The sequence below is a fragment of the Lathyrus oleraceus genome, chromosome 6, assembly GCF_024323335.1.
Source record: "Lathyrus oleraceus cultivar Zhongwan6 chromosome 6, CAAS_Psat_ZW6_1.0, whole genome shotgun sequence".
Lineage (NCBI taxonomy): Eukaryota > Viridiplantae > Streptophyta > Magnoliopsida > Fabales > Fabaceae > Lathyrus > Lathyrus oleraceus.
Genome location: NC_066584.1, coordinates 308969932 through 309042020, shown reverse-complemented (window position 1 = coordinate 309042020; position 72089 = coordinate 308969932). Strand labels below are relative to the sequence as shown.

The following is a 72089-nucleotide window of genomic DNA, read 5'->3' as shown; positions in this document are numbered from 1 at the left end:
ACACGTAAGTTGTCTAATTCGAATTAAAATTGATATTCTTTAGGCCTACTTTTCTTTTTCATTACTCTTATCTTGCATTCAGGGATGGATAGGTGTGTATCAATACCTGGGTACGAGGTACACAAATTTAAAAAAAATAAGGTGTCAATAAAAAACAGGAATTTTTTTTATACATTATAACATGAGAGAGCTGAATTGTTCAGTTCAAAACAAAACTTCACAATAAAAGTTAAAAAAGTTAAAAACTGAGTTTTGGTTACAACAATAAAGAAAGACAAATGCATAAATGAATTTTATATTATTAAACACTGTTATATTTATATATGAAAAAGCTACAAAATTCACTTGCAAATAAATATTTATATATGAAATTACCATTTTTCCCTTCGGTAGAATCTTACGTGTCGTGCTAACGATCTGAGTTTTACGATTTTTCACAAGCCGGCTGATCTTACATAAGATCTCGTGCTTGACTACATTATGTACGGGTACTTCACTGTTTTACAAGTACCCATACTTCAGAGCTTCTATCACATTTATAGTTAAAATAAAAACAAGATATGAATGTTTCTAAAGTGATTTGACAATTTTTCTTTAGCATTTAAAGACTATATTGTGTTCTGAATTCCAAACAGATTATAAACGGTGGGAAGAAGAGATTGAGAAATGGCAGAATCCTATTCTTAAGGATGAGAAGCTACCAGAATGGTAATTCTTAGTTTAGCTATTCAAGTTTTTTTTTTAAGTCATCAACAGTTTATTTTGTATTACAGGTTATTCCCAGTTAGTTTATTAATTTAGGATCAAATTGAAGCTTCTAGTCTTAGATCTAGGTGTATTGCAGAAAACATAAAGCAAAACTTGACTTTTTTCTAGCTGAGCTTTAGCAGCTTCATATTTTGCTAGGAATTGCGTTTTGGACTTAAATAGAAAACTTTTATTCTATAGATGGCATATTTTACATTTTAAACAGAATTTCCATACATTTTCATTATGCTAATCAATTTTCTGTGTTTGAAGATTGAGTTTATGTAACCCATAAATCAAATGCTTTCAGAAAATATTCCAACAAATTATCAGCTTCCTTTATGTTTTAGTAAAATATACACACTTAATTTTTACCGTTCATAGGTGTATGCCCGCCCTTTCTTGTCCTTGTCCTGTCTATAGAAATAGGTAATTCAACAACAATGAAAATGCCTCTTTCCAAGTAGGCGGAGTCAGTTGCATGGATTAAAAACACCATTGTGTTTCATAGACTAACTTTAAGAATATCATATTATGGTTTTTCTTAGAGTTCTATTATATTTTTCTCTACATATTGAGCTATCTTCTATATATTTAGCCCTTCTTACAATGGCTTTTATTGGTTAGTCTTGGAGAAAATAGACAAATGTATTTAAGATTTCTTTTTACAGGTACAAGTTTACATTATTTAATGAACTCTACTTTCTTGTTGCTGGAGGAACAATTTGGATTGGTAAGTATGAATATAAACTATTGCATTGCAGTTTAATTTTCAATAAATGTCTGGTTTATCATATAAGGCATTTATTGTTAGTTTAATCTTCTGGAAACATTAATGCTGTTTTCACCCTTCTGCCAGACACTCCTTTCCAATCTTCAAATATGAGGAATAGTCAGGATCAGGTCAAAGAATCAGAAAATGCAGTAGTCCAATTAACTGAAGCTAAAGTAGACTGCAGAAAAAGGGAAACAGATAGTACTTATGATTCTACTGCTTCCAGGGGGCATAATCACTTGGATGAAAATTATAAAGATATATCCCATGAAAATGGATGTGTGAATACTCTCAGAAAAGGAAACTCCACGAACACTCTGCCTTGTTCAACAATGAAGAACCTGCAACATGATGATGATAATGATGATGGTGGAAGGTTCTTGTACTTGGAAGGTGTGGAATACGTCATGTGGTGCACATATGATGTGCACTTCTATGCTTCATTTGCGCTTCTTATGCTCTTTCCTCGCATTGAATTAAGTATACAGCGGGAGTTTGCTCAAGCTGTTCTGTGCGAAGATGGAAGAAAAGTAAAATATCTGGCAGAGGGAAACTGGGGTATTCGCAAGGTTTTTGGGGCTGTCCCACATGATTTAGGGACACATGATCCGTGGCATGAAATGAATGCTTATAACATTCATGATACTAGTAAGTGGAAGGACCTGAACCCAAAATTTGTACTTCAGGTGTATCGAGATTTTTCTGCAACAGGTGATTTGCAATTTGGAGTTGATGTGTGGCCTGCTGTCCGTGCTGCAATGGAGTACATGGAGCAATTTGATAGAGATGCTGATGGTCTTATTGAGAATGATGGTTTCCCTGATCAAACATATGATACATGGACTGTCCATGGTGTGAGTGCTTACTGTGGTGGTCTTTGGCTTGCTGCTCTTCAAGCTGCAGCTGCAATGGCCATTCAACTAGGTGACAGAGATTTTGCGGAAACATGCAAAAGGAAGTTTCTGAAGGCTAAACCGGTATTTGAACAAAAGTTGTGGAATGGTTCTTATTTTAACTATGACAGTGGATCAAGTGGTAACAGTAAATCCATTCAAGCGGATCAATTGGCTGGGCAATGGTATACAGCATCCTCAGGGCTGCCCTCTCTTTTTGATGATTTCAAAATCAAAAGTTCCCTTCGGAAGGTTTATGATTTCAATGTGATGAAAGTTAAAGGCGGCAGGATGGGGGCTGTAAATGGCATGCATCCCAATGGTAAGGTGGATGAAACCTGTATGCAGTCTCGAGAGATATGGACAGGTGTCACGTATGGTGTTGCTGCAACAATGATACTTGCAGGAATGGAGGAGGAGGCCTTCACAACTGCTGAGGGTATATTTCAAGCAGGCTGGTCAGAAGATGGATACGGGTAACTTCTTATGTCCCCTATCACCAATAGTTATTTGTCGGTCTCAAAATATGCAATTAGATTGGTGTGCTTCACTTATTGTATGCTTGTGTGCATCTGTTTCTCAAAGTTAACTGGCATTTTTTTCGTACAAAAAGAGTTCAATTATTTGGTTACATATTTATTACTCTCTCCGTTTCTTTTTAAGTGTCATTTTTTGACTTTTTACACATACCAAGAAAGCTAATCATTATTGTTACTTTTTCAAACACAATTCTCTTTTTACCTATAATACCCTTAACTATTTATTACATTCATTTTACTTTTTTTCTCTCTGTAATGATTACCTAGGGATAATTTTGACAAAATACAAGTAATACTACGTTGAATTTCGTAAGTGACAATTAAAAAGAAACAATTTAAAAAAAAAAGACACTTAAAAAGGAAAGGAGGGAATATTTCTTAAGAATGTGTGGTTGAGCCTAACTCAACCCTACAAAACTAGCTTGTAGGGTGAAGATTGCCCTCACTTATAAACGCATGTTTAGGTCATAGGTTGTCCGATGTGGGACTCTTAACACCCCCTCTCACGCTCAGAATTTGCGTATGGGGCGTGGAACTAAATGGTGGGTGGTCTAATGAATCTTAAACTAGGTTCTGATACCATCTTAAGAATGTGTGGTTGGGCCTAACTCAATCCTACAAAACCTACTTGTAGGTGAGGATTGCCCTCACTCATACACATATGTTCAGACCATAGATTGTCCGATGAGAGACTCTTAACATTATTCAACACGATATGGATATTTATTCAAATGATTGGATTGATAAAAAACACATTATGCGAGTTTTTGGCTAGTGTGATATGCAAATCTTTACATTGCATTCAGTTATTCATTCTCTATCAAGAAACTAATCCTTTCTCCCATAACAGATACTGGTTTCAGACTCCAGAGGCATTGTCAATTGATGGGCACTATCGGTCCCTTATATATATGAGGCCACTGGCAATTTGGGGCATGCAATATGCATTAAGTCTGCCAAAGGCAGTACTTGAGGCCCCTAAAATGAACTTCATGGACAGAATCCACCTACCTCCTGTTAGTGGAGGATTACATAACGAAACAGGTGTGAGAAAGATTGCAAAAAAAACAAAATGCTTTAGCAATTCTGTGTTTAATTGTGCTTGCTGATTGTTAACATGTAAGCACGTGAAAATTTTGTATAGGTAACTTCTTCACGTTGTTACGGACCCAACCCTCTCGTAGAGAAGCTGTTAAAAACGGATGTCAAGGGTCGGGGTTCAGTTGTAACTTGTAATAATATATAGCCTGTAAGTTTAAAGCTAAATAAGTACATATACTACATTTTACTGTATATTCTTATTTATTAGAGTTCCCAAGATATAATATAAATTTATTGCATGACGAGCAACAACATTGTTGAAACTCAATTGAATGTTGCAATCGTCATGCATCATTTTCCATTTATCATGAATTAAAATAATTTCAGAGGCTTTTATTTTTCATATTCATTAACGCATGACTCTCTTGAAGGTCCTTTAGGCTGAAGCACAAAGCAAAAATCCCAAATATTTCAGGTTGAATCTCAACTTTTCATTAATAGATAGAGATGGCGATGATTGGATTCTAGAAAACTTGGAGATAGAAACTTTGATTCCAATGTCGTGATTTTGATTATTCAAAATGCAATATGTTTAAAAAGATGTATGATTGATTTCTATCATATTTTTAGGAGAGAGGATGCAGACTGAAATGATAGTATCTGATAATTTGATATATTTGGTAGGTCAAAGAAGTGTCCTTCCTTATTTCACTTTTTGGTCGTTCGGTTTTATTTTTAAGTCGCCAATATTTGCAATGCAGGCCAAAACCGAATTTAGAAAATCATCCACATTTATCTTCTCTTCTTCATCAAAACTCGAAATTTTTTATTATTATTTTTTTCTATTTCTTCTCCTCATGTCTATCACCATAATTTTATTAGAATTGTATCAACAAAAAAATCTTTTTCCAGGAAAGAAAATATACAAAATCATGTCACAATCCACGATCCAAAAAAGAAAAGAAATGTGAATGTATGAGGAGGTTTTAGTATATACCATTAAAATCGTACGTCTGACGAGGTTTGAAAGGAGGAGATTGTTCTTTCTATCTTTAGGGTGCAATCCACACCCTTAAAAAATTCAAAAATATCTTTCATGAGTCCGGAGATGTATCTCTAGTCGACCACATCTAAAATTATACCAACAAAAGTGTTGAAGTGAAACATTCTTATTTTGTTTAACACCTAAAATTACACCAATAAAAGTGTTGAAGTGAAACACTCTTATTTTGTTTAAAGAAAATATATGAAGATGTATATTCGAATTTGAATTCTGGAGATTTATCTTTTTAAAGTGTGTTGTTTTATTTTTCATAACATCAAATTTTTATGGTAGGTTTTTATTACTGTTGTTCAAAAAAAAAATTATTATTTTCACATATCAAATTAAAATTATTGAGGTAGGAATGTTTGTCTCATGGTGGTGGTGATGGTGATTTAGAGCTTAAGAAAAATAACCATCATTTCCGATTCTTTTATTTTCTTATTTATTTAATTTATTTGTTAACAATTAATCAATTGTTAATTTTGTAGGTAATTGAGGATTGGTAATAAGAATTGTTCATTGCAGATTGCTTGCACCTTCGGTATTGTATTTTCAAGTTGACACTTTTTTTTCGTGGTCCTAATCACCATCATCACAAGTTCTTTACGAATTTTTATAGACATCAGCTAGTAGAAGTGATACATTTTTACGGAAGTATATTCGAAGATATATCTCCGACATTTTCATTAATTAAAATAAGAGTGTTTCGCTTGTAATGTTTTTATTGAAGTGATTTTAGATACGTTTGAAGATGCATTTTTAAACATTAGAGACAAGACACGGTGGGATAACACCAATAAGAATGAAAAGAGCCTATAAGAATGCAACAAATTTAATTCAAATTATAAAGTCTCATATGATTCCACCCTTTTTTTTTTTACTTGTTCATCCTAAAACTAGAAGACATGTTACTTTCACACTTTTAGCAACTCTACCAAGTTGTGTTTGGATGTTCTGTCTAGTGTTTTTTTTCTTCTTCTTGCTGTAAGGATTCTTTTCATTTTTATTTTGGAAATTATTAATTCCACTTAAAGTAGTGGAAAAATACTATAAAAATTTAAAATTGTTTTTCAGATTTTGGAGATATATATCCGGACGCACAATTTATTTTAGTCAAAATGTTAAAATTGAGTCACACTTAATGTATTTTCAAAAATTATTTTTGGAGAATGTACATCACATGCCCCCTCATCAAAACACTATTTTTTTACAAAAATTATTCTAGAGATACATCTCCGGAATGGTTCAATGTACACCTCATGCTTCCCTCACTGAAACACCATTTTTTTGCATAAATTATTTCGGAAATACATATATGTAACCACACCAGACAATAATTTTTTACTTTGATTTAGAGAAACTCTAATGAATTAGACGCTATGTTATAGCTATATTATCATTTTCTAGTTGTTGGTATAAATTAAACCATATAACTGATATGAAAAAAATGGCATATATAAAGTAATAAATCTAAAGTACACAATAAAGTCGAAATAAAATACAACTGATAAGAAATTTAGAGTACAAACACTATAAACTACTGCGTATGATGCACTCGGGACTCCTTGTTCATACGATGCCTTCGGTACTGCAATGCCTCCAACGCCTCTGTCATCATGGATTCTATAACGTCCCTAGCCCCAGAGTCATATGGAAAGAGTCCTCTGTCAATACCCATCTGTCCAATCTCCATGATACGATAATATCTAAGCAATGCATCAACACCATCATATGCCCTAGCTTGCTCCTCCTTTAGTATCTCCTAATGAGCTGATCTATGTGGATCTTCCAAAGCATCATATATCATATAAGGATGTGACATCCTGAAGAACCATCAGATGTAATTGTCTGCATAGCTCCAGTCGTTAGGAGCTATGGTGTTCAGTGCCTCCTCTAGTACAAAATAATTAAGATAATCATCAAACATAACATCCATATTTCTACATGTCATAGCTGAAGGAGCAGGCACAAAAAGGTCTTTGGGAATAAACTGCATGTAGTCGAACTGTTGCATAACACGCTCAGACAGATGAGGATACATCAGACGTGAACCACAAGCCAACCATCATAAGTATAAGGATGTGTCATCAAAGGGATGCGTCTCACGGTGGGTGCCGTAAGAATGGAAATGTATATGCTCTGTTACCAAGCGATCAAGATACCCTTGGTATGGCTCCGCTGCATGATTCTCTCTGAGCGGAATGAATGCAGAAACACATGGTATATCCTCAGTGTATGTCGGAACATATGACCATCCAAATATGTGTGGGAAGTGACACATGGTAGATGAATCATTAATAATGACGTTGCAAAAGTGTTATGATAATACACACAAATACTAAAAGATGTAGAAATATCATCGTCAATAGTGTGATTTTGTTTGTCACCTGCTTGGTCTTCCACATACAACCTTCAAATAACTTGGAGTACAGATAGACCAAATAAGTGGTTCCTCAGTTGTACTCATGGATTTGCTCGAAGTCATCGAAGTATCGCAGGTATATGACATCCACATAAGTGGCACTCTTTTCCATAAAAATGGATGTGCCAACCAATTACAACAGCCATGCTCTCGGAGCATGTGTTCTATGTTGCACAACCTGCTCCTCATCACCGACAATATGCTCTACATCATCCAGTTGTTGCATATACACCCTCTCCAGGAATCAAAACCTAGCATGACACCCTCTGGTAGCTTCTAACTCCTTGATGGCATCCTTTGGGTCAACTCCCAGATAGTCCACAATCATCTTCAATGCATCATCTCTCTTAATCTTGTTGTGGTCTAAAAACTTCCGCATTAATAGGCATGAGACCCCGTCTAGTGTGATAGACATCTCACAACATGGAAGATAAAATGATGACGCCTCAGTGTGCCATCTCTCTACAAATGTAGACATCATATCATGGTTAACCGTAATATAACTGGTCTTGCACAAGTCTGTCAACCCAGATAGCCGTAAAACATCCTAAAACCACTATTCATTATTGCAGGCCAGTAATCTTCCAACCATGGTTGATGAACTTTAAAGTATCACAGTCCTGCATAAAAATAAGTCATTGTCGAAAAGTTAAAATGTTATAAGAAACATGATTTACAAGGATTTAATCTAACTAAACTTTACCTTTCCGTCCCAGACATGTCTGACAGTATGGTCTTGGTAAAGAGGCAGCAGTGACAAGTTTGAGAGGCGCCCTCCAAACCCCTTAGGTGCATGCGGTTCCTCATATTCCTAGAGTGCATAGGGTGCCTCTAGTGCCTCCTATGGCTGGGGTGCATGTGGCACCTCTGGTCTCTGGGGGCCTCGGGTACCTCTTATGACTCTGGTACCTCTTGCGACCCAGGTATCTCTAGTTCCTCGGGTGCCTAAATAGGTGAAACGTGTCTCCTACGGGAAGACAAAGGCGGAGATGAATGAGTGGATGACACCTATCTACTACGGGAAGAAAAAGTTAGACACGCATGAGCCATCGAAGAGGACGCCTCTACAACAATTGGACTAGAAACAACAAGTACATGCGTTGGTTGAGTCTTTTCCCTTTGAAGCGATGCATGATGTGCAATCCTGTTGTGCCTTAATATGTCTTGCCTATCAGCCATAATTCCTATAAGTAAAGCACCATACCGTTGTACATATGAAACATAGTGAGTTCAAGCACATAAAAAAGCAAAAAAAATACAGACTGATAAATTACAGAGATGCATCTTCGGTTACTGGGAATCAAAACATTGAAAAATTCCAGAGATGCATCTCCGGTTACTGGGAATCAAAGCGTTGAAAAATTCCAGAGATGCATCTCTAAAATTTTCTGCATTTCACATTAGCATCAATGGTGAAAAAATGTGCATTGATCAATAAAACTACCTATCAAACACGTTTCTAATTTACATATATGTATAAACTACCTATTTTATAACCTAATCCTCAATTTCTACAAATTTATATAGAAACTCTAAAAAAAATAGAAAAAACAAAAACATAATAATTGTGAGTTTACTTCAGTGTTGAGTGAGCTCTTTGATGGAAGAAGTTTTGAAGTTGGTTGAATGATTTTGAAAGAATGTGAGTTGAGAGAGTTTGAGAAACCTGAGAGGTTTAAAGACACTGTTTTTTTAGAAGTGAGGAAGGAGAAAGGATTCTGACACATTTTTTTATTAAACACAGTCCGTAAATGCATCTCCGTAAGTTAGATGGAGATGCATTTTCGTAGTTTTTTTACATGGCCTTATGGCTTGATTTAGGAATGTATTAAGTTGAGGTGTGTCCAGATATGCATCTGTAGAATATAAGGGTATTATTGTATTTTCACGTGGGTGTGGTAGTAATATATAGGGTGTGTTAAGTATTTCTCTTTTATGTTTATGGTTATTGAGTTACCTGTTAGAAGATATTATGTAAGGAAGAAATGTTTTTAGAAGGTTCTTGTGTTTGTTATTGGTTCTTGTGTCTTTGGGATTGTATTTTAGAATTCGAGTTTGTTTGGTTGGATTGGGTATATCATGTGGCCGCTTTCTTTGTCAAATGTGACATAACTTTTTTTTAGGGCAATGCTTATTTCACTCTTATTTATTCTCTCAAATATTACGGAAATTCGAAAATACCTTTTCATACTGTTCGGAGATTGGACTCTGGACATACCACAACTATCTTCATCAGAAGCGCACTCTGCGCAAGTAAAAAATATGTCTAGATTACAAAATTTGAAGCATCCATCAAAAATTGAAATTCTGACATATCAAGCGGGGGAGATACCGAATTTCAATCTTCAAAAAAATTCTTGGGTCATGATTGCTTTTGTATGGTCGGGATTGCACCGACACTTTTGTATGGTTCATAATGATTTAAAACTTATAAAAATGTGTTTCATATATTGTTAACAAAAACACTTCTAAATAAATCATTACTGTGTTTGTTTACTTCGACGGCATGATGCCTCCTTTTGAATTTAGGATCATAAAGAACACCCTATAAATATATATAATCCATATAAGAGATTCTCCTATACTACATCGACAATAGAATAGTGGCTAAAATCGAGTATCATTCACCCACGATTTATAAGAAAGGGAAGATGAACTTCAGTAAGTTTGAGCTGAAGACAGATCCAAATGAAAAAGTTATGTGGAGTACATTTCATCGTTACACAGCTAAGGGTCCAATCGAGGTGAATGTGACATTTGCGAGATCAACTAACGATATTCTAAAGATGATGAAACTTCTTGAATCATCTGGTGGTGATGACATGTCATGTTAGATTTAAGTTTATGTTATGTTAGATCTATGTTAAGTTAATGTTATGTTAGATCTATTTTAAGCTATGTTGTGTTTTGTCATGTTAGATTTAAGTTAATATTATGATAGATCTATGTTAAGTTCATGTTATGTTACATTTATTTATGTTATGTTTATATTTTGTATTTTGGGTATGTGATAAAAAAATGGGTGAGTTCGAATTTTAATCTACGGAAAATTCTTGTTGAGAAACAAATGTGAGTTGTGTAAGTCCCACATTGCTTGGGAAAATGGAGGTTGAACACTTTATAAGTGAGAGGACTCATACACCCCTTGCCTTAAGTTTTCGGGTGAATATGTGGTGTGTCTCTCACTTGCATGTTGCTCTTGACCCAATGTGAATGTTTCCCCCTCATGATGACCTATATGTGGTATCAGATCCAGGTTCGAGTAAAAAGGGACCGAATCTTTGTATCAAAAGTCTTCCTTACACATGGTGGTGGTCAGGTGACTTGTCATGTTGAAGTTATGTGATGAGATAAGGGTGTCTATCAATAGAGATATAAGTTTATATGGATGAAAGAGCTTTCTCTTGATGGGGGCATAATGGATGGACTCACACTATGTGGTATCTCTCTCACTTGTGTATTGCTCTTGACCCAATGTGGATGTTGTTCATGATGACCCAACAATTGTATCAGATCCTGGTTCGAGTAAGGACTGACTCCTTCTATCGAAAGTCATCCTGACACATGGTAGTGGTCATGCGACGTGTTCCATTGAAGTGCATATGATGAGATAATGGTGTATGTCAATGGAGGTATAAGTAGGGGTGGAAAATTGGCATGCCCGTCACGTAAAATCCTATAAAAAATGGGGCGGGGCAGGCGTAATTGAGGATGAGGGCCTAAAACCTAGGTCTGCCCCGCAAAAAAAAGTGATTGTGGGGCGGGAAAGCCCGCAGACACTGCACTTTTTAAGCCTAAAATGAAAAAATTTATATTAATGCACGTGCCCGCAAAAACCCGCAAAGAAAAAGGGGCGGGGCAGACACATTAGAAGGTGAAGGCCTGAATTCTTGGCCCGCCCCGCACTAAAGTGCGGGCAAAACGGGCATACCCAACGGGCTGGACCCATTTTACCACCCCTAGGTACAAGTGATGTGGATGAAGAGTTTCCGCTTGAGGGGAAGTATAGTATATGCATTCACCATTGAGGGGGAGATTGTTGAGAAATGAATGTGAGTTCTGTAAGTCTCATGTTGCTTAGAAAAGTGGAGGTTTGGGGTGAATATGTGGTGTCTCTCTCACTTGTATGTTGCTCTTGATCCAATGTGGATGCTCCTCATGATGACCTAACAAATCTCTAGAATAATATTGCTTGTGTATTCTTTGTATATGATAACAAAGCGATGAATCCATATTTCAATCTTCGTACAAATTCCTGGAACAATATTCCTTGTGTATTTTTCGTACAAAATAACAAGGTGTGAATTCAAATTTCAACCTTTGGAAATGCCCTTGGAACAATATTCCTTGTGAATTATCTTCATATAAAATAACAAATGGACGAATTCAGATTTCAATCTCCAGACAAACTTCTAGAACAATATTCTTTGTGTATTCTCTGTACAAAATAACAAGGAGGTGAATCTGAATTTCAATCTCTGAACAAACCCTAGAGACAATATTCCTTATATATCATGTGTGTATAAGATAAAAATGGATGAATCTAGATTTCCATATCCGAACAAATCCTTAGAACAATATTCCTTGTGTATTCTTCATACGAAATAATAAAAAGGGATGAATCCAGATTTCAGTCTTCGGACAAACCCTTGGAAAAATATTCCTTATGTATTCGGTATACATGTGATACCATAAAGGTGTATTTGAATTTCAATGTTCTGACAAATCCCTATCACAATATTGCTTATGTATTTTTCATACAAGATAACAAAGTGGTGAATCCGAATTTCAATCTCCGGATAAATCCTTGGACAATATTATAAACACTTGAACAATATTATAAACCACACATTATTCACACAATATTAAACCATTCATAGGTCATTCATAACAACAACAAAAAACAAAATTTCTGTAAGTAATTTATAATTCATAAATGAGTCTTTCATAAACCATACATCACTCACTCATAAACCATACATAATTCATAACTCAATCATTCAAAACGTTTACATCAAAAATACAAATTAAAATACAATTGTTGGGTACGTCTAACGTTCATGTTTCTCATCTGCCTTTTATATTGTAATGTATTTTGTGCCTCTAATAAAATTGTTTGTAAAGTCATCATCTCAGGAGTGCCTTCCTGAAACTATCTTATACTTATGTCATCTCTTTCAATAGCGAGAATACAATGACATATAGTCAATACCTCAACGATGTGGTTCTCCATTTGTCCCTATTCTAGTATCTCATGATGAGCTGACCTAGGGGGATATCCATCTAGAATTGGTTTCATATAATGATGTGACATTCTATACAACTATTGGGTGTAACTGTATACTGTACTATATGGGCGAGGAGTTAGCACAATATATACATCCTCTGGTATTAGATGCTTATGGTACTCCATAAACATTCCATCAACATCTCTGCGGAGGATAGTGGAAGGAGCAACAATTGTGGGGTCCCTAAACATACCTTACAAATACCCGAACTTCCTTAGTACCCGCTCAGGTAGATGTGGGTACATATTTTCTCTCCCACATGTCAACCATCCAGAGCATCAACATATCACCTCTAAATGTCGTGTATGAAGGTGTTCATTGTACAGTGAGAAACAAATAACATCCATTAGAATACGGTCAAGAGAAAGTATGTACGACTCAGTAGTCGAATTACCCTTGAGCGGGTTAATCAAGTACGCATGTGGCAACTCTTCAATGTAGTCAAAAACATATTCCCATCTAGAAATACCTGGAAAATGATGGAGGATCCATGCCTAAAAATGGTTCAGATGAAATATCAATAAATGTGTAGTACACATATTATGAAATTAATAATTAAGTTGTAAATAAATCACCTGAAATAGACAGTTGTTTTCTGTCATTTGTCTCGTCCTCCATTGACTAACTTCAACTAGTCTGGAGTACAAGTAAACCAAACAAGATGTTCCCCAATTGTACTAGTGAATCATCTCCAAGATTGTGAAGTATTTAAGGTAGACAACATCGACATATGTCACATATTTGTCCATGAATATGGTCGTGCCAACCAAAATTAGAAAGTATGTCTTCAATGCACATTGGCGTCTATGATAGGAAACATGTGCATTATCATCCACATTATTTATAACTTCATTCAAGTGGTTAATATAACTTTCCGATAAGAATAAAAATACGACATGACATCCTCTGGTATCTTTTATCTCCTTTTGGTCCTCACCCATATCAACTCTTAATTATGTCACCATTAAGTTGAGTGCCTCAGATCTATAAATTGTAGAATGATCCAACAATCTTCATGTGATCTAAAGATGGAAGAGACACGATATATCATCAAAGGTGATACTCATTTCATCAATGGGAATATGAAATGACGACGTCTCTGCGTGTCGTCTCTCAACAAATGCCAAAAAAGACCATGGTCAATATAACCATGGCATGTCCTGCAAAAGTCCTTAAATCCAAATAGCTCCAATAGTTTCTTAAAACATGGTTCACTTTGTTGCAAAATCTTTTCTATCATCCTAGCATGGTTTATACACTTTAGTGTGTCATGGTACTGCAAAAATAAATACAACAACACAAGATGATTTAATTAGTATAAAACAAATGCTTAAAAGAATAATTAAATATTTATGATACCTCTGTTTACTATATGTGACTAGAAGTATGGTTTGCATATAGATAAAGTAGTTAAATGTCATCGAGGCTTCCCTGAAAAACTATCAGGTGCGATAGTAGCAGGTCTCAAGGTTGTTAAAAACACGATTTAAAACCTAAATTCTATATATTTCACACTTTTTGGTCAAATTTTCGTGTTAAATCATAGGTAAAAACTTTTTTATGTAAAATCGTTTCCTGAGACGATTTTAAACGAATTAAATCACTCTTTAATCGATGAAATCGTGTAAAATCGTTGGATTTTACACTTTGACCTTATTTAACTTCTTCTTTTGTCAAATTTTAAAAAGCCCATTTTAAATTTTGGCCCATGAAAACTTATCGCAGGACTTTTTATTTTGTTGGCATTAAACAACTTCTCCCACGCGTATTTGAGAGAGAAAGAACATATCAGAACAATGAATGGTACAAGATTTTGAATCCTAACGCCAAGTGTACAACCAACATCCGACACAAGAAAAAGGAAAAGGGATTCAATCAAAATTAATCAAATGATTAAAAACCTCTAAATGTTTTGATCAAGTTGAAAATGAAGACATTGATCAAGTTAATGAAGTTAATGATGAAGACATTGATGAAATTGATGTTGTAGAAGGATTGAACTTTCAATTAAGTTCAATATGAAGGACGAAAACACTTGATATTTTGAACTTGAAGAAATTATGAAACTCTAATTTTTTAGATAATCTTTTGGGTGTTACTTTTTATAATTTGGTGGGTAATTTATATAGGTTAAGTTTGTGAATATTACACTTTATTACGGTGATTTAATATACTTTTGCTTTATAATTAAGTTAAAATTTTAAAATATTGATGCATTTACAATATTATATAAGTATATGTCGTGCATATGAATTTAATATTATTTTAATGAGATAAACTCTACGATTTTACGTTTTGATTTTACAACTCAATTTTACCTAGGCAAAATGAGTCAAGGTAAAAACTCGATTCTAATAACATTGGTAGGTCTGACTGAAGGATGTGTATCATGTGCATGTATAACAACACAGAGGTATGGACAGTCGTAGTAGGTGCATCGTCATGAGCCAAAGATACATGACCACGGGAAAATCACCCCTAAGAGCATAAGATGATTCTCCAACTACTCGCAGGGATTTAGATTTCTCCTTACACATTGAAGCATGTTGAGACAATCGACCATGTTTGTACCTTGATTGTTCGTCGGCCATTTTTCTATAATTACATAATACAAGACATATCATAATCAAATAAACTCAAAACGTATTAACAAACATAATTACAAACATAAAAATATGAATTTTGTTATCCGTATTAAGGTTTGTATTTTAAAATCCGTATTTCACGCATCAGACACAAAATCCATCATAAACCCTAAAGCCCAAATGTGCTAGATTCAAACCAAATTCCAACCAAATTAGAAAGAAAAAAGAAAGGAGTTACATTTATATCGAATAGAATATAATGTAGTTTAACTATAATCTATTAAGGAATTTTATGAATCCGTTTTTTTAAAAAGGATGAAAAAATTATCAATTATGAGAGATGAATGTGTTTAGTTTGAACGAAAAAGAGTGGATGTTGATGATTGTGATTGGTTTGAATGAATAGGAGTAGGTATCGAGAGAAATGGTGAAAAATATTGAAAATTGGATTTTTGAGAGCACTCTTCATGTTCTTGAAAGGGAGTAAGGAGGGAAAGACTATCCGCGTCACTTTAATCGTTGCATATGGATTTTAATGTCTGTATGGTGTATCCGAATTTTGTAATCCGAACATATTTTTTACTTGTATTTTTCATTTGGCATGTCTCTGAGATGAAGTTTGATGAATTGAGATGCGTCTGAATTTCAAACTATAAACGGTATGAAAGAAGGATTTTCAAATTTTAATCAAGATAGGTGAGAAATGGTAAGGGTACAATGAACCATCCTTTTTCTTAAGAGGTTGTTGGCTTCTTGAGTTCTTAGTTTTATATAAATTATAGATTTGTAGTGGTGTAATGCTTGTGTATTATATATTTACGGGTGCTCATGCAATTTATGATAAAAGAAATTAAGGTGTCAATTACATGGAGTAACATGGTTCATAGAATAAGAGAAAAAGTATTTTAAAAAATCATAGTTTTAATGAAAAAGAGATGAATATTGTTGATTTTTTAGATTTTTTTTTCACAAATTCATAGAATTAAGTAACTCATGAACTTTTTTGTAACTGAAATTATATTTGTGACGTGATTTAATGACTAAATTGAAAGGAAAAAAAATCTAAAACATTAAAATAATCAAAAATGCATTTTAAAATGCCATCTAATGAATGTCACTTCTATTTTCTTTTTAACACCTTAAATAAAATATAAATATTTCTTGCAAATCAATTATTTTTAGTTATTTTATTGCAAAATTATTTTTATTCATTTTTTTAAAGAATGAATGAAGTTTGAAGTTTGTGTTTCTGGTTTACACATAATTTGTGGGTTTATGTGTTTTTGACTTAGGCATAACATTGTTTGTGTATCTGGTTTAATTTCCATGACAAATTTGACATAAGTTTGGCATCATATGGACATATGTTTGACATCAATTTAACATAATATTTGTGTTACATTGTATTCCAAAATGAGCACATATTGTATTACATTGTATTCCAAAATAAGCAGATAGTTCCAAAATAATCACATAGTGTACGTAACTTAGCTATTATTAAAATACAAACCATATCATAACAAGCAATACATTACATAAATATAACAAAAAACACGCTACTGAGTCATTTGCCTAGCAATTTCACCCCATTACTTCATTTTCTTCACACAAATACCTAATTTGGGCTTTTCATTGTTAGGACCATTAAAGTCATCAACTTCCAATGGTGCAGCTGAAGTTGAACATGGGTCAACATTGTTTTTAGACCTCCAAATACTTTTCAACCTATCACTGCACCTCTTAGGTGATTGAGAAGCCTTCTTCTTAACTGCTTTCTTCTTTGGACCTTTTTTCTTCTTGTCAGCAGAGTTGTTTAATTCAGATTGTGTTATGTCAATTTGAGATGCAGGCTCAGGTTATGTAAGATTGTACACTTGAGATGCAGACTCTTGGGAAGGTTGATCTTCAAAAGCTACCATCATCTCTTCAATCATTGCATTCAAATTTGGGTCATTCAAAATATCTTCAGTAGGATTTTCTGTCACATCTTCAGTAGGATTTTCTGACACATCTTAAACAGGTGTTGAAGAGGACTTGGTCCTTGGTTTCTTTCTCTGCACACAGAAATATAACAGTCATGATACACTCATAACACAGTCATAATAAGTGAGTAAATTTACCTTTCTCTTCAAGGCATTAAGATCTTATTCATTGCTCTTGCATTTTCTTCAAGTTACACCAGACCTCCTCATTCTTGACCATGTTTCATCATGCTCTTTGAACCTCAATTTCTTAGGCCTACCTGGACCCTTTTTATACTGAGGTGGCAACATGTCTTCAACATCCACATTTGACCACATGTTCATACCATTGACTGGACTTACATTGTTTTCATAACAGAGTTTATTAGCATCCCTCATAGAACATGAATCCACATATAATTCAGGGTTTAAATTTTGATAATGCATAACAGGCACTGCATGTCTACAAGGTATTCCCACTAGGTCCCAAAAGCAACATGAACATGTTTTCTTCCCAAGATCAACTACAAACTAAAGACCATTATAAGGATGATGAACTTGCCACTTGTCAACCATACTCCATGTTGGCATCCACTGACCACTCAACAAAATTTCATTATCTAATCTTTTGCTAGGTATGGTCATGACACTGTGTTTCCATTTGTCAAGCTTAACTAAAGTTTTAGCTACCATATTCATTAAATAGTTCCTAATCCACTCACACATAACGAGGATTGGTTTATTCCTAACTTATAAAATGGTACTCTTAAAAGACTCACTAAGATTGTTCATCAACATATCACACTTAGGATAAAAGCTAAAAGAATGCTTACACCATAGCTTGGTAGGTACTCCTATAAGCCATTCACATGCCGTCTTGTCCAACTGCTTTAGTTCTGTCATCTTTTTCTCTCAAGCTTAAAAATAAGTAGCTTTGGCTTCCCCCTTCAAAAGATCTCTCACTCCAGCTCCACCACCAAAATTCTTCTTGAAATTGACATACAAATGTCTTAGACATATTATATGCTTAATTTGTTCAAACATCTCTTCAAAAACACCCACAAGTCCCTGAAACATAAGCAAGCAATAAGTCATTAATCTGTAACATGTATGTGTCCCCGCCCATGTCTTAAGTTGGTAGGTGTGTTTGTCACCCACTTTACTACACAATACTAAAAAATCTTATTTATCCTTACACTTTACCCCAACCCTATAACTCTCAATTTTAACAAATATTATCTCTCTTCCATTTAAAACAGACCACTCCCTAATTGCATCTTTGAATTTAGAGAGAGAATTAAATTTCATGCCTAGTTTAAATTTGAAGTCCTTGTTCAACAACTCTCTTCTAAACTTCTCACCCTTAGGATGTCTTCCTTTACCATTATCATCGGGATCTAAGCTTTCTAATTCTTCACTTTCATATTCCACATCTTGAGTTCCACCATTATTTGAATTCCTCAGTAAGCTAGAACCAAGAATCCTTAAAGGAACAAATATATTCATATGTGATGGGGTTTTCCTCTTCTGTGGATTTTTGGAACCCTTAACCTTAAACATGATTGACTTACCATTTACATCAACCCTAGTACCATGACTTGGTCTTTCCACTACAATTTTGATAAATCATTCATTTATTTCACAAGGTCTTTCTTTTTCACTATCATCAAACCTTATGGCTCTAACATCCTCATCACTACTTTCACTGAACTGATTCACATCAGGCATCAACACCTTACTTAGCATGTGCTCTACACCATGTACAACCCATATATGACCATCAACTTTATTACCAATGATGTGATTAGTAATCTCTTCAGCTTATACATCATCAGTGAGATGAGTAAACCCTTCATCAAGTCCTGATATCTTCCTCAAAAGTCTAAATCCATTGTAACCCAACTCTTTGACTAAACTAACAACCTCGAAAAAAACTTCATTCATTAGGGTATTTCCATTCAACAATGGTTTTGTTCCTTCCCCTATAAAACAAGTGGTTATCATACATAAAATTTCCCCCATGGTGAAATATCTCACCGAATAACCTCATTTATGCAAAACAAAACAAATTTACTTAAATATCTTTTGATCCCTGTAAGTTACCGTATTTTTTGTTTTTCGTCCCTGTATCTTTCTTTCTAGATAAAGTCCTTAAATGTTGAATTTCAATTGCTTTTAGTCCCTAAAATTAAAATCCACAGGATTTTAACTTTGACTAAAATCAAAAGGATTTTAACATTCAGGGATTATTTTCAGGAAAAAAATACAGGGACGAAAAGCAAAAACACGCAAACTTACAAGACCCAAAAGACTATTTAAACCAAACAAATTTTACGCAAGGTCAAAACCTAACTTTGACAAGCGAAAATGTGACTACATAATATTGACATTTTGTATTGGGACCACTGGAAAAAAGGAGAAATAAGTAGGGGTGGCAAAACGGGCTCGGCCCGCGGGGCATGCCCGTTTTGCCCGCACTTTTGTGCGGGGCGGACCAAGGATTTAGGCCCTCATCCTCAAATGTGTCCGCCCCACCCCATTTTTTTCGCGGGTTTTTGCGGACATGTGTATTTACATAAATTTTTGCATTTTTAGACTTAAAGAGTGCAGTGCCCGCGGGTTTTCCCCGCCCCGCCCTCACGTTTGTGCGGGGCGGGTCTAAGTTTTAGGTCCACATCCTCAACTATAACCGCCCCGCCCCGCCCCGTTTTTTTGCGGGCTTTTGCGGGGCGGGCCTAAACGGGGCGGGCATGCCCGTTTGCCACCCCTAGAAATAAGTAACATTTGTACCTTTTGCATACCAATAAAACATGTCCCGTTGCACACCAGAAAACGACGTAATACTACCGTTGTAAGCAAAAATGTGAACAAAAACATGATACTACTTTAATCTATTTTACTATAACACCGATAATCAAAGAACAGGAAGCCGAACGAAGACAAACTTTGGTTTTAGGGTTTATGAAAAATCCAATTTCAATTTACTTTTTTATATTACAACTTGGAGTATTATTGTCATTTCCATGGGTAACTTACACACGCGAAATATAAATTAAATGAATAAATAAAACAATTCATGGTCACATAGGCATTTATGATAAGTTTGTCTGATTTGGGGTAAATTGAGGGAATCTTCAAAAGATATGGGGAATCCAAACTTTTTTGATAAGAAGCTTTTCAAAAATGGCCCAAATGACATGGGTGAAAATGTATTAACCCTAAACAAAATGAAAGGCAACAAATTGTCCAACAACCTTTTTAGACGGTAAAACCAATCCATCGCTCTAGAAAATAAAACATTGTTATGCACCAATTTTTAAATTCTCTATAAAAAATCAATGACTTTAATGTTAGAAAGACAACAATGTCAAATACAAATGGTATGAAAACGATTGTTCATACATGCTTTCTCATGTTTTGCCCTTTTACTTAAGACAGATTTAAAGTTGTTTATCCTACCATAAAACATTTTATTCTCAATCTCACGGATGAAAAAACCTATGTCAATTCCTTCATATCCACATGTACCCTAGAACATGAGTCGGTCTAAGTGTTTGTCTTTCATTATGTGGGTCGGTACAGAAACTCATATGCACCTCTTTCTTCTAGATACCCCTGCCCATCAAAATATATCAAACACGACATTTCTAACAAAGTCATGTCTTGAATCTTAAAAACTCTACAATAAACTGCATGTTCAGCAAAGATATCCAAACACGCTTTAAGGCAAAACAAACCAACCTTATCAACACAAAGAAAAAGGAAATTATAAGGCAATAGCTAATAATAGTACGATACTGACATATGTTGCCTTAATTCATCAATAGAAATAACCAAGAGAAAATGTATCTCAATATCATCACTAAAATATAATGTAATTATATGATCAATGGTTGCAAGGGTGTCAACTAAATTGATGTCTATCTCTTCATCTTTTGGTTCAATTTTTTTTTCTAAAAAAAAGAAATAAATGAACAATGTTTGTTTATTCAAATACAACTCTTACCAAAAACCAAAGAAAAGTACGTCAGTTCATACACTTTCAACTGTTTGAGTTTTTGTAGTAAGATAGTCTTCTATTTACTCAATTAGTCTATTAACATGATAATTTGCCCAAGATACAGAAAATAAAAAATACTAGTATTATTAGTTTGACATGTCTAATAACCCTATACTCGTGAAATTTGAGATTGAATGTAACTAGTAGATAACTTTTATTTTATGATTATCTTTTCATTCTTGGTGAATAGGATTAGCAATCATGTCAAGCCTTCAAGCCCTTGTCTTAAAAACAGGGTTTGCCAAAAGTGAGGCTATTTTCAAAACATAAACTGATATAAGCTTAGCTATGGCCACATTCATTTTGGAGGAAAGTACATGAACCATTCAATCTACAATCATTTCCCAATAGTTTCACTTTAGCTTGTAAGCTCCAAAACCTGAACCCTGTAACAACATTAAATTTCTATTTCTCAGTTTTGACAATTAACTATGCTATACTTTTTAATAAATGCTCTAATGGCTCTATTGTAATTTTGGATTATAACTCTTTCTGTTCAATCAGGAACATAACATAATAAATAAACTAATATAGATATACAAGATTTTGTGATACATTGATATTGATGAATAGATAGATACCTGTATGAAATGATGAAGAAACGTATGTGATACCTACACCATCGTTTTCCCTTCACATAAATCACAAATTGTATGCCCTAGGCCTTCACAATATGGGCATTTTGTATCCTCACCCACCCATTCCATAAACTGCACAACAGATCTCATTTGTTAGCTCGAAAGCTTGTGCAACATAACGATAACTATGAGTTAATTTTCATAAAAAACACAATTATCCCTTACTTGAGGTTCAATATTTGGCTCACCCGTTCCATCACATTCTGCAATTAAGGAAACGGAAGTTGACTTGAGACTCAAGATATATGAAAGATTTCCAAAGTTGATATCATCAATAATATATTTAGGAAACCAGTATAATAAAGATTTAATCTCTCAAAAAATACATTTTACTTTTCAAGAACTGCTTTCTTCACTGGAGCTTATATACTGACTACAAGTGAAAACAATGAAGACAGTTACACACCTGTACACAACAAGATACCTAAGCCACTACATTGAAGGCATTTTGTTGTTCCATTTTTGTTCTTGCTCTTATCAAGAGCACCCTTCGCTAAAAGTCTTGAAGGTTCTTCCCACCGATTTTCTCCAAGGAGGAAAACTCTTGGATGGGATACGTCTGTTTCTTCGTCAACTTTCCCCACAAAGTTTTGCTGAACCTCAGAAATTTCTGTCACAGACGCAACTGCAGCTCCATTTTCAACTTCCTAGAACTCACCGAATGATTAAGATTCAAATACAATCAAACAACATTTTATTATTGTCCCTTCACTGTTTTAGGACTATAAAATCCACCACTCCTAGGCATCCACCTAAAAGCTTAAACTTTTAGCATATGTTTGGGAGATTGAGCTTTGGAAAAGAGGGTTTTGTATAACAGTCTCTATGATGCATAGGTATGGATACGGTACCGGATACTAATATGGGTACAGTACGACATAATGTAAAGAACGCAAGGTACCGGTAAGTCATTAAAAAACATGCTTTTTTATATAATGTAACATGAGAGAGCTAGATTGTTCATTTCACAGCAAAACATCACAAAAAAAATTAAAGTTTTTGTTAAATTATAACAACAAAGAAACTGAAATACATAATCCATTATTATATTAATTCATGAGAAAACTATGAAGTTCACTCGAAATGGAATAATGAGAAAAAAAATAAAAGGGAGTACAACGAGTATCTTACGCATACCGGTACCGGATGCGAACTCAATATTGGGTACTTCACCATTTTAAAAGTAAAAGTACCCATGCTTCAAACTAAGTCTATATTTTGATATTTTTAATTAAATAACAAAATAAATAATCACATAATACTTCAATCACACTTAGTTCATTTTAAAAATTAGTGTCCTTAATTTAAAAATAAAAAGTAAGTCATCTCCTCCCTTCCAAAAAACCTCCATCCAAACATACTTAGGAGAGTTTTTCCTTGATAATTGTCAACTTGTCAAACACATTTCTACTCTATTAAAGACAAAAAAATTATGGTGGAAAAATCCAAAGAAAAAGTGTATTTCATTTGTTGAGGCCTTGCATATATCTTTCGTTTCTTATTCAGATTTCCATAAAGACTGATCAATCCCCTGGAAATGAGATCTATACTAGTAGTAATATAAGAAAATAGAAGTGTCGCACACTAATATATACTCCCTCCGTCCCATATTATAAGCAAATTTCACTTTTTAGATTCATTAAATAATTAATGTATCTGGTCTATATATAGATCAGATACATTAGTTATTTAATGAATCTAAAAAATGAAATTTGCTTATAATATAGAACGGAGGGAGTATGTCAAACATAAACATGTCTTTAGTGTAAAGTGCCGGTGCTACCTAGCATGGGTTTAGAGCTACTACTTTTTTTGGACAACGCATATAAGAGTAACTGCAAAAATGGTGGCATGTTCTCAGTACTCAAAAAGCAAAAAATACATCTAATATAACAACAACCATACCTTTGGTAAAACAGTAGTAGATTTTTTGGTTTCCTTTGCATTGCCTATGTCCGTAGTCCTTATCTCCAAATCTAGCCTGTCAAGAAGTTCAGATGTCATAATGCCATCCTCAGTGACACCTACTGAAGCCTGTTAAACAATATAATAATGCCCATAAAAAATTATGAAAATAAAATAGCATACAAAAAAAAACTGTACAGGATATAAAAGCTTCCTATCCAAGCTTCATATATTATACTAGTACTAGGATAATCAGGTTATAACGAATATGAATATAAATTCGTTATATGAAGTACAGACTTCGATACAGACGCTTGACACGACGACACGAATTCAGACATGTAGGTAAACACCACTAACCTAAAAAATACAGGACACTTACAATGTTGCATATATGATAGTATTTGACTTTTCTTTATCTATCTATTATTTAAAAAACTAAAAATGTTCGAATCAAATTTAACTTGTTAAACTTTTTATTGATCAGGGCAAATCTGTAGTCCTTTTAGAAGTGTTTGAGATTTGTCCAAAAAATGACAAAGGAAAGAAAAAAAAAAATCTTTTTGACGAGTCTGTTCACATGAAAGCTTCAAATATTGTTCAAAACAAAGACTAACCTGCCAAGTCTTCACAGCACGCTCAGTTCCACTTGAGAAGCAGGAGAATTCCATGTCCTCCTCACCCGAATAAAATCCCAATTTTAACAACGCTTCCTGTTGCAGCACAAAAAATAAGATTTGGCAATGCACAAACTTCATAGGCATCATAAACACAAATCACAACATATCAATTCAATTAGCCAATATAATCACATTTGATGATTCATTAACATAATAAAAATCAAATCGAACCTGCAACTTTTGAACCTCATCTCCTTCGGAACCTGTTCGCAAAATGATCCTCTTTTTAAGCCTAACAACAGGTTCCTCAACAACCACAATCTCCTTCACATCCTCAACAACCTCTTCAGATTCCTTCTCCTCCGCCTCTTCATCAAACACTAACCTCCGCTGACTAGAACCACTCTCGAGAACCAAATTCTTATCCTTCAACACTTGCAACAACGAGGCAACGTTCGCAACCGCGTCAGACGTGGAAGACGAAGATGCAGGCGAAGATAGAATTCGACGCTCTAGGGATTGGACTTGAAGTTTAAGTTCTGAAATCTCTCTGAGAAGCTCATCGCGTTCGCGACTCCAGCGATTCTCCTCGCGAATCCAGCGCTGCTCCTCGCGAAGCCAGCGTTGTTCTTCGCGGAGCCAGCGGTGCTCTTCGCGATCGGAAATGGAGCAGTGGGAAACTAGGGATTTGAATTTATAGGAGGGGAAATGAGGCTTGAGAAAAGGAAGGGTTGTGGTGAAAGAGAGTGTGGAATTTACAGTTACGGTGAGGGTTATGGGAAGAGTGGGTGCAGAGAAAGACATTGTGAATTAGAGAGAACTGGAGGAGAAAAGAGGCCATGGATTATGGATATTTCCATTTCCTTACAAAGATATTTTGAAAAATGCTTATCTTCTCGGTCACAAGCATAGAGACTTTAAAAAATTATTAAAAAATATATTATCGGATGGATTATGTATCAAAGTGGCGGGAATCAAACTGAATTACCGAGATTAATGCATAATTAGTGAAAAATATATACTACCATAATAATTAATACTCCTAAGTTGTTTTGAAAAAAAATTATACTATGATATAATATCAATTAATAATTAATGATATATTTTATTATTATTTCTCCTTTTAATTATGTAAATTTATCTTTTTCATATCATAAATGACAATTTTGTAAAAATATTTATAATTTCTTATTTTCATATAAATAATTATTTTTTTTTTTAATACGTGTGAAGAGTCTAAAACAAATTTATAATAAAAAATGAAAGTATTATTATTTTGTAATACAAATGTTTCTTACTCAAACTCGAAATGGATGTAAGATCTGAGATAATGTTGAATATGAGTTTCCGGCAGCGGATAAGGGGTTGATATGCAAAATTAAAACTTTAACGTTCAAGTCAATATGTGAAAGAGATAAGTGAATAGAAAATGAATTTGAAACTTAGTTCCTTAATTTGCGCCTTGTCTATATATGGTAGAGAGGAAATAACTAACTTGTTAATAGTTATGAGTGAATTGTTGGGAGTTAGATCCACTTGAGACTTGGATCTTTTGTGCTTGTTAGCATAATGGTTCTCGTGTGTTGAGAAGATTCTAGAAGGATTGTAGTTCCTCCATGGTGGTCGACCGGAGTCGTTATGGCCGACCCATACCAGTTGCCCCCCAAACCCTTACCCATGTGCAGCAGGGTGAGGGTTTGTCGCATTAGCCTCGGTTGTCGTCCACTCTCTTATTTATCTTTGGAAGAGCGAAAGATAAATGTTTCAGTCTTGTAGTGTTATATTTGTTAACGTCATATACTAGAGTGCCCTTACCCAAGAGCGGTATCGCCTATGCGGCGACCTAAGGACTTGTCCTAGACATTAATAACATATGTAAAGTCATTAGTCAAGGAAGAGTTAGTCCATCATCACTCTCTAAAGGATATGTGGTCAATAATTTTCCCTAATTAGGAGGGAGCAGTTATCGCCATTCAGGGTTACCCAAATCTTAGTCCCAAAAGGCCTTTCTAAATACACCTCCCTCAGAGGAGGAAAAGACATGTCATTAAACCCTAAACATAACACTTAGACAAATCATAACTTACACTAATTACACCCCTCACACACTTACAACAAGCATGATGCACATCATCCATCAACAGAGCCTCTCACCTCATGTGAGCATGACTTTCAAAACCACGACAAAACACTACTGTATGTGGCTGCTCACTGTCACGAGAAAGCCCAAACCATCTTAAATTATTATACACCTATGAAGGCCTTTGATTCCCCTGAAAGTGCAGTCACGGTATTGTATGGTGTCGCTTTTTTGTTTTGGTATTTTTGTCAATTCAAATGTAGCTATTTTAGTCTATTTGCGTATTTGTATTTTGCTTCTCATTCAATATTCGTGTGCTTGTACTTTATTCGTATTTCATTTGAATTATAATCGCTTTGGCTATTATATTGTTTTACAACTAAGAACCATCATCGCTCAATTAAATAAGAGTCTTTTTATCCATGATATTGTTTGTTTTTTAGCCTAACAAGTTGCTACTTTTTTGTTTTATCAGGAGTGTCTTGAATCACAAGTTAGATATTTTAAATATGGATATTGAAGTACTTGATTCGAATCAAGTGTTAATCCTGATTCAAATTGGAAGCTTTGCGAAAATTGGGAGTTGCCTCTGGAAAAATTGATTTGAACCACATAATGAACATAATTTGAATCACAACCTCATGTGATATGAATCAAGTTAAAATCATTATTCGAATCAATTGTCTTCATGAAGCCATATTTGGGATCTGCTCAAATTGATTTGAATCAAAATGTCTTCTTGATTCAAATCAAAGTGTCACAAGGAACATTTTTCATTCTTGATTTAAATAATTATCTCTTTGGTGAAAGAAACAAGTGTGTGAAACATATGAGTGAAATCAATAAAGACAAAATATGTAACTTTGTCTTCTCCCATTAGTGTGTCTACACCCATCACCATGAATCTTTCTCTTCTTCTTTAGAACAACCTCTTGAGTGTAATCCATGTATGATTCATTTCTTTTTGTCGCATATTGTTCTTGTGCAATTTGTTGTTGTTTTGAGTGAATTAGAGTGAATGAGTTGATTAATCTTGTTGTGTTGTTCATGATTAATCAAGCTCATGCTAGAAATTAAGAACTAAGACTCATTTACCCATAAATCTATGAGAACATTGTGTGTGCGTGTTTTTCATTCACACTCATCTAATCCATTGACTAACATCTTGTGTTTTTAGATTATTTTTTAGATATTCTGGCACTATTCACCATCTCCGTCCTTAGTATTTTTCCATTGTTGAGGACCTTCATGTCTAAAGATTGTGAAGGAGACTAGTGGTACATTAGGGTATCTAATGTTTCTATGTGAAATTTGTTGTTTATAATAGGTGCATGATCATTTCTTGAATGCAGTCTAGTCTTTATTGTTGTATATCAATGGGAGAGTTTCAATATACTCCAAGGAAGATTTTGGCGAGATCAAGTGTCAATGGTCCATAGGACGGAGTTGAAAGTTGTCCTTCTTTGGTGGCGTTGGAGAAAGATAGCTCACAAACAAAGTTGGGAGTTGTCCAATACATGTAACACCCCATTTTCTTTAAATTATTTATTTAATTGAATTTATGCTTTATTTATTTATTTAAATGAATTTTTATGCATTGGATTGATAATTCAATGTTTTGGCGTGTTTGTGCCATGTTGGAATTAGTAGAAAAGGGTTTGGTTATTTAAATAATTAGATAATTAAACTTTTGAGAATGTATCAAGTGTGAGTAGTATGGATAATAGTCTCACATTGGTTGGAAATATGGAGACTTGAGCATTTATAAGTGAGAGAATCCACTCACCTATCACCTTAAGGTTTTAGGTGAATATGTGGTGTGTGTCTCTCACAAAGGTGTTGCCCCAAAAAAAAGAAGTCCCACAATGTTCAACGCTCCCTAGTGAAAAACTCCCCCAACAAATGGTATCATGAGCCTTTGGTTCGAGAAAGGGACCGACTTACTTGTCTTGAAAGTCAACGGCGCCAGTATGGTGAATAAGAAACATTTTGTGCGGTACAAGAGTTTGTGGAAGTAAGAAGAGCTTTCACTTGAGGGGGAGCATTATGGAGTCACACTTGAGGGGGAGTGTTGAGAATGTATCAAATGTGAGTAGTATGGATAATAGTCTCACATTGGTTGGAAATGTGGAGACTTGAACATTTATAAGTGAGAGAACTCACCCACCTATCACCTTAAGGTTTTAGGTGAATATGTGGTGTGTCTCTCACAAAGGTGTTGCTCCAAAAATAAGAAGTCTCACAATGTTCAATGCTCCCTAGTGAAAAATTCCCCCAACATAAACAATATTAAAATTAAATAGAAAATAGAGGTTTTTTGTGGAAAATATAAATTAAGAAGAAATAAGGGAAGTGGTGAGAATTGTAAGGGGAATGATTGGAAATATGGTAGTAAGTTGAGAGTAATATAAGAGAATAACCTAATTAAAGAGAATTAGGTCTTAGTTTAAATAGGAAAGGTGAGAGATGGAACTTTTACAGTACGTATTATTTTGGAACAAAAGAAAAGAGGCAAGAGAGACAACATAGGGCTTGAGAAAGAGGGAGAGATCACCATTCTTGTATAGTTTCTTTGCTAGAAAATCAAGTAAGGGGAAGATTACTCTGTTATGGGTGTATATTATATGAAGGATAGAGAGGGGTCCTTACATTCCTCTATGTTTTTCTTGTATGTCACCATTGTTAACATGCTCATGTATTCTTGATGAAAATCGTGTAAATTACGTATCCAATTATTGTGATTCATGATTTGATGTGTGTGTTATGACATGTTTGATTGTATGTAATTGATATATGTTGTTAAATTCATAACATTATGTGTTTGGATGTTGCAATATGAATCAGTATGATGTGTGAAGACTAGGAGCTGAAGGAGATGATGTAAACCTGGGATTTTTGGAAAATTGGTTGGTGACAATCGATTTACCCCCGATGTCAATCGATTGATCACGTGAAAATTGGGGGGAAAATATGAAAATCAAACTGATGTCAATCAGTTAATTCCCATAATCAATTGATTGCACTAAGCTAAAACATGAAAAATAAGATTAAAAAAATGTATGGAGAAATCATATCAATCAATTGATGGTCTCTGTCAATCGATTGATGCTAGTAAAATTGTGAAAAATTACTTAATAGAAAGTTAGCTGAAACCTATTATTTCTCTGACTGTTTTTGCCATAACTTTAGTTCCGTAAACTCAAATGTGGTGTAGTTTGAAGTGTTGGAAAGCTGATGTGTATGACTACCCCATATAGATGTCTTAATAGAATAGATGGGTATTGGGATATGTGAAATTTAGTTATTTTACTTATTGCATAATGGTTAATGATAAAGAACGAACAATTAATCGTTGTAAATGAACAAATTAATGAATGAATTGATGATAAGATGAATTGATATTATTGAGTGTTATATGGATTTTTATTAGATGTGTGAGTATATGTTGTAAAGTAAAAGTATAATTATGTGAATTTTTGTAAATACTTGTTGATGATTGTTAAGATGTGCAGTTCAAAGTGAGAATTCTTATTGATGTGTTTAAATGCATGATTGTTTACAATTAGATAAGAGGATGTAATAATTGTTGTGTTGTTTTCGTTGCATTATCATATGCCATACATCATATGTTATCGTTGTTATGAAAGAGGTCGGTCACAAGTTCAAATTGAGACTAATGACTTGTCTAAAGCTCAGATGAAGGGGCTCAGGGTTCAGATGTTGGGACTCTGTTTGTATGAAGAACCATTATTGAGTTGGCATTTATGAATTGATAATTGTTGTAAGAATACATTATATGTTAATGATTGTTGTTGTGTTGTTTTTTAGGTTACCCTTCCTGTTCTTTTGCGTCGCTAACACAATTGAGTGTATTCTCACTCCTTTCGTGTTTTATCTGTATGTTGATGTATGATGTGCAAAGATACTCAAGAACATGAGTAGTACCTGGTGTGAGTTGGAAGATGGCCTTGGAGCTCATCTTCATTTACTTTATCATTTATCGTTTTTAGTCGGTTAAATGCTTTGATTGTAACATCGGGAACATGGTGTTTTACTATGTTTTAAGTTAATTATGAATTATGTGGTTTAAAGCCTAATACTTTATTTGCGAGATTTAATTTTGAATTTGTTGTGATATGATTTTTCGCTGCTTGTTGTTAAATGTGTTGATGAGTTTTTGGATGGTTGTCGTAGTGACACCTTAAATTGTTAATCAAATCTTTTTATACAAGTCTCGGGTTTAGGGTGTTACATGGTGGTATCAGAGCAGGTTGGTCCATCCGGCCAAGTTTTTGTAATGTTGTTTATTACCTAGTATACGACATGTGCATGGACATTGTCGATGCATGTTTCTTTTAATACTTGTTTACTCGTGTGTATAAATATGAATAGAGGAAGAAACAATCAAGAATTCATTTAAGCTTTGGGAGTGATGGCTCAGGCGTTGTAGGCCCAACAGAATCAGTAGGGTGCAAGTGATGGATTTCATGAATTGGGGAAGTTCCAAAGGAACAATCCGCCTACCTTCAATGGCATATATGATCCAGAAGGTGCTCAGACATGGCTCAAAGAGATTGAGAATTTTTTTCGAGTGATGGCTTGCACTGAGGACTAAAAAGTGTTGTTTGGTTTTCATATGTTGTCGGATGAGGATGGGAAGACTGGTGGGACATGTTCATAACTAATTTTCTAGAGAAGTACTTTCCAAAGGATATGTACAGTAAGAAAGAGATCGAGTTCCTTGAGCTGAAGCAATGGAATCCGATAGTTGTTGAGTATACTGCCAAGTTCGAAGAGCTTGTGAAATTTTGTCCATACTATAATAGTGTGGCAGCTGAAAGGTCAAAGTGTATCAAGTTTGAGAGCGGCTTATGTCCTGAGATCAAGCAAGGTACTGGGTATCAAGAGATCCTCTGGTTTTCTGTGTTGGTTAGTAAGTGCATACTATATGATGAGGATAGTAGAGTCTTATCTGCTTATTATAAGAGTCTCAGTGAGAAAAAAGGGAGGGATTAGAATAATGGGAAGCCTTATGGGAACCCAGCTGATAAGGGAAAGCAGAAGGTTGAGCAGAAATCCATAGGTGGGAAAGAGCGAAGTGAGGGAGGGACTTCTGCTTCTGTGAGATATTTCAAGTGTGAAGAGTTTGGGCACCACATTTCTGAGTGCAAAAGCATAACTATGAATTGCTTCAAGTATGGGAATCCAGCTCACCAAGCTGTTGGATGTAATAGTAATACTTTGACTTGCTATAATTATGGAGAGCATGGTGACATTAGTGCTCAATGCCAGAAAATAAATAAGGCTCAGTCTGGAGGGAAAGTTTTTGCTTTGTTTGGAGTAGAGACTATTGCATCTGATGACTTTATTCGAGGTACGTGCTTTATTAATAGTATTCCTTTGATTACTATTATTGATACGGGTGTGACACATTCGTTTATATCTGTTGAGTGTGTGAAAATATTTAATTTGGCAGTGTATGTTATGAATGGTAACATGGCCATTAATACCCAATCTAATGGTTCATTGACTACTTTGTTGGTGTGTTTGAATTATCCTTTGACATTTCATGGTAGAGATTTTGGGATTGACTTATTTTTTTTGCCTCTAAGTCAACTCAATGTTATTATGTGAATGAATTGGTTGGAGTTCAACCATCACTACAACAAATAATGCTTTTTATGACGAAGCTTTCACCATGAACAATATAAAACCGATGGTGTATGTAACGGAAGCGTCTTGTTTTATTTATAAAAAAATCAATTTGTTACCTCGGTTTTATGAAAATCGACATAAATGTATGCTCATGGTTTGAGATTTGATTCCCAGCTCCTGCAGTTTTATGTTTTATATGGAACCAAAAAGGCGCCTTTAATTTTTATAGATTTTACGTCAAATATGTTACCTCAGTTTTCATTGAAGCCGAGATAAATACTCTATAATTTTTTATTCTTCTTGGAACCAAAAAAGTGTCTTTATTTTTTATAGATTTTACGTCGGATATGTTACCTCGATTTTCAGTATAACCGCGATAAATACTCTTTATATTTTTTTTTCACTCAGTGTCTACCTCATTCACTTCTCGATCCCTAAGAACACTTCTTCTCCAACCAACGAAAGAACACTTATTCTCCAAGGAGCCCTAGTGAACCAAAAAACTCGCTCACCATTATTCTCCGGTATGTTATTATTGTTATTGTTCTTGTTGTTCCTTTGGTCCATTACTGTTGTTCTTGTTATTCTCCATTATCGTTCTTCTTCTTCTTCTCTTTATATTTTTTATTCCTTCAGTGTCTACCCATTCACTTCTCGAGCCCTAGCGAAAGAACACTTCTTCTCTAGCCAAGGAAAGAACACTTATTCTCCAAGGAGCTCTAGCAAACGTAAAAACTTTCTTACCATTATTCTCCAGTATGTTACTATTGTTGTTCTTGTTCTTGTTGTTGCTTTGGTCCATTATTGTTATGCTCGTTATTCTCCATTAGTTTTGTTCTTCTTCTTGTTCTTGTTCTTGTTGTTGTTGTTGAGAAGCTTTATTTTTGTTGGCTGTGTACTATTTTTATTTTTCAGAAGTTTTATGTGATTATGGATCGTAGTTGGATGAAAACCAATAGATTAAGTAATGAGGTTGGAGTGAAACAATTTCTTGATTTCGCGAAAAAAATCCTTCCTGACAATAATAGGATTTTTTGGTGTCCTTGTAAAAACTGCTTTAATACGAAAAAACATCATATGGATGTTATATTCAATCATTGTGGTTGTGATGAAATTATTCAAAATTACACGAAATAGGTATGACATAGTGAAGTGATCAATGCATTTTGATGCACATTCTTCTATAATTGTACTTAGGCATTTATCTAGTTTATTTTTCTTATTTTACTATTTTATTATGTTTTTAAATTTAAGTTCATGTTTGCCTTTAATCTATTTTTGTTTGCTATTTTCAGTTTTAGCGGTTATTTGATACCTGTCCACTGTTCGGATCATAACTTGAGCTACAGGATACCGTTTTGCAAGTTCTGACATGCGTTGGAAAGCTAAGAGAAAAAGATACAACTTTTAAGTTGAAGCCAAAATCTGATTCGGAGTTCAAACATCTCAAATAATTTGTTGAAGTTTCATACTTTAGGAAATATTTTCTTTTGAGCCATTTTGTTGGGCCGAATTTAGGTTTTCCAGCCCAGTTTGAATTATTAGTGAAACCCTTATTCTGTTTAAATGGGCAGCCGCGATACTGTAGCAATTACACATTATTCACGATAACTTTTTGCTTTTGTGCGATCATGAAGAGGATCTAATCTTCTATAGTCAATTTGCTATAACCGAATTTCCAAGGCTTTGAGGTTTTTATTCTATCAATTTAATTTCGTTCTCTTTCAATTCTATTCTATGAAATTTCATTTGCTTAATCTGTATTTTATGGAATGGTTTTGATTAAATTCGTATGATTGCATTCCTAACTATTAATCGTTGTTTTCGTCGCTTTGTCCTTAAATTGCGTTTGTAAATCGTGTTTGCTTAATTCATGAGTGTATTTATCCGTTTACTTAGTTCGGAATATAGGAATATAAATCTATCATATATCTATTGCGCTTGTCAATGAAATTTGAATCGAATAGAGATCGAATCCGCTTAGAGAATTGGTAGGTAAAAACCAGTGATTAGCCGGAAACCTAAAATAGTAGATTGACTTATTTTATAATCGCTTATTTTAATCACTTTTCTGCTTTGTTTTCTAAATCGACCACTAAAACATAAACCCCCTTAAATCGATTTCATTAAGTTAAGAATAATACAAGAATCCTTGCGATACGATACTCGAGTTGTCGCTTTCGCTAAACTACAGTTTTCTAATTACTCGTTTTGACCCGTGCGCGACGGCGGATCAAATTGGCGTCGTTGCTGGGGATTCTTGTAGATTTTAACCATTATTATAGTCTAACTATTATTATAGTCATAGGTGTTGTGTTTTAACATTTTTTTGGCCTAACTTTCTTGTATTCTGGTGTTTTTGCGTTTTAGGATAAAAAAAATCTATTTTTTTTAAGAAAGTCGTCTCAAATTATTCCAATTAAAATTCTGTTTTATCTACTAGGAGAAGAAAAATCGTGCGATCATTAGTCCCCTACTCTTGGAAAGAGTTACAGGAAACCACCCTTAAATTCCCAAATTCATATTTTTTTTCTATTTTTTTTTTAATTTTTTACTGTTTTCATAGTCTCGAAAAAATTCCAAAAAAAATCCAAAATTCTTATTTCGTTTAATTAGATTAAATTCTGTGTTTTTTTATTTTTCTGAATTTATTTTGATCATTTTTTTTGTTTCTGCCTAATAGGGACATTATTGGCATTTTCACATTTGTTGCTGCGTTAGTTCTGGCTACTAGGTCTGGTTGTTCTGTAATATAAAATAATACAAAGAAAAAAGAAAATCAAGCCGAAGCTTCTAGAGCCTTTCAAAAAATAAATTTTGGTGGCAACTTCATTGTCATTGAGCATTTTCTCGCTCAGATATTTTTCGCGTCGTGACACATTCATATTGACAATCAAATCTTATACTACCCATATCTTTTATATTATCATGAGATATTCTACTTCAAATGTATGAAGTTAATTTTTCAATAGTAATTGTTATTATTATATGAGTTTTAATGTGTTATATATCATATTAATTTTTTACATATAAATACACTTATACTATTTGATTAAATTTTCTGGTACCTTATCGGTTAACCTGGAAAGACAATTTATATGATATCTATACTATTCAGGATGGTTATTGTCGCGTCTCGAAAAATATGATTCTTCATGAAGTCGCAGAAAAATGATTCGAACTAAGTCTTCACCGAACGTTATTTATTCTAATGAAGGAAAAGGATAATATCGATAAAAATCTTAAAATAAATAGAAGATGGTCGTCGCAACCATATTCAGTTTTGAGAGTCGATTACGCATGGGGAAGTTATTAACATCCCTTACGTTCGTTGTACTTAACGAGAACCTTTTATTTAAATTTGCGATTGAATGTTAGCTTACATTAATTATTTTCTTCGAATGATAAAAATACAAAAAGAAAGGGGTCGCAAAAAATGTTTTTTATTAGGATGCTTGATAAGATTGCGAATATTGCTCTTACATATTCTCAGGTGAGATGAGGAATTCAAAGCATTGTAGTTCGGGGCGAGACAACAAATACTCTTGGTGTTTTTTGTTATAGTGCTTGAAGAGACGTTGAATCTCACTCCTACATATCTCAAAGTGCGACGGATAACTCAAAGCTACGTATTTCTTGGTAGCAAATGAGTGTTGGTCGATTTCTTTTAGAGAACAGGTGTTTAGGCTGCATTCTAATGGTTAAACATTGGCTTGTATGCTCACAGTGGAGACTTAATCACTAGTTTGTATATGCATTAGAAAGCACTAAAAAATGTCCTTTGTAAAAGGTTTACGATCGCACGGGGGCGAGAAAATATAGGTTTGATTGGTTAAAGTTTGTTTTAACGAACAAGTGTTTAGATCGCATTCTAACGATTAAACATTGACTTGCATACTCACGGTGGAGACTTAAGCGCTAGTTTGTATACACATTAGAAAGGATTAGACAATGTTATTTTTTAAAAAGTTTTTGACCACACAAGGGCGAGAAAATAAGTTTGATGTGTTAAGTGTTTTTTAAATGAACGACGAATGCTTAGTGAGAACGAGATGTGAGCTTTGGGACCAATTATACGGAGTATTACTAGAATGCTAGACTCCGACGATCCCTTTTTCATTCAAAGTATTTATGAAATTTGTTTAACGGACAACAAATATTCAACAAGAACAAGACATATGCCTCATAATCGATTGTTCAAAGGTTCCACTAGAATGCTAGACTCCAATGGTTCCTCTTTTTGTCCAAGTTTGTGTTAAGTGTTTTAGCAGCGAAAGAAAGAATAAACTGCTAGCCAAGACATGTGCATCGGGACCGATCATTTGAGGATTCGAGGAATGCAAGACTCTAAGGATCCTCCTCTTTCGTATTTGTTAAGGAAATAGTTTAATGTTATGCTTACTCGGAAAAGGATTTAGATTGCGTCGAATCGATTTAAACGAGTTTGGAAGAAGATCACTTGGCATTGGACCAATGTTTTTGTTTATTGAAAATGTTTATTTTAAGTCATCTTATTACTTAGTAGTTTAATTTTCAAGATGATCAAAAGACATGGTTAAAGTATATGATTCATAATTATTATGCAAAAATGCATGATTATTAAATCAACAAACAAACAAATTAACTAATTAAGATTTAATTAAATCAACTAATTAAGGTAATTAAAAATAATTATCAATATTAGTCGATAAAAAAGTAATTCCATCAACATAACCGTGTTAATTAAATTAATTAACGAAACTAATTAATTAACAAAAATTAATAAATTAATTTTATTAACCAAAATAAAATGATTTTAATTGAAAAGGATTTATTGAATTTTGAAATGTAATGAAAATAGAAATATATTTGAAATAAAATAGAAATATGCTCAAAATCGATTTGTGCATAATGACAACATAAATGGATTGGCATACACAAAGATCATAACGCGGTGAAAATGTTATATAGATCTATCAAAATTTTCAGCGGCATGACGACATAAATTTATTGAATCCGCGAATCAAAGTCTAGTTTACACTATGCAAAAAGAATAACAAACCAACAACATTAACCATATGATCAGTCACCATTTATAGTAAGTTTTCATTACTGATCCGACGCAAAACAGAGACATCGGATACACTGTGCAAGCATTTAAGGTACAATTCGAGTAGTTTTACTTCTGTTATTTTATTTACGCATTTTTAATCTTTGTTATGTTTTACTTTGTTTATCTTGATTTTATACGTGGGATAACTGTGTTTTTGTCCGACAGATCCAGGTAGAAGAGCCGGAGAACTCAGAACACGACATTGCGAGAGTCCGACACGCAAAAGAGCAGAAAACCACGGTACAGGAGGCCTGACACGGCCACCCGTGTCACCTGACACGGGCCGTGTCAGGGCAATGAAGCCAAGGAAGGAAAACAGTAGCCTGACACGGCCACCCGTGTCAGCTGACACGGGCCGTGTCAGGCAGAAGCCTCCCCGTGTTAGCCTTGCCATGGGCGTGTCAGGAGCAACAGTAGGCTGACACGGTCCGTGTCAGCCCAAGCCTAATATTTCCAATTTTCTCAGACTTTTCATTCTTTGGGCTTTGTGGAGACATCTTTGGACCTGTCCAACTACTGCTGGGAACTTTCACTATAAAAAGAGGTCTTCTGCCAAAGGAAAAGTCATCTTGGAATACAACAAACCACAATGTTGTGAAGCAATCAAGTAATACAGAGATCAAGGCATTTGGAGAGTTGAAGAGATTCATGAGCGGGAGAAATTGAAGATCAAAGTCATCCAATTACTTATAATGTGTAATTTTTATCTTGAATTTGTTTTAAACAATATGAGTAGCTAAACCCCCCAATGCTAGGGGTGTGTCCCTGATTTAGACTTGTAATGAATTTGAGTTTACATTTGCATTTATAATATTTTGTTTACGGTAACCTTTTGATGTGTTTATTGCTTTCTCTTTCGGACCAATTGAGATTGATTTATGGTTATCACTTAGGCTGGACCGCCAGTGATAAGGTTTTCATCAGGTTACTCTGCAGTAGATATCACCTAGGACTAGGGATACCCTGTATGAACCAGAGCATTCTTGATATTATACAGCTTAACTTCACCCTAATTGGCTATGGACATAAGAATCAGGGTAGATTGATTAAAGGTTTTCTCACCAAGGACTTGGGAGAAAATACCCTTGAGAACTGGTAGTAATTGATATTTGTTGATGCAATAGTAACTCAGAGTTATTACATGGATAAATCATACACCTTCCCTGGCATTGTTCCTCTTTCTCTATAAACCCTTATTTTCATATTTCTTTATTATTTTATTTTTATACTCAAAAACCAAATTAATACTTTTTGTTTAATTGAATGATAATTTAAACTCAATACTAACGTGCAGTCCTTGAGATCGACATTCGGGGAATTTCCCCATTATTACTATAAAAGGCAAAATAGTACACTTGCTATTTTCCCAATCAAGTTTTTGGCGTCGTTGCCGGGGACTGCCAAAAATATAGAGTTTAATTTTATTTCAATTAAAATTTTGTTGCTCTGCAATAATATTATTTTTCTATCATTTATATTTTACTAACCAGTGTATGCGAGGAAAACCCTCAGCTGAAATTCTTTTTGACGCAAAGATCGAGAGAACCCTTCACAGAAGACTCAGAGAACAAAGAGTGGATTCTACAGAAGAAAGTACCTCAGATCAACCAGAAGTCAAGGAACCAATGGCTGAAGTTCCTCCAATTCCACCCCATCACCTCCGAAAAGACTCCTAGGTGACTATGGAGGTGCAAACGCACCGGGTGGTCGACTGACCATTGTTAACCAACCGGTGAATGTGGCAAATTTTCAACTGCATCCTAGCACGATCAATCAATTGGAAAGAAAACCTTTCACCGGAAAGGTTAATGAAGATGCCAACAAACACCTGCAGAGATTTCTGACCATGAGCACCACCTTGAAAATCGATGGTCACACTGATGAAGCAAAAAAATTAAGAATGTTCCCGTTTACTTTAGCTGAAGACGCGAAAGAATGGTTCTATTCTCTCCCTGCCGGTAGTATCACTTCCTGGGAGGAGATGGAAACGACATTCTTAAATGAGTATTTTTCAGCATCAGTATTCCTGAGGAAAAGGTATGAAATTCTGAATTTCAAACAGAAGGATGGTGAATCATTGGGAGACACTTACAAAAGATTCAAAAGGATCTTAGTCGCGTGTCCCACTCATAATATGGATCAGACATAACAAATGCAGATGTTCGTTAATGGGCTGAAAATAAAGACAAAACAGTTGATTGATACAGCAGCCGGTGGCTCAACCAATTTCTCAACAGCCACTGGTATCAAGAGGATTATTGAAGCAATAGCTGCTAATGAGCATATAGAGCTATATGACAGATGTACCAGGCAGCCAGATGGGGTGATTGATCTAAAATTAAAGACAAATAAAATCCGTCTGGAAGACACTGTTGCTGCCGAAGTAGACAAAAAGCTGAAAGCTATGAATATAGGTACTCAACAGATAGCGCAGGTTCAACCAGCTCAGGAGAGCACTTGTGAAATTTGTAATGGACCTCATCACACTATCTATTGCTTTGCGACTCCCCAACAAATTGAAGAGATCAAATTCTTGAAGCAGAATAATCCTTACTCTAACACTTACAACCCAGGTTGGAAGAATCATCCAAACTTTTCTTGGAAAGATCAGAGAGGGAACGTTTTGCAACAGGGTACATGGCAATATCAGACTCAGTATCAGCAACAATAACAACAACAGGCACCTAAAAAGGCAGACTGGGAGATTGCCATTGAAAACCTGACAACTCAAAATAGGCAATTTGAAGAAGAGACTAGAAACAATCAGAAAAACACCACCGCCTCCCTAAAGAATCTCGAAGTTCAGCTAGGGCATATAGCACAACAACTGGCAAGTTCTCGAACACCACGTTCCCTACCAAGTGAAACAGTTCAAAATCCGAGAGGTCAGGAGAATGTTAATACTGTCACGACGACAGAGAAAAAGGCTGCTACAAAGGAAAAAATTATATCGCCGAGCGAGCCGACTAAAGAAGAAACTACAAAAGGAACTAAACCGGTGATTAAGTTGCCCTACCCTCAGAGAATGACAAAGAAGGAACCTAGTGAGTCAGACTTGGAGAAATTCACGACAATGTTTAAAAGGATTGAGGGTCATATGGCCTTGTTTGAAGCACTTGAAAGGATGCCCATGTACAAGAAATTCGTGGAATAGGTAATGTCTGAAAAGAAACCAACCACTGAAGAACAGGTATCCGGTAAGAAAAAATATAATGCAAACTCACTAGAGCAGAACATTCCTAACAAACAAAAGGATCCAGGAACTGTCACAGTACCATGCACAATCAAAGAAAGAACCTTCAAAAAGGTACTAATAGATTCTGGAGTTAGTGTGAATCTGATGCCATTATCAATCTATCACATGCTGGGTATTAAAAATATCAGTGATATAAATACCAATCTGAAGTTTGCGGATCACTCAAGAAAAGATGCATATGGTATAGCTGAAGATGTGCTGGTAACAATAGCGGACTTGAATTTTCCAGTCGATTTTGTAATCCTAGAGATACCTGAAGACAATAAGGCACCTATCATTCTCGGTCGACCTTTCATGAAGACGAGTCGATGCAAGCTTGACATGGATGAGTGTACGTTAACCTTGAAAGTTCACAACAAGGAAATAACATTGAATGCTATTGAAGACCAGGAGCTGGAGGAAGATACAGAATCTCAGTGCCAAGTAGGCTTAATCAGGACATTGAATACTAACAAAATCTCACCACTGCCAGTAGCCACCCTAAACGGAAAGATTCCTAACAACGAAAGGAAGGTTAAAAAGGAATTGTGGCACAAAGGAGTCCACACTGATAAAAAAGACAACATCCGAGTTGTAGACAAGACGTGCAACAAGGTTTTGAACCTGAAATACCCCCTATGATAAGGGAAATGAACCGTCGAGCCATGCGACGTTAAACGCAGCGCTTTGTGGGAGGGAACCCACACTTTTTATTTCTAAGCATTTGTGTGTGTCTGTAGGTATACAAGAGTCCCACAAGGAGGAGCCAGAGGAACCAGCGATTGACCTGACAAGAAAACCAAAAAAACGGCCAAAAGGACAGCCTGACACGGCCACCCGTGTCAGAAGAGGGAAAATATAGGAAGGATGCTTGAAAATAGTGGCCTGACACGGCCACCCGTGTCAGCTGACACGGCCACCCGTGTCAGCTGACACGGGCTGTGTCAGGAGCACTATAAGAAAGATGGTTTTGAGGATAATAAAACAGTGGCCTGACACGGCCCGTGTCAGGAACACTGTAACAGAAGTTGGAGAAAATGGTAAAACAGTAGCCTGACACGGCCGTGTCAGGCGTGCAGATTTTTTGAATTTTTTTTGAAAAATTTAAATTTTTGTGGGGCCCACCCACTTAAACCACTCTTAATCACATTTTTCCCTTATCACTCATCATTATCAGATTTTTACAAAACTTTTCATCACTCTCTCTCATACTTTTTCATCTTCTTCTCCCACTCTCTCACAAACTCCATTAAAACTCACTCACTTCACCACACAAAACCCCACATGCAACCAAGTTCCACTCACCTATAGCTCAAACACCCTTCACAAATATTTCTCACATCGTCGTCCCGATCACAACCACGGTTTTAGATTTTTCTAACTCAAAAGTTCGGAATATTGCTAATTTTTGCAGGTCCAAAATGTCCTCGGGAAGAATCCTTACCGGAAAGCAAGAACGTGCAGAGATGACAAAGTCCCAGAAGCGCCCGAGCCGAAATCCGAATCCCTACAGTATTGTGTTTGACAACCCGGAGCAAGAGCGACGTTACCAAATTCACCGGAAACGCAAGCTCACGCCGACCAAGTATATGTGTGAGAATACTCTGACCTCTCTAGAACTGAAAATCGAGGTAGACCGAATGTTCCACGTTTTGGGCATGCTCGAGTTTATGAGTTTGGAGGCGTCGACCTACGAGCGCATTACTCTCGAGTTCCTCAGCACCTTGGAGTTCCAGCTGGAAAAGCGGTGGGTTAACACAACCGGGTATTATTTCGGCACCTTACGCTTCCGATTGTTTAACACTTATCACGAATTGTCTATTGAGGAGTTAGCTGTCATACTCCGACTCCCGCTGAACGAACCCGGAGCGGTCCCAGACAGGTTTTCTCCTAAGGATTTCTGGATCGCCATAACTGGGAGGACGAATTACTCCTCCAAAGGTGCGAAAGCCTCGGGCATCCAGAATCCATGTTTCAGGTACGCCCAAAAAGGTTTAGCCGATACATTATTCTGTAGAGGCGACAACACTGGAGTAACTACTCAGAGAGAGCTATTCTTCATGTACTTGATGGCTCAAACCAAGACCATTAATGTAGCTGCCTTTGTAGCAGACTACCTGGGGAGAGTGGGCCGAGCGAACTCCAGAGGCATTTCCGTGGGAGGTATGATCACCCAAATTGCATTGCATTTCGGGTATCAGGCTGTTTTACTCGAGGGTATGCCAATTGCAGGTAATACAAAAATTGACATGTCTGCTCTGATTTCCCAACGTATGCTTGCGGTTGCCCCTACCTATTATTCCGTCCTCATTCATAAACGATTTATCATCGCTCTGTCGGATCCGGACAGAGTGGATATTATTGATTGTGCGAATTGGTTGTATGTGAACGCCGATCCCGATGCGGATGAGGGCCACGACACTGACCATTTTTATGCAGGTGAGCAATTTGTAGATGATCAGGCAGAAGGAACGGAAATAGCAGAGGAAGATCCTCAAGCACCTCCTCAGCAGTTTGCCCCACAACATCAGGAACCTACCCAACAGGCAGCGAGTTCCTCATCGTGGTCAACTGACCAATGGAGTTGGGTACAGACCGAGATAGGTGACTTGAGGACTGAACAACAAAGGCAAGGCATCGAGCAAGCCCGTCAGGGCGCGATGTTGGATGAGATGAGCAGCATGATGCGACAGTTGATGTTGCATTTCCCGCACCCTCCTCCTCAATAGGACCCTGTGAGTTCCCTCCTCCGTGCTTGTTCACAAACATTGTGGACACTGTTGAGTTCAAGTGTGGGGGAGATTTTATGTCTTTTATTTGTAATTTGTTTATGTTATTTTTACTTTTTAATTGCATGTGTCTGTTGAATGTACATTATGCTGCGAGTGTGTGTGGCAAGTCTGTGTTGACAGGTTGGAAAAGTAATTATCACAATTGAGAGTGGATGAAAGATCACACCACTCACCATGGCTTGTTGAGAAGGATCTCCCCAGAAAGTAACACTGCTGAAAATAAAGATCGGACGCAACGTATACAGCTTAACCGACACGAGTATCCTGCACACTCCGAAGTAAGAAAGCAATTGCACCAAATTAAGAAGCACGGTGGATCCTGTCAAAGCTGAACCAAACCAAGTGAGTCAGAAAAGGCCAAACACATTAATCATCATGAGCGTCATTCAGGTTTGTCTTTATCACTCTAAATTTGCGTAGACTCTCTGGGACTGTCACTGCATGATACACACACTGAGGCACGTTGTTTGTAGTTAACCCCGAGCCTTTCTAGCCATCCCGAATTATTATATCCCTCGTTAACCCCCTTTGAGCCTATATCCATTTTTTGTTTAAAACACCGTGAATGTAACCATTGGCCAAAACACTTCCTCACCCTATTCAGAGTCATGAGAATATATTCCAGCTATATTGAAAAGCTAAGTTTGGGGTAAAAACCCCAAAAGCTCTCAAAGCCCTAGAAAATGCAAAAACAAAATAAAAATAAAAATTGATGAATCGAGAAAAAGAAAGAAAGATAAAAATCGAATACTCGAAGATTTAAAAGAAAAAGCACGAAAAAGGGCAGTCGGTAAAAATTCAAGAAATAAGAAAAGAAAACCGAGGAAATAAAAGAAGCAAACGCAGGATGTAACATCGACTCTGAACCAAAAGCCTCTTGTTTTCCTTTTTTAATCCATACCCTAACCCAAACCAAGCTACAACCCGAAAGACCTCAAAAGTGTGTGTGTTATGTGTAGGTGATGAGAAAAGAGAGACTATTCAAACTTGTGAGTGATATTGCATACTTTGAATTATGAGTGTAAACAGCTTACCCCGAGAGAATTGGTGAGAATGTGACATAAGTTGACAGGTGAAACGGTGCTTTGAAGTGGAAGTGTGAATGATGACTTACGAGGATGAGCAAGACTTGTGGAAGGAAAAGAGAAGACGTTCGCGAATGATCTCAGCAGTGGTGGAAAGCAATAAGAATTTTGGGGAGTGATAATGAAATATTACTTGGGACAAGCAATGAGCTAAGTTTGGGGTTGTGATCAGTCACCATTTATAGTAAGTTTTCATTACTGATCCGACGCAAAACAGAGACATCTGATACACTATGCAAGCATTTAAGGTACAATTCGAGTAGTTTTACTTCTGTTATTTTATTTACGGATTTTTAATCTTTGTTATGTTTTACTTTGTTTATCTTGATTTTATGCGTGGGATAGCTGTGTTTTTGTCCGACAGATCCAGGTAGAAGAACCGGAGAACTCAGAACACGACAGTGCGAGAGTCCGACACGCAAAAGAGCAGAAAACCACGGTACAGGAGGCCTGACATGGCCACCCGTGACACCTGACACGATCCGTGTCAGGGAAATGAAGCCAAGGAAGGAAAATAGTAGCCTGACACGGCCACCCGTGTCAGCTGACACGGGCCGTGTCAGGCAGAAGCCCCCCCGTGTTAGCCTTGCCATGGGCGTGTCAGGAGCAACAGTAGGCTGACACGGGCCGTGTCAGCCCAAGCCTAATATTTCCAATTTTCTCAAGCTTTTCATTCTCCGGGCTTTGTGGAGACATCTTTGGACCTGTCCAACTGCTGCTGGGAACTTTCACTATAAAAAGAGGTCTTCTGCCAAAGGAAAATCATCTTGGAATACAGCAAACCGCAGTGTTGTGATGCAATCAAGTATTACAGAGATAAAGGTATTTGGAGAGTTGAAGAGATTCATGAGCGAGAGCGATTGAAGATCAAAGTCATCCAATTACTTGTAATGTGTAATTTTTATCTTGAATTTGTTTTAAACAATATGAGTAGCTAAACCCCCAAATGCTAGGGGGGTGTCCCTGACTTAGAATTGTAATGAATTTGAGTTTACATTTGCATTTATAATATTTTGTTTACGGTAACCTTTTGATGTGTTTATTGCTTTCTCTTTCGGACCAATTGAGATTGATTTATGGTTATCACTTAGGCTGGACCGCCAGTGATAAGATTTTCATCAGGTTACTCTGCAGTAGATATCACCTAGGACTAGGGATACCCTGTATGAACCAGAGAATTCTTGATATTATACAACTTAACTTCACCCTAATTGGCTATGGACATAGGAATTAAGGTAGATTGATTAAAGGTTTTCTCACCAAGGACTTGGGAGAAAATACCCTTGAGAACTGGTAGTAATTGATATTTGTTGATGCAATAGTAGCTCAGAGTTATTACAGGGATAAATCATACACCTTCCCTGGCATTGTTCTTCTTTCTCTATAAACCCTTATTTTCATATTTCTTTATTATTTTATTTTTACACTCAAAAACCAAATTAAGACTTTTTATTTAATTGAATGATAATTTAAACTCAGTACTAACGTGCAGTCCTTGAGATCGACATTCGGGGAATTTCTCCATTATTACTATAAAAGGTAAAATAGTACACTTGCTATTTTCCCGATCACCATACATACATTATTACTAACATCGTGGTACTTCAAAATTATTATAGCACAAATATCGTAATTGAAATGAAAAAAAATGCAACCAATTAATCATACAAGAAAAACAAATGAAAACCACCACAAGATGTAAAAAATTAGATGAGCTTAAACCAAAATCAAGATGGAGCCCAAAAACATCAAAGTCCATTGATTTATTAAAATAAAATAAGTAAGAGAGAAATATATATAAACAAACTAAATATAACATAAAATATAACTATAAGTACCCAATATTAAAATAAGAATGCAAAATGTAACAAAAATGAGATTTGTTTCAAACCACCACCAAAGAAACGTGTTCCACCATTTGTGAACATTGTTCACAAACTAACATGCTAAAGAACAAACATGAAAGCAAATGTATTTCTTAGCTTGAAGACTAACATGAACATAGTAGTAAAAAACAAGGAAGTATATGGTGAGGATGATACCCTTTGTGATTCTCGATGGATGGTGCGAAATGCGTTGTTATTGTTGTGGAGGAGTGACTTCACGAATATGTGCAACATCGATTTCATGCCCAATTGGATCTTAGAAAGGTCACCATCTTGAACAATGATGAGATGATAATGTTAAAGAAAATGTTTCCACATCTCTAGCAAATCAAGGTCACATATCATAGAGATAAGAATGGGATTAATTCACGGCAATGTAAAGGTGTTCGATGCAGATCCGTTGATTGGAACTTGAGTTTCTCCAACAAAATGTGGCTTGAGGGTTTTCATGATTGAGCTAGATGGTGGTGCGGGTAAGGCGATTGTAGTGTTGGAGGACAGGTGATTGTGGACTGGAAGAGAGAGAAGGTTTCACATGTTGTTTGTAGATGTTGTTGAAACACAATGGTGGTTTAAAATGCAAATGCGGTGGTGAGAAGGGAGAATCATGGTGTTTGTATGATTGCAACAGTTTGGAGGTGGTGCCTAGTGTTGTTGTTTGTCATTTATGGTGGAAGACTTAGATCTAAGAGCGGGGAGAAATTGGAGCATGCCAATGCGGTTTAAGAGACAACAGAGGTATTATTGTGGGTGGTAAACTGGTGGCGAGGAAGAAGATGTAGGTGGTTCGGTTGTTGGGCGATGAAAATAGGTGAAGTGAGTTTGGTGGTGTGAAGGAGTCATGAGAAGGAAGTGTTATGCAACTCTTTTAACTTGAGAGAAGAAAATAAAACGAAAAATATGTGAGAGAGAATATTAATTCAGTTTTTGAAAAAAAAGTTAGAGGGAGAGAGAGGAGAAAAAACTGTATGGTGAAGAGTGGGGATGATATTTCTACCCAGTCTCCCTCCTTTTCATTTTCTTCTTTTTTAAACTCTCGTGTCTAATGAAAATAAAATCTCAGCTTTTCCTTGTGCACTGCATGTTGATCCATCATGTGGATCCCTTTACCTCTATCACCAACTGTCACATGCCCTTGGAGAGAGTATTCTTTTATTGGTTGCTTTTTTCTGTTGGTGAAAATGAGAGTCCCCCAAATGATTCACATCCCACACGCAGAGATAAAGGGGAATTGGCATGAGGGGCCTACCTGTCCCTCTTCCATTTGAGGGTTTATAACAATGTTTCTTTCTTTTTCTTTTGTTATTTTAAAATGTGATTTTTCTGATTGGTCAAAAGATGATCACATGGATAGCCAATATGGACCCTTGATTAATCGGATTCAGTGGTCATGATTGAAACAAAGAAGCACAAACTATTAAACAATTCAAAATGCCTACAATGTCCATTCTAGATATTTTAAAATATCTAAAATTAATTAAATCAATTAAAACAACTAAAAATCATACATTTCTAAATAATCACAATAAAATTAAAATGACAACATGAATAATAGCTTATAGCTTATGACTGATGGTTGATGGCTTATAGCTTATAGCTTATAGCTGATGACCGATGACTTATAGCTGATAAGTTAATTGAAGTGTTTGGTAAAATTAGTGGTTAAATTAGTTGATAAATTAAATGACATAAAAGACATTTAATATATAATTATTTTATTTTAAATTAAAATACATTATAAAGGGTAGAAGTGAATTTTAGTTAAAATAATAAGGAAAAAAGTGGAAGAAAAAATGATAAGCTATAAGCTATAAGATAAAATGCTATTTGAAATAGCATCTGGAAAATAAGCTATAAGTTAGTAAAATAAGCTACAAGCTCATGATGAAAAGATTGTTACCAAACAAGTCTTTTATGGTCATATGAGCTTATAAGCTATAAAAATGTCTTGCCAAACAGAACCAAAAAGATAAAAGTAAAAGGGATTAAAATGAATAAAAATCGTGCGCAAAGTGGCCAGAAAATTAAAATGAATAGACCAAAATGATCAACACAAAATAAACTTTTGGAAAACAGACAAGTTTTGATCAAAATTTGAAGCAAATAACGTCCGATTAAAAAGGCTCAGGCTGATCAAAATGCAACTGAAAAAGTAGTCGAAAAATAAAACGAGCATGCCAGGTTGAACTACGCAAATCATAAATTAATAAAATTAACGTTTGTAAGCTCGATTTGGAACTTTTTTTGCCTGCTAATTTCACGTACATTTGATAAATGATTCAATCAATTTGTACGTAGATCCGTAAATTTATTTCGGTCGATATTTTAAGAATTATGCATGATGAAAGACATGTTATGCTATGCAGATGATGCAAAGTAAAGTAACTTTGGATGTGTGACAATTTTAAAATGCTCGAACAAAATTGGGATATGACAGTTATAACTGATTCAATAGACTTGAATTTGCTTAGAATACAATAGACAATAACTCTTGAAAGTGAGTGTGGCATATTCCTATTACTGAGAAGATAAAATTATTCTTTGGATAACTTTACATAAATCTCTTACCACGATATCCATGTTATGTGATCGTGGTATGCTCCAGACGGATCTGTGTCCTAAATGCAATCAAGACGTTGAGATGACTCTACATTGTCTGAGAGACTGTGAATTTTCTACTCGCTTTTGAAAATATATTGACTTCTTGGACCCAATATACTTTCAAGGGGATAATGTATATGATTGGGTCAGACATGACATCAATGATGACTCTATGTTTTTCACTGCTTGCTGGTGGTTGTGGCACGCTAGGAACAAACCGTGTCTTGTGAATAAAGTTGTATCTTCCTATACTTTGAAAATCATCACAGTGAATTATGATAATTTGTTAACTAAATATTTTCTCAAGTATAATATGTCTCATCCAGCGAGAACGATCACATGGAATACACACAAAGTAGTAATATGATTTTGAATGTTGATGACAGTAGTCTCAGTAATCCCGACGTATTGGGGTTTTGGTATATTGATTCGAAATACTGATAAAGCTTGAGTTTGCGGTTTTACGAATAATATTGGTTATTTCAACATTCTTCATGGTGAGCTGACGACAATATATCATGGTTTGAGTATGGTTTGACTTAACATCAAAGATATGATGTGTTATTCCAACTCCAACTCTGTTATCAAACTTATCTCAAAGTCTTGACATCACTATGCCACGATTCTTCTCAATATTAAAGAGCTTCTCTCTAAATATGTTAGAGAATAGAATGTTTGTGTTGACTATTTGATAGTGATGCAGTGTGTTCCAATCTTTTGTAGAATCTCCGGTAAGAATTATCACTCTCCTATTAACTAATGCTAATAAAATTTTATTTTTTAAATAATTTCTTTTTTTATTATTATTTTTTCTTTTGGCACGTGTAAAAAAAATCATTTACTTGCTCAAATACTCTTATCCCATTTGATAGGGTGTAGATAGAAGAACAAAGTGTGTATCGAAGTCGGGTGGGTTTTGAAATCAGGCCTGTTAATATCATTCATCTTTTATTAAAAAAATCTTTAATTGTTTTCTATTTTATTCAAAAAACATTTTCCCGTCTACCACCGTCTTCATCTCAGGCTTGCGCCGTTCGCCAAGCTTCTTCGCTGCAGTGGTCCTCTCCCTCTCTCTCAGAGACCCGTTCAACATTCTCATCATATCGTGTTTGTTCGTAGCTAATAGAATTCTCAACAATGGATCTACTTAACCAATACTCAGACAACAACGATCCCGACTCACCAATTCAAAACCCTAACTCACCGGACGATTCCTCCCCACCCCGCCTCCTCCCTGCCCGTTCCGCCGCACCTAAAGTCGACGACACCATGCTCGCCCTCACCGTCGCCGACCCTAAAACCCTATCAAAACCCATCGATCCAACTCAACATGCCGTGGGTTTCAACCCTACTTACGACCAGCTCTGGGCCCCCATCCAAGGTCCCTCCCATCCTTACGCCAAAGACGGTTTAGCACAAGGTATGCGTAACCACAAGCTAGGTTTTGTAGAAGACGCCAACATTGAACCTTTTCTCTTCGATGAACAGCATAATACTTTTCTGAAATTCGGTTACGCCGCCGACCCCTCTGCCTCGAATTACATTGGCGATTTTGATGCTTTGCAGAAGAATAACGCTGCTTCTGTTTACAATATGCCTCACCGCGAGCAGAAGAAGAGGAGAATCGAAGCTCTGAAGAAGAAGGAAGAGAATGATGACCAAGAAGACGATAACGAGAATGAAAACAACAACAACGCGGGCGAAGAAGGCATTGAGATTGAAAACCCGGCTTCTGAGGCGTGGTTGTTGAAAAATAAGAAGAGTCCTTGGGCTGGAAAGAAGGAAGGTTTGCAAGGAGAGTTAACGGAGGATCAGAAGAAGTACGCAGAAGAGTATGCTAAGAAGAAAGGTGAAGAGAAGAGTGGTTTTGGTGGTGAAAAGGTCGAGGCTGTTAAAGATAAGAGTACTTTTCATGGTAAAGAGGAAAGGGATTATCAAGGTAGGTCTTGGATTGCACCTCCTAAAGATGCGAAAGCTAGTAATGATCATTGTTATATACCAAAGAGATTGGTTCATACTTGGAGTGGACACACAAAAGGGGTTTCTGCTATTCGGTTTTTCCCCAAGGCTGGTCATTTGATTCTCTCTGCTGGCATGGATACAAAGGTTAAGATTTGGGATGTTTTCAATACTGGAAAATGTATGAGAACTTACATGGGACACTCTAAAGCTGTTAGGGATATTTGTTTCACCAATGATGGAACCAAGTTTCTGAGTGCTGGTTATGACAAGAATATCAAGTATTGGGATACCGAAACGGGACAAGTTATTTCAACTTTTTCTACTGGGAAGATCCCTTATGTTGTGAAACTTAACCCAGACGAAGATAAGCAGAATGTTTTGTTGGCTGGTATGAGTGATAAGAAGATTGTTCAGTGGGATATGAATACAGGGCAGATAACTCAAGAGTATGATCAGCATTTAGGGGCTGTGAATACCATTACGTTTGTTGATAACAATAGGAGATTTGTTACTTCTAGTGATGACAAGTCTCTCAGAGTATGGGAATATGGTATTCCTGTGGTTATAAAGTATATTAGTGAGCCACACATGCATTCTATGCCTTCGATTTCGCTTCACCCCAACGCTAATTGGCTTGCCACACAGAGTTTGGATAATCAGATACTTATTTATAGCACAAGAGAGAAGTTTCAACTTAACAAAAAGAAGAGGTTTGCTGGACATATTGTTGCTGGATATGCCTGTCAAGTCAATTTTTCGCCGGATGGACGCTTTGTCATGTCGGGAGATGGTGAGGGTAAGTGTTGGTTCTGGGATTGGAAGAGTTGCAAAGTCTTTAGAACTCTCAAGTGTCATGAAGGTGTCTGCATTGGTTGTGAGTGGCATCCTCTGGAACAGAGCAAAGTAGCAACATGTGGCTGGGATGGGTTGATAAAGTACTGGTAAGTAAACTCTCATAATGTGCTGTTACAATTACATAATCCTATACACGTTGTTCTTTTAAACATGCCTCATTGTCATAGTTACTCAGTGCATGCAAGTTTTCCTGTTACCATTTTGATAGAATTTTGTGTATGCTATTCAAACTAATATAGGTCTCTAGCTTATTTTCATTATCTCTTAGCTTGTTAGACTGCATTGAATAATAGGGTCATGATAGTCATCATCAGTTTGTTGGTCTGAGGGTCTAGCAGGAAGCATGGGAAGGTGTTTGAGTAGAAATTTCTGAAAATTTTGATTTGGTGAAGCCACCTGAGTCCTTAAATGATCTTCATATTGGCAACCTCTAGATTTTAGGACACTTGTGCAGGTACTCTCTCGTGTTCTTATTAAAGAAGATAATGGTCTTTTTTTGCTGAATCTTTTGACTTGGAGCGAGAAGAGTGTTGTAGCTATTTAGCTCTTATATCAAGTGTGTACCAAAGTGTATGATGTTGAATAAACTACCACTCATCCTCAACCTTGGCACACACTTTCACATTAATCCCCACACAATGGAAACCAGAATTTTTTTCACTTACCTATGAATTTGCTAGTCATTTCATTTAGGTTTTTCTTGTTAGTAGTAAGTAGGGACACACATACCTGTTTGGCACATTTAATTGCACGCAATGTTGGTGTGGACTAAAATTCATGACCACTAATCAAGTGTTTCAAAAGGATTTGGGTTTGTCTGTTTTAGACACCATTTGGCAGATTAGGCACCTTCGTTACCACTAATAGAGGCCCCAAACTCCAGGGACTAAGGAGACCAATAGAATCATAGGTCAAGGATTGTTGTCTTTTTTTAGTCTAGTAACTGTCACAAAGGGAAATGCCAATGTCTGAGATGAATATGGTAGTCAGATTAATGATGTTCTAGTATGTTTAAAAATTTGGATGATTAGTAGAATTAATATGTGAATAATACCTTGATTCTGGTTTTAAAAAATGGTATCCTTCTCTCTATTATGATAGAGACACGGTGTCAAAATCAAGTTAACTTAGAAACCTACAGTGTACAATTCTAGGTATCAAATTTGACTTAACTCGCCTAAAATTGTTTGTGTAAAACTCCAGCAGACTTGTTTATACAGAAATGTTAAAACTTCATATTGGCCAAAGGTTAACCTCATAGTTTAGCACTCAACTCCAACAGATGCATCTAAAAGTCTAATGTGAATCCTCTTCAAAGAATGTGAACTATGTTGTGTTGAGTATCAAAAGCAGCCACACCGCTTCTTTAAAATGCTGCTTTATTTTGGAAAACAATTTGTCATGAAGGTCCCTGGAATTAAATATGTAGTAGGGGAATTATTATAATTGTTCTTGATAGATTTGGATTATGTTGACAAGAAAAGGAAGAGGAGTTGTGATAGTATTAAGGTGGTCAATGGCCTACGTGATTGCAACAAATAGTACTCTCAGGACACAGGAGCTATAAATCTGCCATAGTTTTTGTTTTGTTTATAGATGCTTATATCCTTTTGTTTAAGTAATTGGTGTTCTGCATATTGGTTGTCAGTGTTATTGATGATGTTGAGCTCTGTTTGTTATTGTTGCAGTAATATATATTTGCCCTTTCAATTTTTTTTTGCATCTCTGACAGCTTCCATGTCATTTGTCCTTGAGTTTCAAGATAATGTTGTCTTCTGCTTGTTTATTGATGTAAACCATTTTGGCAGTTGTTGTATAATGTTTGATTTTGATAAGATTCTACAGATATCCATATTTGTATTCACACACAATTCTTAATCCCTTTTGCTTTCATTCTGTACCATAAATATCCAGAATTGTACTCAAACGAATTGTTGCTTTGGACCAAATGTTTGTATTTAGCTGTGTTCAAACATGAAAACAAACACATTATTAATATAAGTTTCTAGATATAGATATTTATTGAGGTCAATGTCTTAATGTTGGATTGCAGGGACTAGTTTCTTCTGTTCATGATGTCTGTTGCTGGAACCAAGTAGCAGAAGCAGGGTGCAGGGTAGACAACACAGCTTGAAGACCAAAGGAATAGTAACATACCTGACTCACTTGTTGACATGGTCATCCTTAGCTAAATTTTCAATGGCATTACTCAAATACTGTGATGAGATTTCTTTTACACTGATCAAGACACTGTCGCCAAGCATTACATGCTAATTGTACTGTTGTGTTACCATAAGGGAGTATTTATTTGGGATGATTTGAGACTTTTGTATAATAGTCATTTAAGTTAGATATTCAACAGTTATAAAAAATCCCTCTCATGTTGCTGTTTAATTAAGTTTTGCGCTTGAGGTTGTGAATAATTGAGATTTTTGTCACTGCATAATATGAAAAGTATGGGCTAATCAGGGTGGATATTCTATATGGGGCATTGGTGTTTTTTTTTTAAATCTTATAAGGCAATATCCAGTATCTGTGTCCTAGAGGGAAGGTAAGAGTCCTCCTCTTTTGATTATAACCTTATGGTTTAACTCTATTCTTAATCTGTGTCCTAGAGGGAAGGTAAGAGTCCTCCCCTTTTGATTATAACCTTATGGTCTAACTCTATTCTTAATATGAACGTTGTTTTTGTTTCGATCATTTGAGACCTTCAGGATGTGATTCAGGATGTGATTCTAGTCTGAGTATGCATCTATAAACGATTAAAATTTGAATTCCAACGAGATATTCACCAATTTTTCTATGTATGGCCATTGGATTTTTATTGGATCTTTACCGTGGGCCACGTATGGGACATTCTACCATTTGGGGCTGTGGAAGTGGCATATGATCTCAAGACGGGAATTGCTCATTAGACTTTTACTAATGCAAACCACATCCTTGAAAATCCTTTTTTTTCTCTCTTCATTTTATGCATTTTGAGATGTATCTCCAAATGCATCCCAAATCATGCCAATTCATTATTTTATGAGTTCTACCTCAGTTTGAAAAAATTGGATTTCTTAATGCACTATATGTATTACTAGGGTACACTAGATTTCAGAGATGCATCTCCAGATGCACCTTGGGTCAATAGGATTTTGACTTAATGTGAAAAATTATAGAGATGCATGTTGTGTACATTACGGAGATGCATCTTCTTGCGCTATTTGTTCTAAAACGCGTTAGAACCTCTTATCCTTCCTCACTTCTAAAAAAACAACCATAAATCTTTCTCAAACTCTCTCAACTCACATTCTTTCATATCAATCAACCAAGTTCAAAGTTTCTTCCATCAACATCAAGTACATCAAAGAGATCATTCAACACAGAAGTAAACTCACAAATTGTAATTTTGTTTATATTTGTAAACTTTAAGTTTTTGTATAAATTTGTAGAAATCGATTATTAGGTTACGAAATACATGATTTTTGCATGATTGATAGTTTATACATAATGAGAAACATGTTTGATGGTTAAAAGTAACTATCAATGCATTATTTTTTGGGGTTTAGAGGTTTGCATTACCGTCATTGACGTAGATGAAAGTTTCAAGAAATTTCGGAGATGCATCTCCGTGATTTTTGAACGTTTGGATTCCTAGGAATCAGAGATGCATCTTTGTAATTTATCTCTTTGCTTTTATTTGTTGCTTTTCTTGCTTGTAGGGTTGTTTGTAGTAATTGTGTGACACTTGTCTGGTTTACTTACAGGAATTATGGTCGATGGAGACGACAAACCGAGGCACGGGAGGATTGCACAACATGCATCTATCAAGAGGGGAAAAGTTAGGTTTTAGAGGCTCTTGTTCCCTCTAGCCCGTTTCATGCGGAGGCATCAACTTCTGGGTCTCATGCTTCTTCATCTTCTTCTTCCCGTAGGAGACGAGTGTCACCTAGTGACGTATCACTGCCCTCATCCTCTTGTAGGCTACATGTTTCGCCTATTCAAGCACCTGAGGTGCCAGAGGTACCTGAGACATTAATGTCACCCAGGCTTATGAGTCATTGTCACCTCATGCTGATGAGGTTGTACCACACCAGGTTGATGAGTCTGATGAGCCAATGCCACCTCGGGTATTTGGAGGAGGTATGTTGGAGTTGTCATTGCTGTCTCTTTTCTCGTACCATACTGCCAAACATATTTGGGACGAAGAGGTACAATTAGTTGGATTTGTTCTTTTTAAATTACGTTTATTATTATATTACAAATTTCTAACAATGATTTATTTTCAACAGGACCGTGATCCGTTGAAATTCATTAACCATGGGCAAAAGATTATTGGCTTGTATCAGCCTAATGACGAGTGGTTTGGGTTGCTCTGTCCCTGTCTGGGATGAAGGACTTATGCAAGACGAGTTATGTTACGGTGAACCACAAGATGCTTAATGCATTCGTGGAGAGATGGCACACTGGGATCTCATCATTTCATCTACCACTTGGTGAGATGTCTATTACACTCGATGATATATCGTGTCTGCTGCATCTTCTGATTAGAGGGAATCTTTTAGATCATGAGAGGATTGACAAAGATGAGACACTCGAGTTGATGGAAGACTATTTGAGAGTTAACCTAGAGGCTTCCTTGAGAGAGAGGGAAAAAATCAGAGGGCTCATGCTAGGTTTGAATTCCTAAAAAAAGTATATATACAAATGAGCTCCTTAGAGCAGAGCAGGCTAGAGGTGATGACGAGCAGGTGGGGCTTCATAAAGTGTATGCTATGAGAGCATACATGTTATATTTGGTTGGCACTACCATTTTTATGGACAAGAGTGCCACTTTTGTGGATGTCGCCTACCTACGATACTTCGAAGACTTTAAGTAGATCCATGAGTATAACTAGGTGGCATTTGTTTGGTCTACTTATACTCTAAGTTATTTGAGGGTTGTAGATGGAAGACGAAGCAGGTGACAACGCATCACACTTTTGACAGTAATATTTATTGGTCTTTTAGTGTTTGTGTATCATTTTCATTACACTTTTGCAACACCCTTACTGATGATTTGTTTGTTCCAACACTTTTTAGGCTTGGATCCTCCAGCACTTCCCACGCATCTTCGATTGGTCGTGTGTACCAATCTATATTGAGGATATGCCGTGTGCTTCTACATTTTCCCCATTTAGAGGGAACCAGGCGATATAGTCATTTAGAGTATATCTTGATTGCTTAGTAGTCGATGATATGCACTTTAACAACTATGTCGATCACCATGAGGTGCAACCATTTGACGATATAATGTTATACTCGGAATGGTTTACTTGCAGTTCACGTTTGACATTTCCTCATCTGCCTGAGCGTGTGATGCGGTAATCTGGCTACACCCAGACTATTTCTAGACACCCCGTTGTATCTGCTCTTCCTGCTATGACACGTAGAGATATGGATTCCATGTTTGATGATTATCTTAGTCATCTGGTACCCGATGAGGCATGAAGTACCATAGCTCAGAGCAAATAGAGCTATGTGGAAGGGTACATCATATGGTTTTTCAGGGTGTCACATCCATATATGATGTAGGCAACTCCATGATATCCACCATGGCCAACTCATCAGGGGATACTAGAGGAGGATCAGACACGGTTAGATCACGCTCATGATGTGTTGCCTAGATATAGTCATATTATGGAAATTGTGCATGTAGGTATTGATATAGGTATATTCCTTAATGGTTCTGAGGTGAGGGAAGTCCTAGATTCCATTATGTTGGATGCACGAGAGGCATTGATGTACCAGAGACAACGCCGAAGGACGGGGGGCGGAGGAGGCTGATGAGTTAACATTTTGTATTTTGACTTAATACAAGATGCGTCCAGAGATATATCTCCGAAATCTGAGGGGCATTTTGGATTTTTCATAGGGTATTTTTCCACCCCATAGGGTGGGATAAGAAATTTCCTAAGAAAATTATGGTATGAAGATACATCTTTGTATATTGTTTGGTTGTATTCGGAGATGCATCTCTGAATAACCCCCTGAATCATTTTGGGACATCACCATTGTCCCATCATAATTTTTTGAGGCCGACTTATATCAAAGTAAAATCAACGTAAAATCAAGTTATATTAAACTTAAATGAAAGCAAAAAGTCATATATTAATCCAAAAAATAAGACCCTACATAACATTTGTCCAAAAATACTAAAGAGTCATACATCCAAACATAAACTAACTATTGGATATGTTTAATCCTTTGCCTCCTCTTCCACCTGTACTGTACGGTATGTCGTAACTCGACAACCACGTGCTCCATAAGGGACAACTGGGGACTTCCATCCTGAAAGAGTCTCAACTTTATGGATGCTCTACCCATCTCTGCAACACGCCGAGAAACCGCTGTCATGCTATCTACCTGCTCATCATGAACCTCAAGGACCTCCTGGTTAGCTAACCTAGGTGGTGAGAGTTTGGTGTCATGATATGGTGTGGCATCCTATACAACCATGTCATGTAGCCCTCAACAACAATCCAGTGAACAAGAGTTGGCTCCCTACGATACTCTTATGGTACCAAGCGACTCTCAAAATAATCTAGTATCGCTTTTAGATTTTTGAGACGTACACCAAGAGGAGCAGAATCATGGGGAGGTCTCAGAATAATCTTCATGTAGCCAAACTAGCGCATCACTCACTCGGGCATATAGGGATACATAAGATATGATCCACAGGTCAGCCATCCGAAGTATAAGGAAATGACGTCAATCTGACGTGTCTGGCGGTGACCCTCGTACGAGCAGAAGCAAACGTCATCTGGTACCATACGGTCAAGAGACACTCTGAATGGATCAACCATACTATTCCCCATGTACGAAACAACAGTGGTTGCACACGGTCAATCTTCATCGTAGGCAGGCACAACTTCAAACCCGATGATGCAAGGGAAGTGGGAGATGATCCATCCCTGAAAATGGTTCAGATACAATATTAATAACATGTGTAACAAATGAATTACGAAAATATTAGTAACAAGAAATTACTGTAAAAAGCGTGAAACTCCCTGTCATCTGCTTTGTCTTCCAAAGACAACTCTTGCTCATCTTCAAGTACAGGTAAACCAAAGAGGAGGTCCCCCAGTTGTACTTGTGAATTACATCCAGGTCGGTGAAGTACTTAAGGTAGACCACATCGACATAAGTTTCACTTTTGTCCACAAACATGAACGTGCCAACTAGGAACAATAGGTAACACCTTAATGCACAATGTTGGTGGTACTCAACATGCACACATACATCTCACATGAGCACCTCTAGTGTCATGTCCCTCCTTTGCGGTCTTAGGAGAGTCAACACCTAAATGGCACACCATCATGTCTACCTCTTCCTCTCACTCGATCCTCCAGTGGTTCAATAATCTCCCCCTTATGGGAAGATGTAGGAGGAATTAGACATCATCCAAGGTGATGGTCATCTCGCCTAGAGGTAGGTGGAAAGATGACGTCTCTGAATTCTACCTCTTAAGAAAATCCGCCAATATGATAGCGTTTATGGTCATGTAAGCCGAAGAACATAAATCAGAAAACCCTAAATAACAAATAACATCAATGAACTAGGCAACAGTGTGTTGTGGTAGCTCCAAAATCTTGTTGTCGTGGTTAATAAATTTCAAACAATCATGCTATTGTAAAAATAAAATATAACCATCAATATGGATTTAATTAGTCGACAACATATGTATTGCAAAAGAAAAGAAATATACTTCTACATGCCAAACATGCCCACCAGCCTGGATTGCATAAAGATGAAGTAAGGAGGTGTCAAATGGGCCTCCTGAGTAACTCTCTAATGGGGCATCGAGATCGATAACAACTTCCTCATGGGCTTCAGAGACTCTAGGGTTAATAGAGGATTCAGAAACTTTAGGTTCTACTATATGTGAGGCATGAGAGAGTCGACTACAAGAACCAAACGAGTGTGAACCCATGGACTGTGAAGTAAATTCATCATCAAATAAGTTGTCAAAAACTTGTGGCCCCGTGATCCTCGCTACGGCCCTCTCGCATCATACCGACGCAGTTTGGGACACATGCACGAGCCTAACCCGACCAGTGTGTCTTTAGCCATTGCACCTGTGTTAGAAACAGAGACCACAGATTCCACAGAATAAACCAAAAAAATTCTAGAGTCTAATCCGGAGATGTATCTCCAAAAAAATGCAGACAAAATCCAGAGATGCGTCTCCGGACAAACCTGCGATTGTCTCTTATGGTAGATACACCATTTTCCCCTAACAACCCCAAAAAACCTCAATGCATGTTCTTCTAGCTTATCAATTTCGTTTACACTATTGTTTATCATACCTAATACATATAATGTAGCCTAAACAAATATCTACAAATCAAAAAATAAAAAGGAGGAGAAGTAGTTACCTAGTCAAAATGATGAGAAATAGTTTGAATGTTTGAGATACTAGTGATCGGTCACCATTTCCAGTGAATTCCCACCGGTAATCCGACGTATTTTCATCACTTTGGTAAGATTTATGTTTGTTTTTAGTGGCTTCGGAGTCATTTATCATGTTTTGTTGGTTTGGTATCGCATTGCATTCGATTACAAGTTTATGTCAAAAAGATCTCGTTTATGCTTCGTTTGGTAGTGTCATTGTTCCAGGCCATTGCACAGGTTTAAAAGCAATAATGGTGAAGCTATGGATACTCAGAAAGGCAAAAATATGAAGAAACAACAGGTCAACACGGGCACCCGTGTGCCATAACACTGCCCGTGTTGTTGATCAGGCAGAGCAAAATGAGAGGAGAAAAACAGAGAACAACACGGGCACCCGTGTGGTGACACACGGCCGTGTTGTTTAAAACAGTGCATTAACACGGGCACCCGTGTGGAGGAACACGGCCCGTGTTGTTGCCACTGTAGCTTGTGTTGAAAATAATTAATTATGGAGAACAACACGGCCACCCGTGTGGTGACACACGGCCGTGTTGATTGGACGCAGCTTGGAAACCCTACTTTTTGCTTTGTGAATCGATTCTGCTCATTAAGGGTAGTTTGGACCTTTTGCTTGGAAGAGATTCATCTGAAGCTATAAGAAGGCTTGGAAGAGAAAGAAGAAGACACTTTTTGACAGACGAAAGAAAACATTGCATTGGAGAAGATAACGAATACGAAGGATTTGAAGACGGCGAGATTCAAGGGCATCAACCATTGAAGATCAAACTCTCCTAATTCTTTGTAATGTCTAATCTTTACATTATGAGTTCTTTAAGTACTATGAGAGGCTAAACCCCCTGATGCTAGGGGGGTGGTCCTGATGTTATCGCATGTTATGAATTTGAACAAATGATTTCTTGATTACTATGTTACATATTTCAATTCAATTGTGTGATGTTATTATGCTTTTGTATCAGACAAATACAAATTGATCTATGACTTTCAATAACAGGATTGTGATTGTTAGGGTTTTCACACAATTGGGTTTATGAATGCATCATCTAGGACTAGTAACTTTCGTAAATCACCGTAAACCTTGATATTTTGTATGATTAAAACCAATGATTAATTGAATGGACATTTGAGTAAGAATTGGTAGTTTAATAGTTTCTTCCTTAAGGACCTAAGTAAGAACATTCGGAGGTTAGGTGATTGAATGTTTCATATGTATTAAGGAAATCTTGATTGAATTCATAACCGGTTAACTCAACCACTCACCCTAGCATCTTTTATCTTAATCAATTATTTTTACTCTTTGTGTGTTTACTATTATAAAGTCCAAAACAACCAAACCATTATCTTTTTGTTCTGATAGAATCAAATTAAAATAAGTATTTCCTACGCAATCCTTGAGATCGATACTTGGAAATAAAACTCCTTATTACTACATCGGTAAAAATAATACACTTGCTATTTATACGATCAAGTTTTTGGCGCCGTTGCCGGGGATTGCCAAAATACATATTTTAATTTTTATTCTATTGAAATTTTGTTGCTCGTCAACCAAAATTTTATCTGTGACAATTTTGTTATTCAATTCTAATCTTTGTCTAACTTGTTTATGCGAGGTAAGGCCTCAGCGGATTTTCCTTTTGACGCAGATCCAGTAAGAACTCTTCGCGCTAGACTAAGACAAGCTAAGAGAAAGAAACTGGAATTAGCAGAGAAAGCGGAGGGAGAAGTTGTTTTAGTGCACTCAGACAATTCCGATTCAGACGCGGAAACAGTTCCTGAAATCATGGCTGCTAATCCACCACCACCAGAGAGACTCCTCGGTGACTATGGTGGAACCAACACCCCGGATGGTCGTATGACAATTGTCAACCAACCGGTTAATATGGAACAATTTCATCTGCATCCCAGCACCATTAATCAACTCGAAAGACGGTCCTTCTCTGGAAGAGTGAATGAAGATGCTAACAAGCATCTGCAAAGATTTTTAACCATGAGCACAACACTGAAAATGCCTGGACATAGCGAAGAAGCAGTCCGACTTCGTATGTTCCCATTCACTTTAGCAGATGAGGCTGAAGAGTGGTTCTATTCCTTACCTGCTGGTAGTATCACTACATGGGAGCACATGGAAACAACATTCTTGCAGGAGTATTTTCCCGCATCTGTGTCATTGCGGAAAAGATATGAGATCCTAAACTTCAAACAGAAGGAGGGTGAGTCACTAGGAGATGCCTATAAACGATTCAAGAGAATCCTAGTGGCTTGTCCTACTCACACCATGGATGAAACTGAACAAATGCAAATGTTTGTCAATGGTCTTCGAATTCAAACGAGACAAATCCTTGATTCAGCAGCTGGTGGCTCAGCCAACTTTGCAATAGCCACCGGTATGAAGAAGATAATTAAAGCTATTGCCTCGAACGAGCATTTAGAGTTATATGACAGGGTATCAAGCAAATCTGCAGTTATTGACTTGAAGCTGGAAACAAATAAACAGGTGAAAATTGAAGAAGCTGTTGCTGCGGAGGTAGAGAAAAGGTTGAGAGCACTAAACATAGGTGCGCAGAAAGTGGCTCAAGTGCAACAGTCACCGAGTGAAGTGTGTGACATTTGCAATGGACCACACAATACTGTTCATTGTTTTGCAACACCGCAACAGATCGAAGATATAAATTTTTTAAAGTAGAACAATCCCTACTCAAACACATATAATCCGGGGTGGAAAAATCATCCCAATTTTGCATGGAAAGATCAAAGAGGGAACATGCAACAGCAGACACAGGGTCAATATCAAAATCAATATCAGCAGCAGCAACAACAGGTACCTAAGAAGGCAGATTAGGAGATCGCAATTGAAAAGATGGCAGCTCACAACATCCAATTCCAAGAGGATACTCGAAATAATCAGAAGAACACTACAACATCCATAAAAAATCTTGAAATTCAGATGGGTCAAATTGCCCAACAGTTAGCCTCAAACTCCCATGCACCTGGCACGCTTCCTAGTGGGACAGTTGTTAATCCCCGTGATCAAAGTCACATTAAAGTTGTGGTCACCAGAAAAGGAAAAGCTAAGGAACCACAAGTTGACGAACATGTTGAAGAAGATGGATTGTTGGAAGTTGACTTGGAGATTAGAGAAGAGCCAAAACAAACTGAAGAAGTAGTGGTCAAGCCGACAAGCCAGCAAGAGAAACCAAAACCAAAGATCATTCTTCCTTTTCCGACAAGAACAAAGAAGAAAGATCTCCATGATTTTTTTTTTGAGAAATTCTTAGAATTATTCAAGAAGCTCGAGATCAACATACCTTTTGCTGAAGCTCTGGAACAGATGCCGATCTACGCCAAATTCATGAAAGACATCATGTCGCATTATGCGAAAAACCGGCGGGAAAACAAGAACAACAGAGCCGCCACCGTGCGTTATTTATCCCAAAAGAGGGAAAGGAAACGCTCAGAGTAAACCTGGAAAAGACATGGTCTCGCGACCAAAGAGAATGGGATCGGGAGTCGGTTATGCGAAGGGAAGGTATTAGCACCCCTACGCATCCGTCGTACTCGACGGGATCCACGCACAATAGAAAGGAAAATGGTTGCTAAAAACACTGCTCACACACACACAACTGGCTGAAAGAGACACAAGAAAACAAACAAGACTGACTCGGCAGGATATCGCATCCTGGGCCTACTTAGTCTATCAGGCATAGACATCAGAGTCGAAGTAGTTCGGACTGGGGAAACGACACATGCTCGCTAGGGTATCGCACCCTATGCATACGTATCTTCTCGGACGAGAGGAGAATCAGAGCACTCGTAGCTCGGCTGACACGCACACAAACAGACACAGGCAAAGGCAAACGTGGAGCCCGAATGCCAATCACTGGACTTACATCAGCATCCGAACCAAAACACACCCACACTGGAACCCGAATGCCACTCGATGGACTTACATCAACTTCCAAGCACACAACAACACACACAGAGGGGTTGAAGACAAAAAGGTTGAAAAAGAAAAAGGGCGCCCGGAGAGATCAGCTCATCTCCTGCCTACGTACCTCATCTGGTATGAGGATCAGGGCGACGTAGTTCCCCTACAGAGGGATACAGGACTAGCCTAACCAGATAACAGAGGGAGACACAACACTAGGGAGACTACGACTCGAGCCTAGATGTTGTCATGCAAAATCATCCCTAAGTTAAGGTTTCTAGCTAACTTGCACAGGAAGCAAGCCTATCCTAAACATGACTTGCACAGGAAGCAAGCCACACACACACTTAACTTGCACAGGAAGCAAGCCAAGCAAAACCTAACTTGCACAGGAAGCAAGTCTAAACTAACCCTAACTTGCACAGGAAGCAAGTCAAACAAACATACAAGTACAGGTAGCACACACTATACACAAGCAAGGGGCTCAAACAAGGTCAGGTTTTAGTCGAGGGGTCATATCAACCTCAACAAACAAACCACTGGAACTGGGTAGTGTTAGCTCTTAACCTTGCCATTGAGGGGCTAAGGTGAAGCAGATGAAAGGTGAGTGAAGATGAGACTTCACAGCTCTTATCCCTGGCCTGGGAGAGCTTAAGACAAGAATGTGTGGGTTCAGAAGGTGGGAACCCTCCTACACATTTGAAACTGACTCAACTGTACAATTGTACAAGATCTTGAGTTTGTATCTGCAATGCATCAACACAGTGGTGTGAGCAAAGCAGATGACACACAGAATAGCAGGGGATAGATTGCATATCCCTTGTGTCTGCCAATGCCTCTTCACTTAGGAGGTCTTTGACTCTGTACAAGGACAAATGTAAACAATCACAAACATTGCCTCTTAAGGAGGACTTCAGACAGGTGCCTGGCCAAGTAACAGGCCAGGTCTTCCAGACTACATGAAGATAGAAAGGTATACCTCAATGCAAATTGCTTATCAAGCAAAGCAAAGCAAAAGTTCACAAGGAACTGAGCAACTAAAAGTACCTGAAACCAGTCAGACAGCATTAGTACACAACTTCAAAATTAAAGCAAAAGGAAACAGATATCAACCAGTCAACACAAACAAGCTAAGTGTGCAATGCACAAGGCTCAAGGCATGTGAGCCAAGCAACCTACAAGACAAAACAAGTTAGTCATGATATTTAATCAAGCTCAATCAATTTGTATTGATCTCTTTGGGTATTTGTTGCTTAACCTGAAACAACAAACTTAAACATGAGCAACATGACCACTAGGACAAGCCTAGGGTCAAAAAGAGATAAGAAAGTCAAAACAGCAAATGAATTTCAATCAAAATCAAGTTCAAGCAATCAAGAAGCAAACTCAATTGGTTTCATGTTCATATCAATCATCATCATCATTTCATGAACAAATGAAGTCAAAGCATGGCATATGGAAGCTCATAGAAGTCAACAGCAAGACTCAACTCAAAACCAATCATAAACAAATCCAAAAATCATCAAATAAATCATGGTCAAACATAATCCACAGCATGGTAAGCATGTCAAATTTCAGCTCAATTGGACAAGTAGAAGGTGGTCAATGAAAATCAGAAAGGTAAGGCAATTTTAAGCATGCTCAAAGAAGTCAACCAAACATGCATCAACTTGAAAAAATCATAAATCAGTGATAGCATATGAGAAATGAATGGGACTAAAACCATGGCAAATCTTAGGATGTCTACTAATCACATATCAAATTTCATGTCCATCCAATAAAGTATGAGAATTTCACAAATGAAATGGGAACATGTGTCACAAAAAGTCAACATAAGACCAAACAGGGGAGAAAATCCCAAACAATTAGGAAATGCCACAAATAATTCCAAGAAAATTCACATGTAAACTAGACATCCAAGAGTACATTCATGCAAAAATTCAAACCAATTTGAGTTCAAGAAGCATGGTAATGAAAATCATGAAGTTGCACATCATTGGTGTGACACAAATTGTCACACCCTAATTCAAAAAATCATAACTCAACAACCAGATAAGATAAATTCACAAACTCTACACTAAAATCACCATGAATGTGTCTAGTTTAAGCACAAAAAATTTCAAGGTCAAAGGATAAAGCATGACTATTTCACAAAGGATTTGGTAAAATGTGCAAAAAAAAGATACATGTCACAATCCCTAATGCCAAATAAAAACCAACCATCCAAAAATTCTGGAAAAAATATGACAAAATAATAGAGATCATGATGAATCAAATGCAAAAAATCCCATGAATTTTGGACTTAAAATGATGGAGATATGATTTTTACAAGTTTGTGATCAAAAATGAAATTAAAAAAGAAAAAATACAACATAATCTAATAAGCCATGTGCCACGAATGGCAAACTTGTAATTCCTGAGTCACTTAACCTAAACGCGGCGTTTTGCTCACTGAAACGGAATGTTGTGATTGGTCATGGCTAATGTAACAGGACCTGGCTCATGCAAACCCTAGCCCAGAAATCCGCAGGAAAAATCATAGCTAAAGCTATGAAGGTTGCAGGAGAATCCGCAGGAAATTCTCCAGCAACCAAGAACAGCACGATGTTCATCACCACCTTCATACGATTTTCCAGAAAAAATAAAAGGTTGCAGAAATGGAAAACAAGCAATGCATCGTGTATATCCAACATCACTCATCAATAAACAAACATCAATTCATTAAACAACAACAAAACAAACACAAATCGAAGGAATCTAGTCATGAACACAAAACTTTAAAACCTCGTTCTCTCTCAATATGGCATGGTTTCTCTTGACTCAAAGCTCACGACACTCACAAGGAAAAGATCTACAAGATGCATCATGCAATTTTAAGAATGGTTAAAGTCGAATCTCACCTGATCTTGAAGGGCAGTGATGATTCCATGATTTTCTGGCCATGATTGGTTGAAACAGTTGCGCTGCAAGGTTCCAAAAGGTGACTGGTGACGTATGCTTGGCTCAAGAAAGCTTGGTTTGGTCCAGCTCGAGATCTGCCATTGATGGTGTTCTTGAAGAAACAGTCGTGATTCTTGATTACAGTTGGTTTAGGATGATGGAAATGTGCTCACAATGAGAGAGATGATGAAGCAAGTAAGGCCAGGTCGAGTTCTTTGACAATTTTTCAAGAACAGTTCCAAAATGCAAAAATGTGTTTTGAGAGAAGAATGGTTTTTTCTGTTTGTGATGTTGGCTGCTAGGGTTCCTTCAGAGAGAAAATGATGAATATATACTCTGTTCAATGGTACTTAATCAAGGTTCATGAAAAAGTGGAATGGAGTTGGTGAAAAGTGTCCTTTTGCCAATTTTCAAGCAAGTTGGTAATGGGTGTATGTACTGCACGAAAATGGGCCTTGAACATGTCCAAAATATGATTTCTGAACATATTTGATTGGTAGAATTGGTTGGAAGTGGTTAATTTTGAAACTCATTTTTCAACCTCACTTGAAATTAATTCATGCAAGTCCAAAAATGCCATTTTGATTGGTAATGTTTCGGTGAATGATGGTTGCATATTTGGAAAGAGGGGATCAAATGTGACTTGTTGCAAAAAACCCCACCCAAATTGGCCAAATGGTTTGAGAGATATGGCCTTTTGAAGTTCAAATATTTTGGAGAATGAATTGATCATAACTTGCCAACCATACATGGGAATTGAGTGTTCTTGGACTTTTTGGAAATGGGAGAACAAGATCTTCAACTTTCATGTTGGGCAAAAATTCATTTGAAGCTTGTATCATGATGTAAGTTTGGGATCAAGAAGTTTCCATTTTTGGCAAGTTTCAGTTACAGGTCCAGTTTCTATTTTTGGAAATTTCTGATTTGGCTTCAAATTCTTCCATGATGGTGTTTGACATGATATATGAGGCCTATTTGGACATGAATGAGACCTCTCAAACCAATTTCCACCATCAAATCACTGATTAAATGCACAGTTGACCAACAGTTGACTTTTAGGGTTTCTGGTGAACTGAGCCATGACTGATGACTTCTGAACATCCAATCCTTGACCAAAACACTCCAAAAGGACCCCTAGGTCATGTGAACATGTTGGACAAACCCTAGGGCCTTGGCTCAATGAGGATTGCACTTGCTTGCTTGACTGACTGATCTCCTGACCAGTTTGACCTAATTCTGTCTGATGATCTTGCACTTGGGGCAAAGGACAATGCAATGCTATGCAGAGGACTATGTTAAATGTTAATGACCTAATAATGAAAATGTATGTACAATGATAGGTGCAAATTTGAGGTGCTACAGCTGCCCCTATTCAATCAGCTGGGAACCCGAACGGATGATAGCGACGGCTGTCAGACTTTCAGGGTAAACAGGGATTGAATACCAAAGAACCGTAGAAATTTGCACTCTGCCGGATATGATACAAGAAGAACCACGTCATTTACCGATGACGCCTGCAATTGATAACTTCAGAGAAGCGAAACCATTTACCGATGGTTAGAAACTGGAAACTTGATATTTACCGATATCAACTTTAGCAAGACCATTTACCGATGGCTGCTGGGAAACAACTCTGATGTAAAAGGAAGCAAGACCATTTACCGATGGTGGCTTCAAAGAAACTTGACATTTACCGATATTAACTTCAACTCGACCATTTACCGATGGCTACTGCAACTGGGGATCTGATATTTACCGATATCAAAGAAAACGGGGCCATTTACCGATGGCGGATAAAACTGGGCATTCAATATTTACTGATATCGAAGCATACAGGGCCATTTACCGATGGCGTCTCCACTTGGGGAGGAACAAAATCTTTGTGGTGTAATCAGACAAGACGTTTACCGACGACTTCTGGGGATCTTGATTTTATTAACAAGGCCACAAAGCATGACCAGACATTTACCGATGACTGGGATGAGATTCGACGTTTACCGACATCGAAAGATGATGTTTACCGACATCCAAAAACGACCAGACATTTACCGATGACTGGGGAACACTTCACTAAGGGAAAAAACAAATATTTGCAACTGGAAACCAGATAGGACATTTACCGATGACTTTACTGGGGATCTCTAGCTGGGGATTATCAGACATTTACCGATGACTGCAGAAAAGACTCGATGTTTACCGACATCGAAAGATGATGTTTACCGACATCAAAAAATGACCAGACATTTACCGATGACTGGGGAGAAAACCCGATGTTTACAGACACCGAAACAATGGTGTTTACCGACACCAAAAATGATGACCAGACATTTACCGATGACTGGGGAGAATACCCGATGTTTACAGACACCGAAACAATGGTGTTTACCGACACCAAACAAAGAAACACACGTGGGTGCTGGCATGACACTTACCGGTATCACAAGAACGTCATCTTAGATATGTCAAGGCAAGGTTGACCACTTGCTGGGGATCTCACTGGGGAGAAACAAACTTTCGTCCTCGGACGGGTGAGGAAATAAACCTCTCGGGGAATATCAATCCTGAGTGCTGTCAGGAGCCATTGTAGCAGGCGTGTTGCACCGATGTTGAACAAAATGATCCGCCTCTGCCGGGGATACGGTCTGGTGAGGTTAACACATGAATGCATATGTTTGAATTTTTCTATGGCGTAATGCTCCATATTGAATGGGAATGCTACGCAGTTTGAGGATGCAATGATCACTAAAATGCAAAAATGCAAAAATGATGAAAAACTCCGGCTGGGGAGCCAAAACTGATCGGGTACTCCAACTCTGCGGGGAGACTCTGCAGGGAGAGCAACGACTTCTCACTCATGTTGAAGAATAGCACTGCTGCTGGGGAAAGGTAAACTCCGCTGGGGATATCCTTCAGTCCACAGATAGGATAAATGTTGGAGATAAATTTCAATGAACCTGCCTCACTCGGGGAGGAAATCGGCAAATACAAGCCTGCTGGGGATAGGCAATCCTTAGACCTGTTGGGGAATAGAAGGCACTATCCACAGACGTCTCCGCAGGGGAACATAGCTCTGATAGCTTCCAAACTTGCTTGGGGAAATATCTGCTGAGGAAACGTCCTCACAGATGCCAACCTGAAAAACAGCACAACAAAATGCCCCCAGGGGATACATGGACAAGATACGCTCAAGTGTCCTCAACATTCAAAATGATTTTCAAATGTTTTATCTTTTTGCACGTTATTGTGTAGCCTTCATGTTCTTATATGCAATGCTTATCAAAAATTCGGACATTTTTGCAAACAAAACAGTAAAAATAAAAACAAAAGAGCCATTTATCTGAATAACGACTTTTATTGATTGAAAATGCGCCTGAAAAGGCAAATACATTGGGAGGCAATTCCTAGAAAGAGGTAATTGCGCACAAAAGGAAAGATCTATCCTAATGGCAATGTGAACACGGCATCCACTATTTCCCAATTCTGTTATAACTCACAGATCATCAGTTTTCCTCCCAACTCCTTGCTTTCTGAGAAGAATGACTGGACGGATCACATCTTTCGAGATGGCAGACGACAAAGCTTGATGAAGTACAGACAACTCAGACTGTAATCTTCGCTTTAATTCCTCTTTTGGCTGGATCGCCCTTTCGGGTTTTCAATCCACCGGGATACCCATTTTTGCCTAAGCCGCCCTTGCGGGTTTTCGACTTACCGGGTGTACAAATTCTTTTCATTTTTATCCCTAATTTTTGCCCGAACCTTTCCTTTCTGTTTTTTTGGTTCGCCGGGATGCCCATTTTTGCCTGGACTTTTTTTTTCTTTTTGTCCAGCGGGTCAATTTATGCGAAGTATTTTTTGACTACATCTGAGTTAACAGGAGACGGAAAGTCTTCACCATCCATAGTTGTAAGCATCAAGGCTCCACCGGAGAATACCTTTTTCACAACATATGGACCTTCATAATTAGGAGTCCACTTGCCCCTGTTATCTGCACCGGGAGGGAGGATCCTCTTCAAAACTAGATCACCGATCTGATAGCTTCGAGGACGCACTTTCTGATCAAAGGCTCGCTTCATCCTTCGCTGATACAACTGTCCATGGCATACAGCTGCTAGCCGTCTCTCCTCGATAAGGCTCAACTCGTTAAACCTTGTTCGAATCCACTCGGCTTCGTCCAGCTTGACATCCAATAAAACTCTCAGAGAAGGAATCTCCACTTCAACAGGTAGGACAGCTTCCATACCATACACAAGGGAGTAAGGGGTTGCCCCGGTCGACGTACGTACTGAGGTACGGTACCCATGCAAAGCGAAAGGCAGCATCTCATGCCAATCCTTGTACGTAACGACCATCTTCTGCACAATCTTCTTGATATTCTTGTTTGCCGCTTCTACAGCACCATTCATCTTCGGTCTGTAAGGAGAAGAATTGTGATGTTCAATCTTGAAATCTTTACAAAGCTCTTTCATCATCTTGTTATTGAGATTCGAACCATTGTCAGTGATGATTCTCTCAGGAACTCCATAACGACATATGATTTCTTTCTTGATGAACCGGGTAACCACTTGTTTGGTAACGTTAGCATAGGAAGCTGCTTCCACCCATTTGGTGAAATAGTCAATCGCAACCAAGATGAAGCGATGTCCATTCGAAGCAGTAGGCTCAATCTTCCCAATCATATCAATGCCCCACATGGCAAACGGCCAAGGCGAATTCATGACATTCAGAGGGCTTGGTGGTACATGCACCTTATCAGCATAAATTTGACACTTATGGCACTTCCGAGCATACTTGAAACAATCGGATTCCATAGTCATCCAGTAATAACCCGCTCTCAACAATTTCTTAGCCATTGCATGTCCGCCGGCATGAGTACCGAAGGAACCTTCATGAACTTCCTGCATTAACATGTGCGCCTCGGGTCTGTCCACACATCTGAGCAAGACCATGTCAAAGTTTCTCTTATACAACACATCATCCTGATTCAAATAGAAGCTTCCAGCTAGCCTTCTCAGGGTTTTCTTGT

The 72089-nt window shown here is 36.9% G+C and overlaps 3 protein-coding genes across 6 annotated transcripts in view; 2 read left to right on the top strand and 1 right to left on the bottom strand.

Moving 5' to 3' along the window:
* Positions 1-4706, top strand: part of LOC127097342 (uncharacterized) — a 14522-nt gene extending 9816 nt beyond the window's left edge. The window contains exons 14-20 of one of the 3 annotated variants that reach the window (XM_051035838.1): positions 1-4; positions 636-708; positions 1419-1480; positions 1607-2891; positions 3805-3998; positions 4099-4203; positions 4436-4706. The exon at positions 1-4 is cut by the window's left edge and continues 64 nt beyond it. In XM_051035838.1, the coding sequence (XP_050891795.1) occupies positions 1-4; positions 636-708; positions 1419-1480; positions 1607-2891; positions 3805-3998; positions 4099-4190 (1710 nt within the window). In that variant the 3' untranslated portion in view covers positions 4191-4203; positions 4436-4706. Of the gene's footprint in view, positions 5-635; positions 709-1418; positions 1481-1606; positions 2892-3804; positions 3999-4098; positions 4359-4426 lie in introns of those variants that run through there. The other 2 variants (XM_051035837.1, XM_051035836.1) reach the window with 2 other exon arrangements.
* A 16780-nt stretch (positions 4707-21486) lies between these two features.
* LOC127097341 (protein disulfide isomerase pTAC5, chloroplastic) lies at positions 21487-25438 on the bottom strand. The gene is made up of 7 exons (XM_051035835.1): positions 24751-25438; positions 24517-24612; positions 23900-24028; positions 22401-22641; positions 22160-22197; positions 21938-22066; positions 21487-21742 (listed from the first exon to the last, which is right to left on the bottom strand). Exons 1-6 carry the CDS (start codon positions 25321-25323, stop codon positions 21971-21973), a joined length of 1173 nt encoding a protein of 390 aa, XP_050891792.1. The 5' UTR covers positions 25324-25438; the 3' UTR covers positions 21487-21742; positions 21938-21970.
* Positions 25439-49910: 24472 nt separating this feature from the next.
* LOC127091521 (uncharacterized) lies at positions 49911-54246 on the top strand. Of its 2 annotated transcripts, XM_051030190.1 has the most exons (2): positions 49911-51848; positions 53816-54246. In XM_051030190.1, the coding sequence occupies exons 1-2, from the start codon at positions 50083-50085 to the stop codon at positions 53820-53822; spliced, it is 1773 nt and encodes a 590-aa protein (XP_050886147.1). In that variant the 5' UTR covers positions 49911-50082; the 3' UTR covers positions 53823-54246. The 2 variants fall into 2 exon arrangements, with proteins under 2 accessions (XP_050886147.1, XP_050886148.1); XM_051030191.1 differs by lacking the exon at positions 53816-54246 and having other exon boundaries at positions 49911-51852.
* Positions 54247-72089: the final 17843 nt, after the last annotated feature.

Bases quoted from the DNA above. Each gene is read 5' to 3' on its own strand.
- LOC127097341 (XM_051035835.1), bottom strand. From the start codon at position 25,323: ATGTCTTTCTCTGCACCCACTCTTCCCATAACCCTCACCGTAACTGTA. The intron at 24,613-24,750 runs GTTCGATTTGAT...GTGCTGCAACAG, and splicing joins ATGAGGTTCAAAAGTTGCAG to GAAGCGTTGTTAAAATTGGG. The intron at 24,029-24,516 runs GTTAGTCTTTGT...ATTGTTTAACAG, and splicing joins GTGCTGTGAAGACTTGGCAG to GCTTCAGTAGGTGTCACTGA.
- LOC127091521 (XM_051030190.1), top strand. From the start codon at position 50,083: ATGGATCTACTTAACCAATACTCAGACAACAACGATCCCGACTCACCA.